Consider the following 72,089-nt stretch of genomic DNA (forward strand, 5'->3'; position numbering starts at 1 on the left):
ACCCACCCAACAGCCTTCCAGCAAGCCCCAGTTTGTTCTCTGTATTTAAGGCAATATGGTTTGCTTCTCTCTTATGGTTTGCCTCCTTCTCTGTTGTTATCTTATGTTTGCCTCCCTTCCTCTATGTTCATCTTTTTTGTTTCTTAAATTCCACATATGAGTGAAATCATATGATATTTGTCTTACTATGATTTATTTCACTTAGCATAATACATTGTAGTTTCCTCCACATTTTTGCAAATTGCAAAATTTCATTCTTTTTGATCACCAAATAATATTTCCAAGTAATATAGATAGATATAGATATAGATATAGATATAGATATAGATATAGATGATATAGATATAGGTAGATAGATAGATACACACACACACACACACACACCACATCTTCTTTATCCATTCATCGGTTGATGAAATTTTGGGCTCTTTTATTAATTTGGCTATTTTTGATAGTGCTGCTATAAACATTGGGATGCATGTGCCCCTTCAAATCAGCATTTTTGTGTCCTTTGAATAAATATCTAGTAGTGCAATTACTGGGTCATAAAGTGTCTTTATTTTTACTCTTTTTTTAAATTTTTTCAATGTTTATTTATTTTTGAGACAGAGAGAGACAGAGCATGAATGGGGGAGGGTCAGAGAGAGAGGGAGACACAGAATCTGAAGCAGGCTCCAGGCTCTGAGCTGTCAGCACAGAGCTCGACGCGGGGCTCGAACTCACAGATCCTGAGATCATGACCTGAGCCGAAGTCTGACGCTCAACCGACTGAGCCACCCAGGCGCCCCTATTTTTTACTTTTTTGAGGAATCTTCATACTGTTCTCTAGAATGGCTGCACCAGTTTGCATTCCCACCAACAATTCAAAAGTGTTCTCCTTTCTCTGCATCCTCACCACCATCTATTGTTTCCTGAGTTGTTAATTCTGGTCATTCTGACAGATGAGAGGTGGTATTCATTGTGGTTGTGGCTTGTGTTTCCTTGATGATGAGTGATGTTGAGCATCATTTCATTTGTCTTTTAGCCATCTGGATGTCTTTGGAAAAATGTCTCTCCATGTGTCTTGCCCATTTCTTCACTGGATTATTTGTTTTTTGGGTGTTGAGCCTGATATGTCGTTTATAGATTTAGGACACTAACTCTTTATTTGCTATGTCAATTGCAAATATCTTCTCCCATTCTGTTGATTGCCTTTTAGTTTTGTTGATTGTTTCCTTTGTTATGCAGAAGTTTTTTATCCTGATGGGGTCCAATAGTTCATTTTTACTTTTGTTTCCCTTGCCTTTGGAGACTTGTCTCATAAGAAACTGCTACAGCCAAAGTCAAAGAGATTATTGCCTGTTTTCTCCTCTAGGATTTTGATGGTTTCCTGTCTCACATTTAGGTTTTTCATCCATTTTGAGTTTATTTTTGTGTATGGTGTAAGAAAGTGGTCCAGGTTCATTCTTCTCCATGTCGCTGTCCAGTTTTCCCAACACCATTTACTGAAGAGACTGTCGTTTTTTCTATTGGGTGTTCTTTCCTGCTTTGTCGAAAATTAGTTGGCTGTACACTCTTGGGTCATTTTCTGGGCTTTGTATTCTGTTCCATTGATTAATGTGTGTTTTGGTGCCAGTACCATGCTGTCTTAATGATTACAGCTTTGTAACATATCTTGAAGTCTGGAATTGTGATGCCTTCAGCTTTGGTTTTCTTTTTTAGGATTGCTTTGGCTATTCATGAGTCTTTTCTGGTTCCATACAAATTTTAGAATCATTTGTTCTAGCTCTGTGAAGAATGCTGGTGTTATTTTGATTGGGATTGCACTGAATGTGTAGACTGCTCTGGTTAGTATAGAAATTTTGACAATATTTGTTCTTCCAATCCATGAGCTTGGAATGTCTTTCCATTTCTTTGTGTTTTCTTCAATTTCTTTCAAATTTCTTTCTTCAATTTCTTTCAGTTTTCAGTGTACTGATCTTTTATCTCTCTATTTAGGTTTATTCCTAGGTATTTTATGATTTTGGAGTCCAACTGTAAATGGGATTCATTCCTTGATTTCTTTTTCTCCTGCTTCATTATTGGTGTATATGAATGCAACTGATTTCTGTACATTAATTTTATATCTTGCAACTTTGCTGAATTCATGTATCAGTTCTAGCAGATTTTGGGTGGAGTCTTTCAGGTTTTCCATGTAGAGTATCATGTCTTCTGCAAAGAGTGCAAGTTTGATTTCTTCCTTGCTGATTTGTTTGCCTTTTACTTCTTTTTGTTGTCTGATTGCTGAGGTTAGGACTTCCAGTACTATGTTGAACAACAGTGGTGAGAGTTAATATCCCTATAGTGTTCCTAACCTTAGGGCAAAAGTTCAGTTTTTCCCTATTGAGGATGATACATACTGTGGGTCATTTGTGTGTGGCCTTTATGATGTTGGAATATGTTTCTTCTATCTCTACTTTCTTGACAACTTTTATCAAGAAAGGATGCTGTATTTTGTCAAATGCTCTTTCTGCATCTATTGAGAGGATCTTGTGGTTCTTGTCCTTTCTTTTATTGATGTGATGTATAGATGCAGAAAAAAATATTCGTGGTCTTTCCAAATTTTTCTTGTGGTTGATTTCAAGTTTTACAGCATTGTGGTCTGAAAATATGCATGGTATGATATTGATCTTTTTGTGGGCTTTTTGAGGGATGATTTATGACCGTGTATGTGATCTATTTTGGAGAATGTTCCATGTGCACTTAGGAAGAATGTATATTCTACTGCTTTAAGATGAAATGTTCTGAATATATCTGTGAAGTACATCTGGTCTGATGTGTACAGACTTCCTTCTTAACAAAATTTGAATATTTCCCCAAAATCAAAATAGTATTTTCCCATGTCTAAAATAATTACTAACTATAGATGTAAAATTCTAGAGGCATTTTTCTGAGGAATTACGAGAATAATTTTAATACATGATATTGCCCTAACAAACCCACTGTGTTTTGTAGGATTTGGTAGGATTACACTGATTAAGTGTATTCATTTTATTTTTATTTATTTTTATTTTTTTAATGTTTATTTAGTTTTAAGAGAGTTAAAGAGGTAGAGGGATAGAGAAAGAGAGACAGAGGATCTGAAACAGGCTCTGCTCTGACAGCAGGGAGCCTGATGTGGGTCTTGAACTCATGAACCACGAGATCATGATCTGAGCTGAAGTTAGACACTCAACCCACTGAGACATCTAAGAGCCACTAGGTAAATTTATTGTAAGATGAATAGCAAATTAGTACTTCATATAAACACCTTGCTGATGTTTACTCACTGGAAAATGTATAAAAACAGATCACATGCCAAATAAATAGTAAGAGTTGTGTGTGTGTGTGTGTGTGTGTGTATCCAGAGTTTTTTCTACATTTGTGCATTACTAAAGATTTTTTTATGCATCATAATTATATCTGGAGTCTATTTATTTGGAAATTAATTTAACAAGTGCATCAGATACACCACCAAACCTGAAGGAAACAGTATACTTCAATTAATAATTCAAGGACACTGAAAACATTTCACAGTTGATTCAACTCTTCCTCTTCCAAATGTCAAAGAATTTAAATTTTCTACAACCTAAGAGATGGGATATGGAAATAAGAGCAAGGGAAGTATTGGTAAATGGCGCGTCTGGTTCTTTCAGATAGATAATTAGCAAAATAGAAAAAAATGTTTTAATGCCCTCTTTTCTTAAATGTTTGCCCTCAAATCATAGATAAGTAATGCAGCTCTTAAATTCACTTTCTATAAATATGATATCAACTCATTAATAAACAAACATGTATTAAGGAACTGTTTATAAAATATAAGATAAAACATTTTGATAAGTTACCAAGAAGAAATGGATAATTTCGTTATCACTGAAATTTTATTGTGTTCTGTTGATCTAAGAATATTTAACCATGTTGTAAAACTTCAAATTGCTTTTATGCAATAGGCTACAAATGCTAATTTGGAAAATAGACACAGTTTAGTGTTAAATAAAACTATTTTGAGAATGTAGAGAAAAAGCCCAGGGGAATTAGAAGCATAGAAAAACAGAGTATTTAAAAGAGTAATAATGCAGTGAACTGTGTAACTCCTCATTTATTAGATAAAAACATGACACTGTGAACTAGATTAGACAATTGAGAACTAATGCTTCAAAACTATGTATTCCCACACTCAGAATGGACACTGAGAATCTAAATCACACCTTAATGCCCACATTAACATAAGTTGGCTATTCTGCTGTTATTATTAGTACTTCTTTACTCTTCCAGAACTGCTCTGCCCCACTAATGGTTCCATGGTTCATTATAGGTACTTCTTGGAAAACCATTAACTCTTTATTGGAAAATTTCAACAAACAATTTAATACCCTAAGATTATTTGAACTTTTTCTCAAAATCCTCTCCTGGCCATTTCCAGCAATTCTGGATTGCTGTATGTGATTCTTACTCAGTCCTTATCAAGCCCCCAAATTTAAATAGTGCTTTAAACCCAACTTAAAATTCTTTCTTTTTAATGTTTATATATTTATTTTTGAGAGAGAGAGAGAGAGAGCACAAGGAAGGTAGGGGCAAAGAGGGAGAGGAAGACACAGAATCTGAAGCAGGCTGCAGGCTCCAGGCTCTGAGCTAATAACTCAGAGCCTGACATGGGGCTCAAACCCATGAACTGTGAAATCATGACCTGAGCCAAAGTGATACGCTCAGTGGACTGAGCCACCCAAGTGCCTCCCAACTTGTAATTCTTAATAAATTCTGACCTCCTCCAACTCCCTGAAGTATGTAGACACATCCAAAACTTTCTAAGGTGGTCTTTTCCTTTAATCATTTAATCATTTCAGTTTCATTTTATCAATTGCAAAAAAAAAAAAAAAACTGTTAGCACTAATAAATGTATTCAGTAAAGTTGCAGAATATAAAGTCAACATACAAAAATCAGTTGCTTTCCATACACTGATAATGTACTACCTAAGAAGGAAATTAGGAAAGCAATATAATTACATTCCATCAAAAAAGACAAAAATATTGAGCATAAGCAGCTAAGGTGTGAACGACTTGTAGACCAAAAACTATGAAATGCTTGTAAAAGAAATTAATTAGGAAATAAATGGGAAGATGTCTTGTGCTCATGGATTGGAAGATTTAATGTATTGTTAAAATGTCCAATCTGTACACAGTGAGGTACAGATTCAATGAAGTGTCTATCAAAATCTCAATTGTATTTCTTATGGAGATATAAAAAATAATTCTAAAATGTATATGGAACTACAGAAATCCATGAATGGCCAAGACAATCTTGAACAAGAACAGTGTTGGAGGCATCACATTTTAAAAATTACAATATATATTACAGGGTGCCTGGGTGGCTCAGTAAGTTAAGCATCCAACTCCAGCTCAGGTCATGATCTTGCGGTTGGAGTTTAAGCCCCACATCGGGCTCTGTGCTGACAGCTCAGAGCCTGGAGCCTGCTTCGGATTCTGTGTCTCCCTCTCTCTGCCCCTCCCCCACTCATGCTCTGTGTCTCTGTCAAAAATAAACATTGAAAAAAATTTTAAAAATAAATAAATAAACAAAAATAAAATTCTAATATATATTACAAAGCTATAATAGTTAAAATAGTGTGGTATTAACATAAAGACACACATAGAGACAAATGGAACAGACGATGCCAAAGATGAATGCATGCAAATAAGTCAACTGACATTTGACAAGAGTTCCAAGAATGCAAGTAGGTGAAGCACATATCTCCAACAAATGCTGCTGAAAACATTGGATGTCCACAAGCAAAAGAATGAATTTTAATCCTCACCTTGGAATACCCACACACATCAACTCAAAATGGATTAAAGATGAAGCATGAGGCCTGAAACTGTAAAAGTACTAGATGACAACATAAAGAAACACTTCGTGACATTGGTATTGGCATTGATTTTTTGGATATGACATAAAAACACAGGAAACAAAAGCAGGATGAGTAAGTGAGACTACATCAAAATGAAAAACTTTCACACAGCAAAGAAAACAACAGAGTGAAAAATCAACCTATGGAATGGGAGAAAATAATCTGCAAACCATATGTCTGATGAGAGATGAATATCCAAAATATATATGGGAACTCATAAAACTCAATAGTAAAAAAAATAAAAAGAATCCAATTAAAAAATTGCAAAGAAGAGCTCCTGGGTTTCTCAGTCAGTTAAGTGTCTGACTCTCCGTTTCGGCTCAGGTCATGATGTCATGGTTTTGTGGGTTCGAACTCTGCATTGGGTTCTGTGCTAATGGTGTGGAGCCTACCAGGGATTCTCTCTCTCCATCTCTCTCTGCCTCTACCCCACTCACACTGTCTCTGTCCCTCTCAAAATAAAAAGCTTAATTATTTTTAAGTTGGCAAAAAACTTGAATAAACATTTCACAAAAGAAGATATACAAATGACTACCACATATATGAAAACATGCTCAACTTCACTAATCTTCAGTGCAAATCAAAATGACAATAAGCTATCACTTTACATTCATCAGTACGACTATTATCAAAAAGACAAGAGATTAGAAGTGTTGGATAGGATGTGGAAAAAGGAGAACCTTTATACATTGTAGGTGGGAATGTAAATTAATGCAACCTTTATGGAAAACAGTATGGAGATTTCCTTAATAATTAAAAATAAAACTGTCATATGATCCAGCAATCCCACTTCCAGGTATATATTCAAAAGAAATAAAATTAGGATCTTGAAGCGATATCTGCATTCCCCTATTTATTGCAGGATTATTCACAAGACCTGCCATTTGTGACAACATTGATGAACCTGTTATGTGAAATAAGCCAGGCATATAATGACAAATAGTGAATGATCTCATTTACATGTGTAGAATCAAAGTAGTTTCAGAGAAGCAGAGAGTAGAGTAGTGGTTACCAGGGGCTGGAGGGATGGGCAAATAGATGTTGACCAAAGGCTACAAAGTCTCAGTTATAAATGACTATGATGAGTAATTTTGGAGATATAACATAGGGCATGGTGACTATATTTAACAACCCTGTATTGTATATATGTAATTTTCTTAGAGGGTAGATCTTAAGTGTCCTCACCATGCACACATGAACAGGAAGAAAAAGAAGGAAGAGGAAGAGGAGGAGGGAGAGGAGAAAGGGAGGAAGAAAAGGAGAAAGAAAGAAAGAAAGAGAAAGAAGAAAGAAAGAAAGAAAGAAAGAAAGAAAGAAGAAAATGGTAACCATGTGAAGTAATGCATATATTAATTATCTTGAGTGTAGTCTTTGTGTTCCATGTCCTAAGATTTTATTTTATTTTATTTTATTATTTTTTTAATATTTATTTATTTTTGAGAGAGAGAGAGAGAGAGAGACAAAGACAGTGCATGATCAGAGAGGGGAACAGAGAGAGGGACTCACAGAATCTGAAGCAGGCTCCAGGGTCTGAGATGTCAGCACAGAGCCCAGACAACACAGGGCTCAAACTCATGAACTGCAAGATCATGACCTGAGCTGAAGTTGGACTCTTAACTGACTGAACCATCCAGGCACCCCACGTTCTAAGATTTTAAATTTTATTTATTTATTTATTTATTTATTTATTTAGAGTGAGAGAAAGCACGAGTGTGAGCAGTACAGAGAAAGAGAGAGAATCTTAAGCAGGCTCCATGCCCTGCACAGAACCCAACATGGGGCTCAATCTCACAACCCTGAGATCGTGACCTGAGCCAAAATCAAGAGTTGGCCGCTTAACCAACTGAGTCACCGAGGCTTCCCTGAAACTATAAATTTTAGGTAAATTATTTCTTTAGGCCCACATTTCCTTTAGACACATATCTTTATTGTGCACGCTAATATTTCCTGCTATTTTTGAATAGCCATAGGACGTGTCTTTATATTTAAGAAGATGTAACATTAAATTATATTTCCAAACTAGAGGTGATGTTGCCCTATGGGATATTGACAATATCTGAAGATATTTTTGTTTGTCACAACTAGAGATTGTTACTGGCATCTAATGGGTTAAGGTCAGTGGTATTACTAAACATTCTACAGTGAACAGGGCAGATTCTCACTAAAAACAAATGAACAAACAAAGAATTTATCTTAACCAAAATGTCAGTAGTGCACAAGTTGAAAAATCCAGCATTAAAATTATTGTCTGGTTTTGAAACAAAGTTTTTTTGTTTTTTTTGTTGGTTTGTTTTTAAGTTTTTATTTTAATTCCAGTTAGTTAATATGTAGTACTATATTAGTTTCAGTTGTACAATATAATGGTTCAACAATTCCATTTTTTAAAGTTTTTATGGAACAAATAGTTTTGACAGACATGCTTTGTATTACAATGCATACTGTCTGCAATTTCCTTTTACATCAAGACTTCTCTTGGTGTGAAGCATTTTAAGTTGCTCCCAATATGTGTAAAGTAGTAGCTCATTCTGAGAATAATCTACATTGTTAATTGGATTTCTTTGACCAACCTGTACTTTAATCATCTGCACATTTAATAACTGAATCAAAGGTTTGACAATATTATGTCATGGAAAGGTGCTTCTAATTCTGGGTGACAAATCAGAAATAGTTTTATGTGCTATTTTTCTCCCCTGTTGATATATTTTTATCTTGGATCATTACTTTCCACAACCAAAACACATTTTGGCTTTTTCATGCATCCCTAATGAAGACGATTAAAATACTCGATATACATTATATGGACAGGATCTCTTTTTAATTGTTCATTGTTTGCTTTCATAGTGATCAGTTATATTAAATGAGCCTTGGCGTTAAAGAGCAGCTTGATGTTCTATGTTTAATTTATCATTTCAGGTGATACTGAGTGTAATTCGGGAACTGAAAAACTAGTGTTATTCAACAAGAGTATTATAAATGGCAATATTTCAAGCAGTTCAGAGAAAATTTCAAAATTAAAAGCGCCTTCTTTGGTCTCAGAAACCATGACAATAAATCTAATAAGAACTTATATACTTCTATTCTTCTAAAATGAATTTATTCTATCATCTGTAAGATTTTATATTTCTCAAGTAATGCAAAGTACTGAAATACCTCCATGGAATAATAGTTTAATCTAAATCAGAGTATAAGAAAAGTGCAAGTAAGAAAATAAAGACAACTGATACTGACGTCAGTGTTACCCATAAGCTGTGAAGAACATGGCAAATCAAACAGGGAATGACAATCTAAAGCAGGGAGTCAATTGCCGCCATGTGGTGACAGATCTGATTTTTCAAAAGAAACAAGTTATCCAGATATCTACCTAAAAAATCTGTTGATTTTATGTATTGGCTACTAATGATCCTGAAAACACTCAATTAAAAGTATAAAGTCATAGGGCACCTGGGTGGCTGAGTCGTTTAAGTGTCCAACTCTTGATTTCTGCTCCATGCTGAGTGTGGAGCCTCCTTGGGATTTTCTCCTACCTCTCTCTCTCTGCCCCTCCCTTGCTCATTCACACTCTTTCTGTCTCAAGATAAATAGATAAACATAAAAAAAACTATAAAGTCATACAAAGCACAGCTGCTGCCTACATTTGGGCAATGAACTATTTTTTCTTTCTTCTTTTTGTTTTAATAGATTTCAAGACTGGCCCTCAATATGAAGACAAGTATAAAATATTAAAATTTATATGATTCAGCTTTACCCAGTATGACAATTTTATGTGTAAAGTTGGCTGGTCCACTGTGCCTAGCTATTTGCTCAGACATTATTCTGAATGCTTCTGTGATTTTTTTTTCCAATGAGATTATCATTAAATTGGTGCACTTTGAGTAAAACAGATTTCCATCCATAATGTGGATGTGTGTAGGTCTCATACAAATCAACAAAAGTGAGAGGTCTTAAGAGATCAAAAACTAATTTCCCCTGAGCAAGAAGGAATTCTGCCAGCAGGTGACCTTCAGACTTGAACTGCATTATTGGTTCTTCCTTGGTTCTCCAGCAGATTTCTTACCTGCCAACCTCAGTAATCACATGAGCAATTCTTTAAAATAAATCTATCTATATATAAATACATATCCTATCGGCTTTGTTTCTCTGGAGAACCTTGGCTAATACACCAATTTAAATAGAAGCTCTGACATTCCATAACATAGTGATTCCTTCACTTCATCAATTAGTCACAGAAAAGTATATAATTTATTGTGTTTGATTTAGCCAGATATTTGTGTAGATGTTGCATAATAAACAATCAGAAAATTTCATTAGCTTTCCACAACACACATATATTTCTTGCGCATGCATCCGTGGTTTAACTATGTTTACTATTTCATTTATAATTCATTATAAGACCTAGACTGAAAATCAGTTCCTTGAGATACACTCGTCACACAGAAGTTAGAAAAAATGCAAGAGGGCAAGTAAAATGATGTAAGCGTATTTAAAATGTCTGTCAGGTACAATATCAATCGTTATCACATTCCAGTGACAAAGCAAGTCAAAGGAGCAAACTGATAATAAAAAGTAATATGAATGAAGAAGAAAGAATTTCCAGAAAAAAATACCATCTACTAAAGTCCTATCTATATGAAAGAACACATTCAGTAGGGTTGAGACATTGGTCTCTTTACCTTTAGTAAAAGTTTGTGGACTGCAGTTAACTAGACTTAAGTACTGATTATAGTAGCTAATTTTAGTAACACTCACAAAGTAGAAGAGTTATGCAAGAGCTCAAAGTAAGAAATCTCATAATGAACATACCAGATGAAAAAAAAAAAGGAAGTTTCAAGGTTGACATGTTTCATATTTGCGCACATCATCACCAAAGGATAAGATAATATTGACATAAGAAAAATATTCTAAATTCAGCCAAAAATGTCATTTAAATAATTATTTGTAATGTGAATTCAATTCATTAAAATTAGGACCTATTTATAAAGAGGATATTATATTTTGAATAATTAATGAATGTGAGAAAGCAAGTGTGTTAAAAGAACATTAAAAATGTAGTTTTTTTTTTTTTATCATTTTCACTAATCCTTAAAGGACAGAGCACAAAAATAAGTCAGAATAAATTTTGAAGCCACAATGAAACCAACACTGATTTGATGTATGAAATTAGAAAAGTTATTTGAGCTCTTTGCCTCACTGATTTCTTCTGTTAAATAAAAATTGCAGTAGATATCACCACAAAGAGCTAAAAAGAAAAAATAAATGAAGTAAAATATGTAAAAATATCTAAAATACTTAGTGTTTGGTATGTTGTAGATGATGTATACAAGTGTTATTATACATTTATTTATTTATCTTTTTTCTTCTTTCATGTAGATAAAATATTGATGCAAATGAAATACATGTTCAAACAACTAGAAAAAACTATAAAAAATGCATTCCTGCTTTTAGTCTATTATTTATAAAATATATTTACTGCTCAGTTATTATTGAAATTTATAAACTATTAATAAGGAACTTACTAGTACGCCTGTCAGTTATCAGAATATTGTAAAATAGTGCTTAAACATATTTAAAGAGTAAGATTGGCCTGTGTTTCAGTTTTCTACTGAAAAATGATATAAATATTTAGAGACCTTCGAAACCTTGCGATTTGAAGAAATGAACTGAAAGCAATTAGTTCAATTAGAAATATACTCACACAATGTAGGAACTTGAAAATTGAAACGAATGCAAAAGGAGTCTAATAGAGAAAATATCACCAATTGAATAAATAATGGTCAAACAACTTGATGTCCATGTGCAAAACCTGAACCCAGATGCAAACCTTAAAACTGTCACAAAATTTTCTAGAAAAGATCATATACCTAAATGTAAAATTGAAAATTACAAAATTTCTAAAAGAAAACATAGAAGAAAATCTATGTGACTTTGGATTTGGTGGTGAGTTTTTAGATAGAACCCCAAAAGCATAATAGATAAAAGAAAAAGTTGATGAGTTGAATTTTCTTAAAATTAAAATTACTCCTTCATAAAAGACACTACTACATAAATGAAAACAGAAACCAAAGAGAAAATATATGTACAACTTATATCTTTTATCCCAATTATACAAAGAAATTTTACAACTCAATAATAAGAACATTGAGAACAAAATTTAAAAATGGACAAAATATCTGAACAAACTCCTCATCCAGATCAGATAACAAATAAATCTATAATATATTCAACAGTGGGCACCTGGGTGGCTCAATTGGTTAAGCATCTGACTTTGGCTCAGATCATGATCTCCTTGTTTGTGAGTTTGAACCATGCATTGGGCTCTCTGCTGTCACTGAAGAGCCCACTTTGGATTCTCTGTCCTCCCCTCTCTGCACCTCCCCCACTTGCTTGCGCTCTCTCTCTCTCTCTCTCTGTCAAAAATACATATAAACATTAAATATATATATATATTATATATATGTATATATATATGTATACATGTATATGTATGTATATTATATAATATATATTATATATATATATATTTAACAGTATTTGTCATCAGGGAATTAAAACTTAAAACAATGAGATATTACTACATACACCTATGAAAAAGGCTAAATTTTACATTCATACATCCATATAGTAACAAATAAACCAAAAACTTCAAAACTGACAATACCAACTGCTAGTGAAGATATGTAGAAACAAAAATTCATCAGGGGTGCCTGCATGGCTCAGTCGGTAGAGCACCCAAATCCTTTTTTTTTAATATATAAAAAAAGTTTTTTTTAATGTTTATTCTTGAGAGTCAGAGACAGAGTGTGAGTGGGGAGGAGGGTGCAGAGAGAGACAGAAACACAGAATCTGAAGCTGTCAGCACAGAGCCTGATGCAGGGCTCTAACTCATGAACCACAAGATCATGATCTGAGCCGAAGGTGGTCACTTAACTAACTGAGCCACCCAGGCGCCCCAAGCATCCAATGCTTGATTTTGGCTCTGGACATGATCTCACAGTTGATGAGATACAGCACCACATCAGGCTCTACAACGAGCCTGTTTGGGATTCTCTCTCTCCCTCTCTGCCTCTCTCCTGTTCATATGTGCATTCTCTCTTTCTCTCAAAATAAATAAGTAAATATTAAAAAACAAAAAACAAAAACTCGTCATTGCTGGTGGGAATACAAAATAGTGTGGCCACTTTGGAAAACAGGCAGTTGCCTAAAAAGTTGAGGGTTTCTCTACTTATAATGGTGCAATCTATTATAATTGGTGAATTATAATAGATTATGTATTTATACATTCAAGATATATTTAAATGTATTCTCTATTTTGTAAGTATATTAAGGCAGACACAAAATGGTGTCATATTGGACAAAATTTTCCCCTCACAGTTCATAGTAAAATATGGATTGAGTAACCTACAATCAAAACAAAGCGTGTGCCAAATGTAAAAGAAAATTTTCCTACTTTGTCTAAAGTTTCATCCATCTCTCCTAACTTCAGAATTATTTTTGCTCTTATTAAGTAAGATAAAACATTTCCTTCCAAAGTTTTAATGTAAGGGACTAATAATTCCTGTATTATACACTCTGGTATAATATACTGAATAATTTTGACAAAAGTATAGTATTTGAAAACAGTATTGAATGACATTTGTGTATTCCAAAAAGTTTGTTAGATCACAGTTGTAATTAAGGGACTAATGTAAACATAGATTAAGAGTTCTGCAATATATACTTGTAAATCAACCTTCTCTAAGTTATAGAATTAATCCATGTTCTAAGTGATTTCCACTGATCTCATTTTGCTCTGATAAAAATTTTTAAAAAGTCAATATGTAGGGGTGACTTTAATAGTTTTAATAGCATGACAAAGTAATTCCTAGTTTGAGGATGTTTACCACCTTAAAAGTATTTTAATATCAGCAAACAAACTAAGACATTAAACAATAACTCTTTCCTGTGCAACTTGAATTTCACATTTTAAAGCTAGATCATCTCTGTTTTCAACCAATGATAGAATTTCTTATAATTCTCTTGTTAATTCTTCTTTCTTAAAGAGATTGGGTCAATGTTACAGTATCTTTTCTCATTAATCTTTCTTGCATTCTATTTTACATTAGCTGAGATATGTAGGCAACTACACTCACAGATTGAGAATTGCAATTCAAAATATTAATTTTAGTGTTTAAAACACAACACATGAGAACTACAGTATAACAAAGTCAGGCAAAAAGTTGAAATAACACATTTTTAAGAATTACATTTGCATACACTGTCATATGTAAAATTATATTTTTTGGTAGTGAAAAAATATTGAAATATTATGGTTCAGGACTATACCTGAGATTTAATGTGGCAGTTGCAGAGCTTTGGTATAAAGGAAAGACTGTAAGTTACACTCTTACTTAAAAAGATAGTGCTGGGTGCCTGAGTGGCTCAATCAGATAATCGTCTGACTCTTGATTTCAGCTCAGGTCATGATCTCACTGTTCCTGACATTGAGTCCGTGTCGGGGCTTCATGCCAACGGTGCAGATCCTTCTTGGGTTCTTTCTGTCTCCCTCTCTCTCTGCCTCTTCCTCACTTGCATGTGCATGTTCTTGCTCTCTCAAAATAAATAAATAAACTTTGAAAAAAAGAGTAATTAGTTCATCAACACAACCAAAAATGGACTTCCCTCACAAGTACTACCGCACTTTCCATTTGGAAAGTATTCTGAGGGTAACAAGGTAGAGATCATCTAACACTATTAGGTTGGGAAACAACAAACAAACTAATCATTTAAATCATTATGTCAAATGTAAAGTGAAAAAAGTGAAGGATGGAGAAAGTTGGAATCAAGAACATAGCAACTGATAATGATCTATCTTTTTAAAAAAAGATTCTATTCATTAGGGAAAATTTTATTGAAAGAGGATATGGAAAAGAATAAATGTATTTAACATTTATATTGTAATATGTATTTAAAATAATTTATATTTAATCTCTATTGTTTTTACATTAAGCATGGGTTGCTTTTCCTTTCCCTGTTGTCTTTTTTAAGGTAAGTATCAGGTTTGTTTTTTTTGTTTTTTTTTTTAATTTTTTTTTTTTCAACGTTTTTTATTTATTTTTGGGACAGAGAGAGACAGAGCATGAACGGGGGAGGGGCAGAGAGAAAGGGAGACACAGAATCGGAAACAGGCTCCAGGCTCCGAGCCATCAGCCCAGAGCCTGACGCGGGGCTCGAACTCACGGACCGCGAGATCGTGACCTGGCTGAAGTCGGTCGCTTAACCGACTGCGCCACCCAGGGGCCCCAATAAGTATCAGGTTTTTAAGAAGACAATATGAGCAGTGTTTTTATTTAATACATCCTGAATATACCTCCATATTAATACACATTAGCATAGTACTCCATCAGAAATAGAACACATATAAAATATCACAATCATTTTTCACACTATCCTTACTAGTTCTAGAGTGGTAACAATTTTACCAGATTTTCTTAAATCTTCTAAGTGTTCTAGTGGTCTTATGAAAAGATACCTGTCCTTTCTTAACACCCTTTCATGAATAATCTGGAGGTCAATCAATTAATTCATGTCAGGTCAAGGAACGAGTTTTTTTTTTTTCTTTTTTCCCAAGGAACCAATTTTTATTGCAAAGTTTTCCAACAGAGAAAGTTTTAATTTCAATTGTTAGTTCAGTGGCTGCTCAAGTTCATGACTTTCACACATATTTGATGCTTTAAACTTAATGTATATTTTGGAAATGATATACACATCAACTTTCACATGACCAACATTGCTGAACTCATTATTCTGTCATTATGATATATGGATCACGCATCTCAGTCTTATTAGATGTTTCTTTTTTTCCTAATCAGAATCTCATGATAATTAATATGGTATCTAGGTGTTTCATTTGCATGAAGGTGAGAGATTGAACCCATGCAGTTGGTCTTATTCCCTAGGACATGTGGTTAATTTATCATTTTGGCACTCATACACAAACTTTTTGAAGCTGGTAATCATGATTATTGGTCTATGGATTAGGCCTTAATATTTTTGTTAAATGTATTAATATTTTCTGGTAATTTTACTCACACACTGACCCACCACACCCTTCCAGACACATATGCATTGTAAAGAATCTGCCAAAAATATGTAATCACCTTTCTTACTAATATCCACAAATACTAAACCTACGTTATCATATTTAGTTTTATTCAATATGAAATTTCATTTGATACATTTATGTTACCTTTGAACTTTTTGTGTATTATTCTGAATCAAAAGACTTATAAAACCATTTTCACTGTATATAACTACCACTACTACTTCTAATAAATTTCAATTATTTGCATCCATTCTCATAAACATACTAGAATTTTTTTTAGATTTAAAAAATTTAAAAAAATTTTTTAAAAAGAATTAGAAATTTTTTTTATTTGCATCCATTCTCATAAACATACTAGAATTTGGCACAAAGTTGTTCCAGCAGCATCCTGCTGAAATATGGACTCAGTACAATGTCATGGAGCTTGGTTCCTTTTAGTGGGGAGTTCTTAGAATAACAAATTTGAGATAGTGTTAATAAGTTACTGGCAGACCTGGGTGGCGCAGTCGGTTGGGCGTCCGACTTCAGCCAGGTCACGATCTCGCGGTCCGTGAGTTCGAGCCCCGCGTCAGGCTCTGGGCTGATGGCTCAGAGCCTGGAGCCTGTTTCCGATTCTGTGTCTCCCTCTCTCTCTGCCCCTCCCCCGTTCATGCTCTGTCTCTCTCTGTCACAAAAATAAATAAACGTTGAAAAAAAAATTTTTAAAAAAAAAATAATAAGTTACTGGCAGACTGTTTTTGGTGGTGCTCACAGACTATTTTTAGAAAAAAGAACAGGAAAAATGTTTTTAAAATTTGATTTATATTAGTTATTTAATTATGATTATTTCATTGATTACCACATTATAAAATGTTTTACCTTTGAGGATTCTAGTTCTAAGACGGATGAGCTTTTGGGATACCGCTGCTCCAACAATGAGTAACTAAGGAAGGGGTACATATACGATACACACAAACACACACAAATATTTGTGTTTGTCAGGAAAATAGAACTTATACAGCCAATATCCCAAGGAGGGGTGAATTTCAGAGAAGTGAACTGGCATTCTGTTGTTATTTGCTAATTCTCAGCTTAAGGTGAGAAGACAAGAATCTCGGCAGAAAACGATTACAGAATTTCCACTGCTAAGAGGCAGGGTAGTCAGCAGGATACATTACTACATTTCTTGTTTCCAATCTCTTCCCCTGAAGCCATGTATCCATTACTAATAACCCGCCTTCCAAGTATTCGTAAGTGACAGCCTTGGTATAACATCAGTCTCTGTCATATTCAGCCTCTATTATCATGTTCCTTATGGTCTACAATTTGCCAGTTAAACCAATGTTGCATATTTTGTACCCCACATCCTGTACCAACTCATGTTTAGACTATGCAAGAATATGTGGTGGTACAAAGAAATGCTTAAGCATCAGCAAATATTTATTTTACACTAATGCAAATTCTGATGTATTTCTGATGACTCTGCAGGGTATGCATTGTTCACGTGGTGACTCAGTGATCAGGACTGCTTGGATTTTCCCTTGTTATTCTGCCATCTCAGTGTCAATCTTTTGTGGGCAATACAGCAAGAGCTGAGTAACTTGTAATTCTGATAATAGTCCTCTGAATGCTTCTCCATAGACGGAACAGAATTATGTCTAATTTTCCTATTGGTCATAACTATTCCTACAGACAAATATATCTACAAAGATGCTAAGAAATATGGGAGAGCATATGGATATTGAATTACCAATAAATATCATTATTTTTAATTACCAATCATTATCAACAAATATCTCTCCCACAATAAATCATGTTTTAATAGTCATTTTAAATATATGATATTAAGGTAAATCTTTTAATTATCAAATGTTTGATAAAATTGAGGAAAGAAATGAGTTGAAACCAATACTTATATAATGAAAACCAGAGGAGGTAGGATTGAGATTGGCCACGGATTAAAGTTGGAGCTTGTATCCACTGGTTCTATGTAGGTATATAATTGGTGGAGTTCTTTGCTACTAAGACTTCATTCACTTATTTTTATTTATTAGTTTTCTATTATTCTGTTTCTTGACTATATTACTAAGTGCATTGATTGGGCTCTTTCTCTCTTTTCATTTTCTGAATCATGGTAGCAATTTTAGTGGAAGCAGAGATAAAATTGGAATGGTGGCATGACTGAAATTGTTACAGAAATATCTTCTGCTCTAGATTCTTGCCCACTACCACCAGCCTATCATAGGACCACTGTGTCAAGTATAATGAAATTGCTACTGTTTAACTCTATTTTGTAGTATCTTTGCTATATCAGCTTAACTTTTCACCTAGATATTACATATAAAGAAATTAAAGTATCCCTTGAACATACTTGAAAATATGTCAATGACTTGCTATTTTGTCATTGGACAACAAGGAAACAATGAATGAGGACGTGAAGACTTATGATCTTTGTTATATCATTGCAAAAGTTTGATGGAAATTCTACCTGTAATAACTTGGAAAGTAAATTACAAGCTTATGGAGGCTATAACTCTTCAGGAAGTAGACAGAATGCCAGTTTGCAAGCATAATTGGAAGGAAAGAGAGTTCTCCTATACAAGCAGTGTTTTGCCTTCAACATGCAATAAAAATTTTGTGAAAGTACAGAATTTGAGGATTCAGTATCAGAAAAAAAAAAAAGATTGTTTATTGCTAACAGTAGGAGTTTCTTCTACAACCAAAAGCAGGAGCTCTGTTGCTCAGTCTTTTTGAAGTGAATTGCATTATTTTTATTTATGTAAACAATGGTTGCCCGTCCAGCTGCACAGATGAAAATAAGACTTTTCCAAAGGCATAAAGTTATTACCATTGAATTGATGATTAGAGAGAAAGCTGAGGCAATATCAAATATAGGAGGATAGTCTACAAGTTTAAGAACTATGACCAAAAAGGCTTTTGGGTGTGGTAACTTTTACATAGAACTCATTGAAAATAGGAAATTATCACTAACAATAAAGTTATGCTACTTAATCAGCTAGCTAGAGACCTCGTTAGCCAATGTTACTTTCACATAGTTATGGGTTATGTGTCTAAGTTTGCAACAGTGAGACATAATTACGTCTACTAGATCTTGACCTTAACATGTTAGACATGTGATTATCTAACTTTTCCTTCTCCTGTTGCACAGATGTGGTGATGACCTATATTTGTTCATGCAGATGACAGCACATTTTTCGGTGGTGGTGGCAAAGAAATAAAATGGAAGGAATATGAGTCACTGAATGATCTTATGAATTAAAAGTAACTACCTGTCCTGAGATTATGTATCTCTAGACTGTTATGTGAGAAATATGTGTTTCTACTGTCCCTGTCACAGTATTTTGTATCTTTTTTAGTTCTCTGAGGAGTGTTTTATGTTTCTTTTTAGAGCAGCTTAAACAAATGTAGCTGTTTGTTGCATTAAAAAAATGTTTTCTGGAGAGGTTGTATCTGTTTTCACATCCACTACTAATATTTGACAGTTCTAATCTTCACCATTTTCTCTCAAATCTGTGTATTTTAAAAACTTTACAAATTGTATAAGCAAAAGGAGCACACTTACCATTTTTTTCTGATAGTGAGGTTAAATACATTTTTTTCTGTGAGTTTTGTGAAAATTTTTAATTTTTAACTTTTATTTTTATGCCCTTTTCCTACTTTCTGTTTCTAAGGCTTTATAATTAATTTGCACATGCGTGGTAAGATTTCTCTTTGTTTATCATGTACGTTTTAATGAAAAGCCTGTTTTTTTTCGATTTTGTTACTTTTACTTTCTATACTTTATGCTATCCTCTGACAATTTATAGGCTTTTTGGCTATAGAGTAGTTTGTTTTTCCTACTGATACGAATACTTTCTCCTTTTTTTTATTTTTGTACATGTGCTTGGAAGACCTTCTCTTGGTCCAATCTGATAGTAGATTGGACTCAGATATTCAGGGCTCATTATTAAGCCATTGTATTGTTACAGCAGAAAAGAGACCAATTAATTTACCTTAAATATCCTTAAATCAAATTAAATATGCCAATTACTGTATAGTAAATTCATATTATCTTATTTAGTAAATTAGTATGTTTGCCTAATAATTTTACATGAATTAATTAATTGGCTACTTTAGTAAATTGTGTTTGGGGAGCAGTCAAAACAAACAAACAAAAAAAAAACATAGTCCATACAGAGATCAAAAGTAAAACACAGAAATTCATTCAAGATAGATTAATTTTTAACAGTATTGAGGTATAACTGATAAAAAAAATAAATAAAATCATGTATAATGCATTTTTGTTTCTTAGACAAAATCCAAAGTTTCAAGAAATTTGAAAGGGATATATGACCCAAAGAATTATGGAGCATTGCTTTAATTTATTTTCCTTCAAAAGCATAATGTCAGTAAGTTTATCATATATATGATTCAGCAAATATAAATACCTCCATTAAGGGCTAATTTTTAAATTAGTTATGTGAATTGTGGATTTTCAAATAACATTTGGACAAATAGAAAAATAATCTTAGGATGATTGTTTTTGTATATCGATTGCATTATTTATTTTTCATATAAGAATTTCCTTTATTTTTCAGATACAATAGCTACCTTTGTGCTACTTATATTTTATGTAATATGATTTTTGTTTGAGTCTTTATTTTTGTTCCTTTATTACTTATGACATTTTAGTAGGACTATAGATCTTACAAAAGCATTATTATTAAATTAACGAATTATTCGACTTTTACTCACACCCTAAAATTCTTTAATAGACCAATTATTATTAAAATATGAGATTATGGGGCACCTGGGGGGCTCAGTTGGTTGAACATCTGATTTCAGCTCAGGTCATGATTTCACGGCTCAAAGGGTTTGAGCCCTGTGTCAGGCTCTGTGCTGACAACTCAGAGCCTGGAGCCTGCTTCGGATTCTGTGTCTCCCTCTCTCTGTCTCTCTCTGTCTCTGTCTCTCTCTCTCTCTGCCCCTCCCCCACTCATGCTCTGTCTGTCTCTCAAGAATAAACATTAAAAAAATAAAATTAAAATATGAGATTACCACGTTGATAATGTGTTCTATTTTTTTTTTAATTTACTTATTTTGAGAGAAAGCACAAGTAGGGGAGGGGCAGAGAGAAGGAGAGACAGAATCTCAAGCAGGCTTTGCTGTGAGATCATGACCTGAGCCTAGATCAAGAGTCAGGTGCTGAACCAACTAAGCCACTGTAGTTCTTTTTTTTTTTTTTTAAGTTTATTTATTTTGAGAAAGAGAGAGAGGGAAAGCTGCATGCACAAGTGTGGGAGGGGCAGAGAGAGAATCCACCTAACCAACCTTGATGTCATGACCTGAGCTGAAATCAAGAGTCAGACGGTTGAGCCACCCTGACGCCCTGATAACGTAGTTCATTTGTAAGTCAGTTTTGTTTTGCTACTGCTTTTTGTTAATGCTGTAACTTGGGAGGAAGAAAAAGAAAAATGCAGGAGAAGGAAGAAGAGGAGAAGCAAGAATAAAAATATGAAAGAGAAAAAGCATAAGAAGATGAAGAGGAATGAGAAGAATGAGATGAGAAAGAAAAGGAAGAGAAGAGGGAAAGGAGAAAGAGAATGTGATGGAATTTAGTAACCCTATAATGGAATTTGTTTTCTCCCTGGTACATGAAATTTAAGAAAGTCCAGTAATATTGCAACCAATAAAATGAAAATTTTTTAAAAGTCCTTTAAATTTTGTTAGAAATTTATACATTAAATTCTTACTGCACCAAAGTTTTCTTGTCTTGGTTACTAATTTTCTCAATTCTTGCTTCAATGCTTCAGAAAATGGAATTTTTCACATCAAAAGGCATACACCTTGTTATAAAATAAACAAGTCATGGGATGTAATGCACAGCATGGTGACTATAGTTAGTAATACAGTATTGCATATTTGAAAGTTGCTAAGAGAGTATATCTTTAAAGTCCTCATCATGAGAAATAAAAGCTTTTTTGTAATTGTACAGTAACAGATGTTAACTAGCTGATTTTGGTGATTATTTTGCAATATATACAAATATTGAATCATTGTGTTGTATATCTGAAACTAATGTAAATGTCAATTGTACCTCAATAAAAATTAAAGTAAATGAATAAATGAAAACACATTTTAATATTAACAAAAATGAGTATAACACATCATATTATAGGTTGTTTAATGGGCCTTGCATTGTCATTTAAAAAATTATTTCTGCATCACACTGTTTTTATATCTGCCTTCTCAGTTTCTTTTAAATTCTGTATTTTTTAATGATATTGCCACAAGATAAATGCTAGTTTTAAAGCAAATTTAAAAATTAAATAAGACTCTGGGAAAATTCTTTATGCACTTTAATTTCAATAAATAAAATTTGAGTAATGTTTGCACTTGCAAAATAATTTCCCATCACATTTATATAATAAGCGAACTTGAAAGACATGAAAATGATCCGGTGGGCTTTGATATATTTCTATAGTTTAAAATATATATGCCATTCTGATTAGGATTCAATTTTATTTATAGAGAATATGTTTATCATTATTCATGAATGCACTTTATTAACTTTTCTAGTCTTATCATTAGACAGAAATTGGTCAAGGTGCTGGGGATTAAACAGTAAACAAACCAGATGAAGTCCTGTCTCTAACAGAGTTTATACTGTAATGTGGATAGACAGTGATATAGCTTCCAAGTTAACCCATGGGCAGTTGCATCTGATTGCCAGAGCCTACATCATGTTCCCACACTGCAAGAAAACCTGGAAAAGAGCATCTGACATTTTCATATTGAGCCCGCTTCATGAAGTAGGAGGAATTGCCTCAAATACTTAATGTAAATAAAGACTATAAAAATTAACATAAAGACATTTTAAAATTAAAATTGCCTACTATGTTATTGGAAGGGTTTAAGAGGGTAAGTAGAATGATACATGTTTTAATAAGTTAACCCTGATTGCTGTGGGAGAAATGATTTTAAGATATGAAAAATAAAACAAGGAAGATCAGACAAGACTCTATTACAATAGTCCAGGTGAAATACTCTAATAAACTTGATAAATGTGTCTAGTATGGAAACAAAGGAGAGACATAAAGGGACTATTATGGATATATTCTGAAGTTAGAGGTAAAATGATGTGCTAAGTTATATATGATATTTATAGAAGGTGTGGTCTAAAGGAATGAAAAAGCAAAGGAACCATGAGGGGAAACTTTGCAGGAACTTAGTAGATTGTCAGAATTTAAAAAGATCTGCTTTAAAAAATGTAGTTGAAAATTATTATATAGTTGTGACATAGAAAATATATATTTGTCATAAATATGTATTTGTCATTAATACATAAAAATATGTACTTTCTATATAATTATTATATAGTTATGACAAGTTATGACAAGTTAGATGATATAATGAGTAATATGTATCATCACCACAAGGAGACCTTTAGAAATAATTGATTAATATAGCGTGTAGAGTTACCGTGTCCAGAGTTTAATAGACTATTTTACTTTTATCATTCCAACTTCAATTATTATAGTAAATTAAGTCCCTTCATTTATATTTAGAAATAGTTGTAGAATAAACAGGAATGGATTATAAAATATCTACCAGAATTGACCCCAAGTAATCTTTCAGCTAAATTCAGTAACATGCTCTAATTCTTATTATCTTTGTTTGAAAGATAGTTTTCAATAGTTCCTCTTTAGTACCATTAAACACTTCACTACTTACATTTTATCTAGTCTCTCTCAGAAATCATTTATAATGTATGACCTTCGTGGTGATGAATATTTAAAATTGAGCATCTGTGATTGGTAAACATGGTAAAGCAGAATTCTGAAGGAATTAAGAACATTTCTCTCACTAATACTCTATATTTTGTTTCCAGGAGGGACCAGCTTTTACATATAGTTAAATCAGATCCTGTGACATTTAAACAGCATAAAATAATTCACATTGCCAATTCATAAGTTAAATGTCTTGGGGATTAGCATAAAATTGGGTCAATATCAAATATTTGTAATTAAATGTAATTAAATGCCTAGTGCCTTGTAAAACAAAATATATAATTCTGAGAGATCTTATTTTTCATGTTGTTACTTAATGTAAATATGCTCCAATTGATTTACTTTTTACACTAAAAAATGTAGAAATACAAATATGTATTTTCTGTGTTGCAGTAAGGATTTTTAAATTTCATAATGTAGACAGTAGATTCTGTATTTATGTAATAAAGCTATATGTGCATACCCATGCACTAATAGAGATAATGAAAGGGCATGTTTAAAAACTTCTATATTTTTCCTTATCACCACTTTAATTAACATTAATTACTTAAAAACCTAAATTAAATAAACATGTTCCCATAAAATATAACTTTGCATATTGCCCATAGCACTTATAAATCTTTTAAAACATTAATTCCCTTCGATAATGAATCAGTTCAATGAAGAAACGAGCGGTGTTCATCTGTATCACCAATGTTAAGAAAAATGTCAGTTTTAAACCAAGTTATGTTGAGTTATGCAGACCTACTCTCACTAAAATTAAAATGTCAAAAGATTTTGATTTCTATGGATAATAGTGAAATATAGAGATATACATTATATATAAACTATAGCTTTATAATTTAAGTTTACTAAAATTTTACTTCTAGTAAACTAAAAGTTTACTAGAATTTTCTTTTTTTTTTTTTTTAATTTTTTTTCAACGTTTTTTATTTATTTTTGGGACAGAGAGAGACAGAGCATGAACGGGGAGGGGCAAAGAGAGAGGGAGGCAGAGAATCGGAAACAGGCTCCAGGCTCCGAGCCATCAGCCCAGAGCCTGACGCGGGGCTCGAACTCACGGACCGCGAGATCGTGACCTGGCTGAGGTCGGACGCTTAACCGACTACGCCACCCAGGCGCCCCTAGAATTTTCAATTCTAAATATTTTCATCATATACATGTAGGTAATTGGAGAAAATCAGTTATTAAACATAAAACATGCCTTTTGGAGGGAAGTAATTATTATGTAAGTTACTCTATATTAATCATATTTAGAAATAAATTTGCAGATTTCAACTTAAACTAGTACGGATCATTTTTTTTATTTCATTCTTGAATTCTAACCATACAATGGTATGGTAGGCAACTATGTTTTAAAAACTTTAAAACCTGAAAACAATGTATCTATTAACATTTGGCAATACAGCATCACAAAGTATTTCAAAACCACTCTGTTTTAGGCTATATATCTCATTATTAATGGGTAATCTGCAGAATGGGCTCTATGTAATTCCCCTGGGACTTTGAAATGTCATTTCTAAGTTTTAAAGTGAGTGTTCTCTACTTTAATATTATTCACAAGATTTATTCATAGACAATTCTCTTGGAAATTAGTACATGGACAAATTGCACTTTGTCTTTCAAACACAAATGTACAGGAAAATGAAGCCAATTGTGTTTGTGAATAACACTAAACAATAACTAATTCAGAGTGTCCCTCGTGTCTACACTTTTCCTGAAGGAAGAATCTTCTGCCACAGAATAATCTTTATGCATTTGTGATTATATTTAATATATAGACTTGTGATTTTTTATATATGTGATTTTATTTGTGATTTAATATATTTGTGATTTTTTGTAAAATTATATGTAGCTCATTTTTGTTATCATATAATTCTCATTAATGACTATATCATGAATTATTCCTTCTCCTGGGCATTTGGTTAATTTTCAGTTTCTGACTTTCATGAACAGTGTTATTATCAATATCCTTATCCATATATTATTGTGAATATATATGCATTTCTGATGACGATACACCTAAGAGTTTGATTGCAGGGTTGTAAGGTTGGCATACATTTAACTTTAGTATATACTACCAAACCATATTCAAGGCAGCTTTCCCTTATACTCCCAACAAGTAAGAATGACTTGCACATAAATTATGTTTTTACTAGCATCCCTATAAAGCAATTTCCTCATTATTTTGTACAAATATAAAATTAGTCTGAAAGCACTTTTATATGACTCATCCAAGGTCATACAAGTAGGAACATATTGGTGATCACAACAATAACCTTCTGATACTAAGGCTGTATTTTTATACTCTTACGAGTAATGGATAATTGTTTATCTTCAGGTTCCAATTCTTGTTGATGAAAAAGGCTTCTCTGATACTCCTACTAAGGAAGATTTTGTGGGGATTACCTGGATTCAGTTGATAAAACTGTGATTTTCTCATATGGTCACCTTAGGAGAAATCGCCATTAAAACTCTCCATGAGTTTGTGAACTACACAATGAAAAACGTACCCTGGTAAGAGAATTTAAAGAAACTTTTAGTCAATTCCTTACTTCAAACATAAGAACTTTGTCTCATTTATATAAAGATGCCATTGACAAATTTAAGTAAATTTAATTTAAAGGACAATGGTTTAGTATTTACCTGTTACTTTTAGTTGGAACCAAAGCTCATCTCCATTTAATAAAGGAAAACTCTTGTTTTTTAAAGAAATATTTTTAATGTTTTATTTATTTTTGAGAGGGAGAGAGTGTGTGTGTGTGAGTGGGGAAGGGACAGAGAGAAAGGAACGGAAGATCTGAAGCGGGCTCTGCTCTGACAGCGTCCAGCCTTACGCACATCCAAACTCACGTACTTTGAGCTCATAATCTGAGCCAAAGCAGAACGCTAGACTGACTGAGCCATGCCAGCACCTTCTTAACAGAAGAATATCAAGTGATATACGTAAAAAAAAAATGAGACTAGAAGATAGCCATTGTGCAGTTTCCATGTAATTACACAATGAAGAATGTTACATCAATTAAATAATGGATTACTAAAACGTATGAAATTTGTAAAATGTCAAAATATCACTCTTCAGATTACTAGCAGTTTGGGGAGGGGCGGGGAGTGCGGGATGGACTGTTTATCGGGAGCGATTTGACAGGAACTACTTTAACAAAGTGATATTTCCTAGCATCAATAATGGGACAGGCTGTGACATTACGGGTGTCCTGAACCTGATGTGATGTAATATGTAGAACACAATATCTCATCTACGCAGGAGCTCACCAAGGATGTTTAACTTGAATCTAATCATTTTTAAAGACAAATACATCCAAAATATGGACCAGTTGACAGAAGAAAATGGTCTGTATCTTCAAAGAGTCAATGTAATATAAACATGTATGTTTTTTAATGGTGAAGCGTTCTAGATTAAAGGAAGTTAATGTTCCTAAGAACAAACTTGAGTATGTGAAACTTGTCTGGATCCCTTTATGAAGCTGATAGTAGGCAAAGAAATGAGCACAGTGAGAAAAATTTATGCAGCGAATTAATTAAGATCCTGCTGCACACTCTACTTTTTCTAAAGTTCATAACTTGCTCACATCTGCAATGAAGCACCAAAGGGAACAATAAAAATTAAATTCTTAATGTCTACTAATTTTATGGGAATACAGGAAAATTGGACATAGCTTTACAATTTTGTCAAACTTGCTTGAATTTTTAACTTCAGCAAAGAAATTATATTTCATGCCTCTGTGTGCTGTGTAGCCCATAATTACACTTTGATTGACATTACTATTGTTAGTTAAATTTGGCTAAGTGTAACATAATAAAAAACAGCAATTAAAACTTTGGTTGGTTTACTGGGAATGCATACTTTGCATGAAATAGCTTTAAAAATATGTGCAATTATTAAAATATAATGTTCATATAAAGTGATTATCACTTTTCCTGGTTTATTTAAATATTAAATATACAGGATTAAATATACACACATATATTCATAATTCATATGTAAGTATGCATATTCATATATGAATATGTATTTAGTTCTATATATTCTAAGGGTCTTACTTATTGGTCCTAGTTTCTGCATCACATTTAACCTTAAAAGCTGATCCTCGTGCATGTATCCAATCATGCATTGTTATCATGTCCTGCCTTATTCCTGAGTATGATCAAGTATTTACAGTCCAGATAGTTTTGCTGATACATGGTTATATTTGGTATATATTAAGTTATCCTGTATGTGGAAATACATTGATAGGTTTAATTGTCATATAACATCCAGTCTCATCACTCGCTAGTTACCAGACAGCTATTATATATAATTTATAGTCACCAAGGCCTTCAAAATATTAGTAATTAACTTTGCAAAATTCTAGACATTACACAGCTTATTATATAATGAGTACATAAAGGTTTTTGAAAATTAACTATCTCGGGGCGCCTGGGTGGCTCAGTCGGTTAAGAGTCCGACTTCGGCTCAGGTCATGATCTCGCGGTCCGTGAGTTCGAGCCCTGCGTCAGGCTCTGTGCTGACAGCTCAGAGCCTGGAGCCTGCTTCAGATTCTGTGTCTCCCTCTCTCTGACCCTCCCCCATTCATGCTCTGTCTCTCTCTGTCTCAAAAATAAATAAACGTTAAAAAAAATTTTAAATAAAAAAAGAAAATTAACTATCTCAGTGTCCCTTTTCTTAATGTCCCTAAAGTTATAATCTTACCTGCTATTATCTCCCTTCCTAAAAACAGCAACACAGCTAGTCTGCCCTATGTTTGTAATTTCATAGTATTCTCCTTTCCTATGTATCTTTTAATACACTTCCCTATCTGAATTGAATTTTCACTCCTTCTCTACTAACTCCCTTACCTCAGCCTAAATAGCATAATAATATTTCCCTCAGCCTTACAAAATGTTTCAGATAACTACATGCCCATCACATACTTGTTTATATATGTGTTCCTCTAACTAGCTTATGATTGTTGAGTGTTAGGAAACTGGTATTATTTATATTACTTACGAATTTTAAGATAACAGCTCTCCCCATAACTTATAATCTTAAGATTTGAAATGATTTATTATTAATTTTTACTCTCTTTCCATAGTTACTGACTCAGTACTTGGAAACATATTAAATCATATGTTAATCAATGGTTATTAATACTTATGTGTTCACATACATATATGTACTATATGTGCACAAGTGTGTATATTTAATGTGTACATGTGTATATTCAAAACATATCAGACATTTAGAGACAAACTCTTAAATCCAATTTTAAAAATGGAAAAGATAAAAACAAGTATACATTCCATCGTAAGCTTTCCTCATTTATCTTTAGACATTATTCAGCTATAATTTAAGTCTGGCACCGCACTGCATAACCTGTTTCTGCTGTGGCTCACTCCAGTGGTAGATACACGCTTTCCTATTCCACCCTATATCACTCACTCAGTTGATCCCCACAGTATTAGAAACTGGGTAAATGTGCCTACTGTCATGCGATTTCCTCTTCTTTATCCATAATTTATCTTAGCTGCTCAGTTTAGCTCTAGGAATATCAGATGATAATATTTAGTCTACCTTCTGTTTTCTTTATTTACAATCCCCTAACCGGTCTCTCTTATTTCTTGGAGATTTTAACCCCTGGGTTAAAAATTTGTTCTCGTATAAGTTTTGGTAATTTGAGAATCCATTATGACTTTCACACAGTGTTCTTTCTAACACCCATAAAATGGTTATATCTTAAAGATCACATGCATGCATTCTTTGCTAATAACTACAAATCTTCCTAACCTTTCTAAGCTCAGGTATTGCACTCTCCTACAATTCTTCTTTCTAGCTCAACTCCTTCGACACTACAAATCCAACAATTTGTGCAATCCTGACTTTGCTATTGTTAAACTATGTAAATACTCTCATATATTTGGAAGAGTAAATTCTACCTAACTGCATTTATGTTCATATATTCCTACAGCCCTTCTGTTACTGTGGATAAACTGCTCTTGCTCTTGTCTAAAGCCTCTAGTCTCCTTAACACCAGTATTATTCTCTCACTCAGTGAAATAAAGCCATGCAACCCACTCCTTTTTGTATCCATAAGTACTCATTCTGATGTTAATTCTCTGCTTCCTTTCTTGGTTGTACTGCCTTCAGGCTTTCATACTCAGCTCCTAAAGCAAATCAATCGGTAACAGTCAGTAATGGGTACCACATTTCTACATATAAGAATCTGTTCTGAGTTCTCACCTACTTGATCACTCTGTATTTGGTTTTCTTTGTCCTCACATTTTCCAAAATATAATACACTGATGGTTTTCCAATCTCTCTTTTGATCCCTACTGCTTTGCTGATTTCTACACTCCTCAAATTACCTCTAAATGGTAGGTTATAGATCACCTAGAGATCTATGCATGCTGTTACGCTTGGACCTAAATTATTACTTCCCACAACTGTACAGTATGCAAAGTTGTAATATATCCCTCTATTGTTGGGCAAATATGAAATTTTCATTTTCTAACATTGCAAACCTTATGATGATAAACAATCATTTACATGTTTCTACTGGCAACGTTTGATGATTTTCAAGGGTAAATACCAAGAAGAAGATTTACCTCCAAAACAGCAGTAGCAACAATGTTTTTACTTGCATCTCAAGTAAGTGAGAGAACACAGCCTCCCCCATTACTAGTGTTGTGTCTACTGCATCTCAGAAGTTTTGGTATTTTTTTTTTATTTTCATTCATCTGTAAGTATTTTCTAATTTCCCTAGTGATGTCTTCTTTGGTCCATTTGTTTTTTAAGTATGTGTTGTTCAAGTCTATCCAGGTTAATGTCCCGTGTACACTTGAGATGTGTATTCTGTTGCTGTTGGGTAGAATGTTTTGTATATGTCTGTTAGATAGTTGGTTTATTGTGTTGTTCAAGTCCTCTGTTTCTTTACTTACTTTATGACTGGTTGTCCTACCTATTACTGCGAGGGGTACTGAAGTTTCTAGTTATTATTGTAGAACTCTGTCTGTTTCATCCTTCAATATTGTCAATTATTGCTTCATATATTGTTACAGTCTGTTATTAGGTATGTAAATGCTTACAATTGTTTAACCTTCTTGCTGTATTAAATTTTTTTTTAATATGTAATGTCTTACTTTGTTGCTTGTAAACATTTTTGTTTTAAGGTCAATTTTTTTTCTGAGATTAGTATAGTTACCCTTAATGATTTCATTACTGTTTGCAAGAAATATATATATATTTTTTTTCATCTTGTTACTTTCAGCCTATTTTTAACCTATTTTTTAACCTATTTGTGTCTTTGGATCTAAAGTGAGTCTTTTGTAGGCAGCATATAGTTAGAAAAGGCATTTTTTTTAATCCATTCTGCTTATCTCTGTCTTTTTGATTGGAGAATTTAATCCATTAACATTTAAAAATTACTGATGGGGAACTTATATTCTTACCTCATATGTTTTCTTTATGTCTTCATTTCCAGAATTATTGTCTTATTTTATGTTTAATTGATTTTTTTAGTAAAAATTTTACATTTACATTTCCTTCTGTGTATATTTCATAGCTATTTTTCTTGTGGTTATCATGGAATTACATTTAACATTCTAAAGTAATACTACTCTAATTTGAATTTAGAAAACTTAACTGCAATAACATTAAAAATTCTCCTCCTTTATATATCCATTCCCACCTGTTTTAGCTGTTGATGTCACAAAAATGTATCTTTATATATTGTGTGTTCCCAAATATAAATTAATAAGCCTGTGTGTCTCAGTCAGTTAAGCATCCAGCTCTTAAATTGGGCTCAGGTTATGATCTTATGGTTTGTGAATTTGAGCCTCACATCAGGCTCTATGATGCCAGATTGGGATTGTCTCTCTCACTCTCTCCCTGACCCTCCCATGCTCGCACTCCCTCTCAAAATAAATAAATAAACCTTAAAAAAATAATAATTATTTTAAATGCATAAGTCTTTTAAATCACTTAGAAAATAAAATGAGGAATTACAGAACAAAGTTATAATAATACTAGCTTTTAGATTAACAACTGTTTTATTTTTTAAAGTATTGGTCTCTTACATCACAGACAGAACAACAATGAAGTTACAAACCATTGTTACAATAATTCTACAATTCATTACAATTCATGGTTACAATAATTGCCCATATGTTTACCTCTACTGAGATCTTTACTTCATATGGTTTAGCTATTGTCTACTGCCCTTTCATTTCAACTGCAGGACTCCCATTAGCATTTCTTGCAGGGCAAATCTAGTGATGATGAACTTCCCCAGATTTTGTTTATCTGGAAATGTCTTAATTTCTCTTTCACCAATGAAAAATAATTTTGCCATATATGGAATTCTTTGTTGGCAGGGTGTTTTGTTTTTCTTCCTTTCAGCACCTAGAATATGGCAGCCCACTTCCTTCTGGCTTCCAAAGTTTCTAATGGAAAGTCTGCTGATCTCTTATTAACAATCACTTGAAAGCTTCAAGTCACTTCTATATTGCTACATTCCAGATTTCCTCTTTGTCTTTGGCTTTTGGGAGTTTAGTTATAATTCATCTTGATGTGTGACTTTTTAGGTTTATCTCCCTTAGAGTTTGTTGAGCTTATTGGACACTTATATTTATGACTTTCATCATTTTGCAGTTTTCAGCCATTGTTTCTTCAAATATTCTTTCTGACACTTTCAATCTTTCTTCTCCTTCTGGAATATTCTGAATGTGTACATTGATCTGCTTGGATCAGCTTGATGTGTCTTGTAGATCTCATAGATTCTGTTCACTTTTCTTCAATCTTTTTCTTTGTATCCTCAGACTCAATAATTTCTATTTTCTTATCTTCCAGTTTACTGATTCTTTCTTCTGCCTGTTCAAATCTCCCTTTGAAATCTTCCAGTGAATTTTTCATTTTTAGCTACAGAACTTTTTTTTGGTTTCATCTTTCCTATCTCTTTATTGACATTTGCATTTTGTCCATACATCATTTTATTGAGTTTTTCCACATTTTCCTTTAGTTCTTAAACATCTTTAGGACAGCTATTTTAAAGTCTTTAGCTAGTAGGTCAAGTCTTTTGAGGAAAAATTTCAGTTTTGTTTTGTTTTCTTTTCTTTTCTTCTGAATGGACCAGTCTTTCTTTATTCTTTTTATGCCTTGGAAATGTTTTGTTGTTTTTGAAAAATGAATATTTGAATCTAATAATGTGATAACTCTGAAAAACATATCCTCCTCTTTCTTGAGGGCTTACTGTTTGGGGTGTTTTATTTTGTTTTGTTTGTTTGTTTTAATGTTTATGTTATTTTTGAGAGAGAGAGAGAGAGAGAGCATGAGTGGGGGAGGAGCAGAGAGAGAGAGGGAGACAGAGATCAAAGCAGGCTCTAGGCTCTGAGCTGTCAGCACAGAGCCTGATGTAGGGCTCAAACCCATGAACTATGAGATCATGACCTGAGCCAAAGTCAGACACTTAACTGACTGAGCCATCCAGGTGCCCCTATTTTTGTTTTGTTTTGTTTTCTTTTGTTTTTATTGTTGTAGACTGTTTCTGTACCAAGGATCAGATTGAGATGTAACCTTAAAGTTTTCTTTGGTCTTTTCTGAGCCTATGCCTTTCCCCAGGTGTGTGTGGTGACTTCCTAATTTCCCTATACATGCAGTTCTTTTTTAATGTCTGGCTTCCAAAAGGGTGGGGGGGGGTGGTGGGAAGAAGAAAAAATGAAGGGGGAGAAATAGGACACTGGCTCCTTAAATCCCTCAGAAGGTACTTCAATCTGAAGAAAGAGGGGCTTGCAACAAAGGCAGGAAGTGTAATAGTAATGGCCATTTGTATTCTGTGTGAATCTCTGGAATCAGAATCGTTAATCAGTAATCAGAGCACAGATCTCTGAAATCTGGAGAGAGGATCTTTTTGCCTACCCTGGTTCTCATAAGTTTCTCCTGGAAAACATGAATGGCTGCCTCCTATAAGGCTGGGGATGAGGGATGGGTAGCTGCTACCGTACTAATAGCTGAAATTGACAAAAATGTACTAATATACTGTCCAAGCTGTGGAGAGTTTAACTAAGCCACTCATGGTATTGTTGTTTACATACATTTCTTTGACCAAGTCCACTGCAGTGGCCTTAAACTGCAGTAACCCTTCATGCAAGTACATGCATTAGATATTAGAAGAGTCAAGATTAAATGTAAGTTCCTCATATGACTTCCCCCAACAGTCTGTAATCAACAGTCTGCCCTGCTTCCCAATGCCTTCCCTTTATTCACCCCTTAGATGAGACCGTGCTTTTTTGGCTTGGACTGACCAATCTGATCTTAACCTAGGAACCTCAAAGCACTCTATTCATGGATCCTAATTATTAGGCATGCGCCCCAGGTTCTATCTTTCTGTGTCTGCACTCTGTTTTGCATTTCCTTGATTAATAGTAATGTTAAGAACCTGTTTATACTCATATTGTCTAGTAGTATTTTCTTTTCTACTTATGTCATTTCCTGTTCATGCCATTTGCACATATATTGATTGTATTTTCTTTTTTAATTAGTCAAAATTACTATATATTCCGGATAATAAACATTTGCCTTTGTTATGTCCTTCAAATATTGTGTCTCACCTGCATATCATTGTGGGCTTTTATTGTCATATAAAAATTTTTAAAGGTTAGGAAAATTTTCAGTATTTCCTATATGGTTTTTATCTTTTAAGTGTTATTAAAAGGACCTTCCATACTCCAAATTTTAACACATTTTAAGCTATATTTTCCTTTAGTATTTGCATAATTTTTGTTTTCTGTCTTTTTAATGGATTGTTTATATGTTCTGGTTTTAACATCAGCTGGCATATGTATTTAGCGTGTGAAGAAAATGTGAAGAGAAAACAGTTCTATCCATTGTTTGAATATTTCTCCTTTTCCCCACTGATTTTGGATGACACCACTAGTACATCAAAATACATAAAACATAAGATTGTTTCTTAAATCACTTTTAGTTCCTGTATTAATATAGTTAATTATAATTAATTAAATGACATTAACTATAGCCTTATTTTTATGTCATTAACATAATGATATATTCTATATTTAATTATATATTGTGTCTAAAAGCTTTCTAAATGTTAACCTTCGCATACACAAGATAAATTATCTTAGGTAAAGTATAATTCAGTTCACATTCAAATTTGACTCTATTATTTTATTTAGAATTTTTGAATTATTCTTGTATGTAAAAACTCTACAATTGACCTTTCTAGAACTTTATTTTTTTTTTGTCAAATGGTAATCTTTCCTTCTTAATATTAGTTGTGCCTTCCCTCGTCTGTAATATACTAAAATGATTTATTTAAAATTGGAATTATCTCTTCCTAGGAAACATTTCACTTATGTAGAGGTGATCTTCGCTGTTTTGCTGTCACAAAACATCAGAAGAATAGAGTATATCAGCAATATTCCAATGTGTGTAAGATGAAGTTGCGATCTTTCACTGTTTCTTTAGCTTACCTATATTACTATACTGAAGTCACAGTAAATATACTGAATGTTTTGAAAAATGTTTGCTTCATGACAAAAATAATTTTTATTAATTTGTGATACCATGAGCAAATATGGGTATCTCTAAGACATTAAAATAAATAACCACAGAGTCTATTTTAAATAAATAAATGACATTTTAAATAAATAACATTTCTGAAAATATGTGAACAGGATTCATATGGGTTAAAGATGTAAAAAAAAAATCCCACAGCTTCTTACTTCAACTTCAATTTCTTCGCTTCTTATTTATTTCATAAATATTATGAAGTTAGCGTGAATAATAGCTGTACTATTAGGAAAAGCGTGTATCATTTCTGACTCTATTTATGTTCCGAATTTTAAAAGTTTCTTACCATAAACTTGAGTAGATAAAAAAAACCTGGCAGAAATTGTCAAGCATTGCTGACAGGAGCAAAAAGGTCAGAATGAATCAAGGTGAATGCTCCTTCTCATAGTCTGTAGTTCTAAGTAGAGGATCCTGTCTGTCTTACTTTATATTATTCCTGGTACAAAACATTTAAATTCCTGTAGTATGTTAAAGTTTTCATCACTTATAGCATCTTGTAAATGAGTTTCATTGAAGTCATTTATTGAAATGTTAATTAAAACATCACTTATGGACAACAACTTTGGTTAAAGATAATTCTCTAGCATTTGTTTACAAATCTATTAAAATAGATAGGTTTTTAATGAACGAATTAGCACATACATTTAGCACGAAGAAAGCTAAGAAGTGTGACAGGTACAGTCTTCATCAGTTAAATTTTATAGGAAAACAGTAAGAAAATTGTATATTTAACTTATTCATGAATACTAGCATGATTTATACATTTTAGGACTGAAATAATATATTTTCAGGACAACGTAAATTTTACTTACAACCTAAAGCTGAAATACTGTGATTCTTTGAATTAATTATTCTTGATATTGGAAGACAATGATTTTTCTAATTTTTCATGTAAAAAGGAAAAGTTTGGAGAAAATTGTTAAGTTGAAAGGAAATTTTATTCTTTAATGATTCTTGAAAATTCAGTGACTATTTACCAAAAAATAGAGCTGCAACACCGAGAGCATTTATTAATGACTGAACTTACTGACACTGAGAGTGAGAAAGTAGCAGAGATATTAATGCCTGAACAATTCATTCAAAATATGAGAAAAATAATATCCATAAGGGTGAGTCGGTGACAAACACAGGTCTGGAATTTAGAATTTTCTTCTCTCCTAACCAAGTTTTCTGTCCTCATAGGCAGTACCTAAAAGTAAAGACACCAATAAAAAAGTAGAACAGATAGGTACTTGTTCTCCAAACAATATAAAGCATATATGTAAGCCCTCATTTTTTAATAAAATAAATAAAATAAGAATAAAATGAAAATAATACTGCTTACTGCTCAAAACATCCTTCAATTCAGGATTTTTGTGTGATTAGTAATAGATTAAAAAATAAAATAAAATCAGCTTATTTAGCTTCAATGCTTCCTCACATTATAATATTGAATGATCCGGCAAATGAATAAGCTGGATACCACAATACCGTCTATATCACCTGTGAATTTCCTTTTAAGATTACCTGTTTTGTTTTTCTTTTTTTAGCCGTAAGTTATTTTTTCACTTCTTTGTCTAATTTCAAGCTCACTTAGTGATTATAGATTTTCAAATCTGATATAATTCATATACTAAAATTTCCAGAAGGGTTTTGTGCGATGATATGGATGTTTATGTTGAGGTGAAGAAGATGTGCTTAATTCATAAAATATCAGCTTCTCACGGCATTGTAAAATCAGTAAACCTACTTTTGCCTGGTGATATGCATCTGTTTCTGTGGTTCACAGAGTGAGTTTCCTGCTGAAATAAAGATGTGAATGTTCACAAATTGAATATTAGTAGAAGGCAGATTTCTTCCCACTGTTTTTGGATAAGATACTGACAATAAACAGTAGGAGGTAAATCTATCTCAATTTCAATTATAAATAACATACAAGCATTCTTTTCCATCTATTGTTTGGAAAACAGGAAGCTACATGATTTACAGCAGAATAAGAACAATTATAAAATTGAGTCCCAATGCATTTTTATGGTTTTAGTTATTTCTTGTTCTTAAAACTTGAGGTTGTGTTCCAATGGAAACTCAAAAAGATGTTTTCAAATAATATTCTTAAATTCATAGAAGAAAATAACGTATCATGTCTTCTAGATTTTTTTTATTTAAAACTTGTTATTAGTTTAAGAGATCCAATTTAATTGCATCAAGTTTATTTAAAATATTTAATTTGTGTACTTTATGCCACCTTCAATCTAATATGTTTGAAATAATTTGTTTTTAAAAGGTAGAAATGGAATTATTTTGAAAAGGCATACAGACCAAGCTTCATGATAACATAAAAATAAAAGCGAAACATAATCTCTGAACTCAAACATAAAATATAAATATATAAAGACATGATGTGTGTCCTAGGGTAAATTGTAGTTTAACTTTATGGCATGTTTGATTGTACACATCTCTATGGATTACTGTAGTTGATCAATAGTAAGTATATAATGGACAATTTACTTTAAATAATTAATTTGTTATAAGAGAAAAATGGGAAATACATGGTTGGTAAACATGTTAAATTTACTTCTGAAAAGTACACCTGCTTCAAATTTCTTAGAAAAAGAAATTATAGATGCTATACTAATGGCAAATTAGGCAACAAATTGAGGCAAATTGGGGAAACACATAGGCTCTCCTTTCTGGAGTCCTAAATTGCAACTGGACCCTACTCTAAGTCCGAACACAATCACAAGCTGTGTGATGAGAGAAAATTCTGCATTTATAAGCAGAAGAACTTCATGCAGGGCTTTATATTACAATGATTTTGGGCCCTACGATCATTGTTGTATTTTAGAAAGATTATTCTTCTTACAGTGGAAGAATGGATTTCAGAAGACCAACAAGTGAGTGTATCTCTTAGAAAATAATTCTATATTTGAAAGGGAAATGATGAAACCTAGCTAATTCAGGGTGATGATGGCAAAGAAGGGGATGGATAACAAGGGAATTAAAGAGATAGAATCAATGTTGATAATAGTAAACATTTGTGAACTATTTTAAGATGTGGAGATTGAAACAAAGAAAGTTTAAGTGACTTTCTCAAGGCTACTGGCAGAACTGTGATTTGAATCTAAATAGTTAGCTGCAGAATCTATGTTCTTACCTTATTTCTCATGAATAATATTAACTGCACATGATAACTAAACAGGGAGGTAAAGGACAAGTTCTGTACTTCTGGTCTAGATAAATGAGTATATATAGTGTTGATATTCAATACAATAAGGACCATATGTAGAAGAACAGAATGGTTTGTCATGAGTAAACAGATAACTACAGCACACTTACTACATGACGGTTCTGATTTTAGAGTCTCAGGTTCATGTTGCTTCACTCTAGGACGAAGGATGAAGGAGGAGTTTTCAACTGAGACAAATGATTCTCGAGTTCATGGAAAAAATAAATAAAAAGGAAACAGTCACATACTACTTCTTATAGAATCTGCTCAGATTTGTTTTATGTATTTAATTTGTAAAAGAAAATAATATCATCTAGATTAATATAAATAAGTTGGGAAGAATTGTCCTCCCATATTGAGAGGTACTAAGATAAAATCCTATACAGATAAGCCTGATAAAGAGGAAAAGGGGATGTTTTGAACAGAAACACAATCTACAATACAGAGGTAAGAGAATTCCACCAGGTGAAAGAGCAAGGAGGAAGTTGAAATGTCTTGAGACAGGAATGAGCTGAGTATTCCCAAAGGACCTGGTGTAAGCAGAAAACATGTTTAGTCAATACATATTGAGTTTGAGATGGCTTTGTGGGCAGCTCGAATTTGCATTAGACAGTTAGATATAAGTTTCTGATAATTCAAAATAATATTTAAGGATTGGGGAAAAGAGTTTCTGAAAGAAATACTTTGAGAGAAAGATCATGGATGAAAGAAAACTAAATAAAGTTATTGTCTAGAACATGAAAAAAAGACAATGGTTTCAAGGACGGTGAGGGATAATTGATGATCACATCTTTAGTTGCGTACTAATTTCAGAAATGATTGTTTCTCCTAAAGTTGATCACATGTTTATTAATTTTTATTATAACTGGACATAATTTAGCTTTTTATACTAATAAAAAAATCACTTACAGCATATTAAGTGTGCAATAATATTATGTCCTAAAAATGTACATGCCTTAATTTTTAAAAAATATTGCTAAAAAATGCTCACCATCATCTGAGCTTTCTAGTCCTAATCACCCATCACAGATCACCATAACAAATAAAATAATAATGAAAAAGTTTGAAATATTGTAGAATTACCAAACTGTGACATAGAGTCATAGAGGGAGCAGATACTGTTGGAAAAATGGCACCGGTAGACTTGCCTGGTGCTGGGTTACCACAAATCTTCAATTTGTAAAAAACATGCAGTATCTGTGAAGCGCAATAATGCAAAGGCACGGCAAAACAAGGTATGATTGTGTATGTAAAATAAAGAGAGATCTTAAATAAAGGTAGGTACTTAAAACTTCCATCAGATTTAGCAACAAATGAATCACCTGTGTTGTTGGTTTAAGCGTTTTAAGGGAGTAAGAAGGCTGAATGCGGCAGAAATAGTGCATGAGAATGAAAGCAAATAATGCGTGCAAGTGGTGTGTTAAGGAAGAGGTTAGATGTAAGTGATAACTGATGGAGTCTTGAGGGAGGTTTCTGGTATTGTTAATTAAAAAATATATATAATGTGTTTATATAATTGATCAAATTTAAAATATCCTTAAGTACCATCCCCTCACCCACCCACCACTCTCCAGAAAAAAAAAAGTTAGGGATATAACGAAACAGTTTCCTAGAGACTAATAAATATGGGGTGTAAAGCACAAATGGAGAGGTCAGCCAGAGAGAATCACTTGTAGTTTTCCATTAAAAAAAAGTCTGAATTTAGGTAATGTACACAAAAAGGAAGAGAATTCATAGAGTCACCTTATAATGCATTCTATTTCCTCATTGAGGTATTAGAAATGTTCAACTGAAGGAGTAAATGCAGAAATAATGGAGTAAATCACATTTGAAGAGTGGGGAAGTTTCTGAGTAGCCACGGTGGGAAATAATAGAGAAATATCTAATACGTACTGAGTCTTAAAAACAACCTCCATTATATTATTTAAATTCATGCAAATATTATTTTATGTTTTCATTCCCAGATCAAGACTTAGGTCCACAGATACACCTCTAGTGTTACTAAGTATGTACATAGCGGTATACTGAGTAAAGGAAAGGAGTTTCTATTGCGTGCCATTCTGACTCTAAATCTCACGCTATTACTTTGTACCCTATATCAGGATATCACACCATTCTGCTCTATGGTATTAGTAAAGCATAGAAAAGGATAGAGAGTTCATTTTGAGTTGAAGAGAATAAACTTGTGGTAGCAACTGTTTGTGTACTTCGGGTAAATGCTCAGAAATACTCTGCATTCTTCCCTGAAAATGATCCAAGGATGATGAGCGACAGGTCATCTGAAGTCACTGACCAGACAGTGATTAGATTATAAATCTTTAGGGCCCTGTTGGGTGGGATTAAAGTGAAAGTTGATTGGTAAAAAGTAAAGAGTTTCCGTTTTTCTAAATGAGGTTAAAACACAAGTGTAATAAGAATAAAGGAGTAAGAAAGAGATGAAAAGATTAGATTAAACTTAGACTAAACTCAAGATGGTAAGACTTACTGAGAATCGCTTGAAATCACTTGTTTAATGAAGTAGGAAATAGAAATATATGTCACTATTTATAATTTTAGAACCTCTGAAGATAAAAGTATTTTAAGATATTTAGATAATATTCATATTTAAGAAAGAGGTAGAAAGGAAAATTAAGTGTTGCATGGATGTGTGAAATGTAGGCTAAGCTATTTTTATTCAAACTATTACACCTGCAGCTTTTCAAGTCGTATTTGTGATTCACATTTTTAATAGTATCATAATGGCATCTAATTTGCAGAGATTAATTGGAGCTAATATGTAAAGAATATGAGATTAAAAAGAAACTACAGAACTTTACTTTCTAACAACATAAAACAGATTGAATGTCCCCAAATAAAATTGTTATTTCTCTCTGCCATAATTGGATTTTCTCCAGTTTCTGCTTTGTGAATTCCTACTCAATGTTCAAAAACAAATTCATGTTTTTCCCCTATAAAGAAATCACCAAACATTCCCAAATACTTCATTTACTGCATCTCAAAGATGGGTTTAACCCTTGCTGTCTACTACCTTTGTAGACACCCTGCCATTTAAATTGTTATACTATATTTTTAGATATTTTTTCATGTGTGTTTCACGTTACTATATGTGTCTTACCAGGAGTTGGTAAATTCTTTGACTTCAATGATGGTAGCTTATTTCTTTTTGCATCTTATCACTATCAAGCATTGAATAAACATTTGTTTAAAGGTTCAGAATGTAAGACACCAAATCAAAAGAAGAGAAACAAGAGGGAATATATGTGTAAATGCCATGTACCAGAGTGTAGTTGCAGACAAAAACCCTTGAAATCTCAGTCCTCCTCTACAAAACCCTACATATGTCCCACTCAATGCTCTTTGTTATCTCAAATAACTAAACAGCAAAAGTAAAATTTAGAAAAGAAAAATAGTTACTTAATGGAGTCACAAAAACTGACTCAGACCCAGCACTGCCAAGTGGATGTGCCAGGTCAATCAAACAAAGAAGGAGCTTCTATTTAGCACTATTTTATTAGCTTGTATCTGATGTAAAGGAAACTTTAATTTAAAAAAAAAAGAATGATTATGGGGCACCTGGGTGATTCAGTCAGATAAACCTGTGACTCTAGATTTTAGCCCAGGTCATGACCTCACTGTTGTAAGATCGAGCCCTGGGTTGGGCTCCATCTTGGGTGTGGAGCCTGCTTAAGATTCTCTCTCCCTCTCTCTGTTTGTCCGCCACTCGCACATGCACTCCCTCTCTCCCAAAAAAAAGAGAGAAAAAAGAAAAGTAGAATAACAACCCATAGATAAACCAACACCTGATAGGAGACATGAAGTCATAGTTACATTATTTCCCTTTTCTCCACAAACTGCCTTTCCTGAGATATAGTTAATTGGCTTCTCACAACCAACCTGTAAGTTACATCAATCAGTCACACTTAGTTTGGGCTGGCTTGAAAACGTTATCTGTTATCTTTTAACGTTTAAAACAATTTCATTGCTGTTTCCATTCCTTAGTGTCTTACGGTCTCTGAGAGTTTACTCACTAATAAAATAGGATATAACCTTTACTGAGACAACGGTACCTAATTTATCTAAATGAACAGTTGAAGAGAAAATATTCTATTCTACATATGGTAGCCCTTTCTGTCATAGACGTAGTTACCAATAGGAAGTGCACATTTTCTCTGTTGTTCCAATCTATAAGAGGGGTTTCTCAACCCCTATCCCATGTGTGGAAGAATGTAATGATAGAATGAGGCCAGTGGTCAATAGGTATGTTTTTTAGTTGTAAAGTTAAGAATTATAAATTCACTTGCTAACCTGGATTCTCCAACATTATAATAATCAGCAAATAAGGTACTATTTTGGACTTTTCTTTATTCTTTGCCATATATTTTAGTGGCTCAGAAGCCACAAGATGAAGAGATTTATTTTCATTGTTTCTGGAATCCCAACACTAATTGGCATGAATGAATGAATCCTATCAGTCTTTACTCACTGTTTAATTGGTTATCAGTTTTAGTGAGTAGGCTGAAAAAAATAAACATACATTTCTTTGAAATATTTTTCTATATTCTTTTGACCTTGAGAATTATATGGAGGAAGAAACTCTTTTCTGGGTGATACTTTTTATGATATACCAATACATAATGGAACAGAATCTTCCCTTGTAAAACTGAATAAGGAATTTTTTGAAAACTCAATTCACATTTCACTTTTGTTAAGCTATGTGGTAGCCAACCTCCAGGATGCCAATTACCATGCCCCCTTGCTGAAATTCACACCGCTTTGGGGTCTCCTTGTGTGGTTCCTTGGGGGCACACTCATTTGTGTACTCTCTCTGTGTCTCTTTTTGTTAGTGCTCTGGAGGAAGTCATGTTGTCAGCAGACCCATGGAGAGACCCACCTGGTGAGAAACTGAAGGTTTTTGCCCAATTATGAGTAAACCTAGAAACAGATCCTTCCGTCCAAATATAAACTTCACAGACTATGGGGTCAGCCAATATTTTGACTTCAACGTCCTGAGAGACTCTGAGCCAGAGCCTCTGAGAGTCACACCTAGATTTCAGTCTCAAGCAGTGTCTTAAGCAGCACAAAAGTAAGTGGTGCAGGAGGCCTGGGGCTGGTCAGCAAAGATATGGAGGAGGAGAAGAGAAGGAAAAGGAGGAGGAGGAGGAGGAGGAGAAGGAGGAAGGGGAGGAGGAGGAAGAGAAGAAGAAGGAAGAAGAAGAAGAAGAAGAAGAAGAAGAAGAAGAAGAAGAAGAAGAAGGGGAAGGGGGAGAAGGAGGAGAAGGAGGAGAAGGAGAAGGAGAAGGAGAAGGAGAAGGAGAAGGAGAAGGAGAAGGAGAAGGAGAAGAAGGATCCAGAGTCCCAATCTGGAAATTATCATGTCCATGATCAGAGACAGTTCCTGGAGAGAAAGCCAAACAGAAGAGGGAGAAGGAATAGAGATTTGGAGCTGATAATGACAGAGATGAACATCTCAATGAGGAGCAGCATGAGCAATGCACAGGTAATGTGGTGGAGACTCTTAATGCTCTAACCAACTGACTTGTGCTTTCTCAGACCTACCCACTGAACTACCTTCCTTCAATAAAGCTTTGCCATTTTTGCAGTTTAAAATACTACTACAACTACTAATAATAAATGTTTCTTGATAAGTTGTGGAACAATTGCTATGCAAAAATAAATAACTAGTGCAAGCATTTAATATTTTATTATACAAATAGAAAACCTGATTCTCGGTAGAATAATAAAGGGAATTGTGTCATGAATTAAATGTCACATATGTGCATTGTTTTCAGTTTCAGTTAGAAACTGTACTTTGGGAGAGTCCTCCTGGTAACTGTTAACTGTTTTCTCTCACATATACATTTTAGAATCACCTCATCAACTTTGACAAAAAAGGTAAGAGTTATTACATTAGAATTACATTTAATTTGTAGCTTTAAATTTTTTTAATGTTTATTTATTTTTGAAGGAGAGAGAGACAGAACATGAGTGGGGGAAGAGCAGAGAGAAAGGGAGACACAGAATCCAAAGCAGGCTCCAGGTTCTGAGCTGTCAGCACAGAGTCAGACATAGGACTCAAACTCACCATCCACGAGATCATGACCTGAGCCAAAGTCAGACGCTTAATCGACTGAGCCACCCAGGTGTTCCAGTTAGTAGCTTAATTTAGTACGAATTATATACATTTACAATATTGGGTTTTCCTATCTATAAAAATAGTATTTCTCCTCACTTTACATGAATTCTGAGCAATTCATAAAGAAATATCCATATCAAACAGTTGCATGAGTTGTAGCTTCCCTCATAAAAGTCTTGCATCTTTTTGTAGGATTGTTTCTAAGTACTTAATATTGATGTAGAGAAATGCCATTTATGTTTAAAAAAAATTTTTTTTAATGTTTATTTTTGAGAGAGACAGAGACAGAATGCAAGTGGGTTAGGGGCAGAGAGAGAGGGAGACACAGAATCTGAAGAAGGCCCCAAGCTCCAAGCCGTCAGCTCAGAGCCCGACACAGGGCTGGAACCCATGAGGTATGAGATCATGACCTGAGCCGAAGTCAGGAGCTCAACAGACTGAGACACCCAGGCACCCAAAGAAATGCCATTTATGTTTTTACATGTACTTAGCATGCAACAAATTACTTAACTATGTTTTTGATTGTAATAAAATGTTGGCATCCTTTCAGGGAGTTTTCTACACTAACAACTATAAATCTTTGAAATACAGTAGATTTATCTTTATTTCTGATTTTGTATATTTCCAGATCTATCTACCTATCTTTCATTCATCATAATCATCTACTTTTCTATGTGTTACTGCATTTGCTAATAATTCCAGTCTTCTCTAGTATAAAGTTGAATAAAGATGATGAAAGTAAGCATTGTTTCCTGTCTCTCATTTTAAAAGAAATACTTAAGTCAGTTTTTTAAAAGTATAGATTTGTTTTTATTTTGTAAATGACAGTATTTTTCCTAGTTTGATAGAGATTTTTTCCTTCAACATTCCTTTTTTAAATTGTCTTTTATTTTAATTCTAATTGTCTTCACTCTTTTTTTTTTCTTTTTGAGAATGGAGGAGGGGCAGAGGGAGAGGGAGAGAGAGAATCTTAAGCAGGTTCCATGCCCAGTGAGGACGCTGACACAGGGCTCAATCTCACAACCTTGAGATCATGACCTGAGCTGAAATCAAGAATCGGATGCCTAACTGACTGAGCCACCCAGGCACTCCTATTTTCATGCTAGTATAGTTAATACACAGTGTTATGTTAGTTTCAGATGGACAATATACTGATTCAATAATTCTATATATTACTCAGTGCACATTATGATAAGTGTACTTTTTAAACTCATCATCTATTTAGAGATTTTTGAAAATAATAATTTATGTATTCCACTACCAAATAGATATATCCATATATGCAATGATGCTTTTTACTATTATAAATAATGCTGCAATAAATATCCCAGGATGTTTAAATATCCATTTATGAATGTATTTCTGGGAATGACAACTGAATTAGTTAATATACTTTCAAAAATATGTTTTGTTTTCCTCATTTTTCCGATGGCAGACCCAAGATTTAGAGAAGTTAAATATCTCACTCTAAGCCACTCATAGAGAGTGGCAGATGCATAGCATTAAAAGACATATATTTAATTTAAAATCCAAATTTTAACCAGTTTGGATTCCAACATAAACCTAATGCTGCTTCTTTTGTGAAGGCTTCTCAACTTTCTCCCCTGCACTCTGACACCAGTTGTATGTAATGATGATTATTGTATTTTCTGATACAGTTTTAAGTGATAATTTTTATAAGTGATCAATAGTATAGAAAAATTACCAATATGGTAAATTAATTACCATTTCAATATCTCATTAAATGCAGAGAAAAATTCCTTTCATAAAAACTGACTTTATATACCTGAAGTGAATGGTAGATTTTAATAATTTCTGAGCAATGGAATAACTATTTGACTTTGAATAAGTCGTAATTACTATGATCATAACATTGCTCATCTGTAAAGTGTGATGGTCCTCTCTGCCTTACGGTAGTAGGAGTCTAAGGCGTATACATTTATTTAGTGCACACTTCGTATAAGGCCCAGTTATCAGCCCCATCCATTTTGCTCTCAACAGTATTCTTATTAGATAAATACACTTATTTTCTATTTTAGTTTCTCTTTTCTATTTTCCTTCCTTCCTTCCTTCCTTCCTTCCTTCCTTCCTTCTTTTTCTTCTTCCTTCTTTTTCATTTATTTTTGTAAAGACTGTGAGAATCTGTGGCATGGGAAAATAAAGAAATGTATTGAAAGCTTCACAGATAGCAATTGGCAGTGGAAGAACTTCAACATAGGCAATCTGCTTCAGAGTCTGTCCCTTTAACCGAACAACAAACGCCTTGTACCCTGGCTTATGTAGAAGAAAAATTTAATGTATCTGGAAATGTCTTTCCAACCAACATAAAAATAGAAAGTTTCTTTTCTGTATTTCTCAAGGAAAAATCTTATTCATATTTGTACCTGTGCAATTGCTGATTTTATCAAGAGCAGAACTTAATAAAGTTTGAGTAAGTGGGCATTGATAAAGCAGTTTTTAATGTTTCTTTATAGTTTAAAATATTTAGACCAGGAGAATTCCAATATAATTGCCTTGCAAAAAATGTACATTAGGAAATGAGAAATAATCATGAGTATGAAGGCATCAATGTGATAAAAAACATATTTAGAAGAGCATGCTATGATTTTATTGTGCTTAATTTAAGCATGTAATTGAGCATGGCCACCTGCATACCACAAAAAAAGTTATAATACTATAATTTGAAAAACATATCAAAATATATAAAAATATACATTGTCAGGATAAAATCTTGTAAGTTTACTGCTCTAATCTTCAAAATCTTTATGTATTATGGAGTGTTTTAAATTATAGACAAACTAACAGATGATCATTATGTCAAGATTTTACTGCAGAGCTGAAATTAAGCTCCTTTCAAAGTTTTATTGCAAACAATGGAGCACCTTTACAAGCCCCTGGCATATTGGAAAAAAAAAAAAAACAAAAAACTTCAGAAGTAGATTAGAGTCTCTATTATATTTGCAATGATCATGGTGATAACTATGTTGCTATCCTTGTGATCATTACCGTTATCTTTACTCTTGGAAAACATACGCAGAATGTATTGTGTTGTCTTGAATCTCAAAGAACAGCATTAGACCCAAGTGAATACAGGGTCAAAAGTATTCAGCAGCGCAGTAGAGATGTTAGTCATTTCACAAAGCACAGTGCAGGTTTATTTGGAGATAGCGAATCTATTGCCCTTGTCCTACTGACAAAGATTCTAAAAACCACTTGCAGATGCCATCCATTGGGGCTCTTTCAGATCTCATTTATATCCTGCCTACCCCAAACTCTCTTTAAAGGAGAAAGGCAATAATGCATTAAATTGCGCTGCGGAAAACAAATTTATATAAAATAAGAGTTATGAATGTTTTTCTTTCCTGCCTGAGTGAATGAAGATAAATGGTCTAGAAGGACTGTGTTTATTGCCATAGTTACTGTACTTTTGCTCATGAGGGTGTTTTGTTTTCATTTTTGTCTTTTCTAATAAAGTTTTTTTCATAAACAATTCAATGCATGTGTATTCAATTATTTGCAAGTGAGTTGAGTTAAAAATTTTTTTGACTGTAGGGGCGCCTGGGTGGCTCAGTCGGTTGAGCATCCAACTTCAGCTCAGGTCATGATCTCGCAGTTTGTGAGTTCGAGCCCATGTCGGGCTCTGTGCTGACAGCTCAGAGCCTGGAGCCTGCTTCAGATTCTGTGTCCCCTTCTCCCTCTGCCCCACCCCTGCTTGTGCTCTGTCTCTCTCTGTTTTTCAAAAATGAATAAACATAATTTTTTTTTAATTTTTTGACTTTTATAGTGGAAATGATTATTTACACATCATTTTTCAGACAGATACGTTTTAAACTCCTTCCCACTATAGTAGTGAACTTTCTGCTAAAGATAGATTTCTTTTTTTATGTTTATTCATTTTTCAAAGAGAGAGAGGAAGAGGAGAGGGACAGAGCGGGTGGGGGGGCGGGGGGGGGGACAGAGGATCCCAAGCGGGCTCTGAGCTGATAGCAGCAAGCCAGATGTGGGGCTGGAATTCACTAACCATGAGATCATGACCTGAGCTGAAATATGACACTCAACCGACTGAGACACCCAGGCGCCCCTAAAGATAGATTTTTTGCAGATATGTCACTTCAATTTTCTAGGTTCAACTCTACAAAATTGTGTGGGAGTAAAGGGGTAGTAAACAAAGATCACCACTTTAAAAATATTCACAAATTCCCACCAACCTAGATTCAACCTAAGCAGCAAAAACAACAAAAACAAAAAGCCAGAAAATGCCTTCTTAAAATATATTACATTGTGAAATGCAATTAGAATTATAAATGTTCAAATAATTTAAAATTCTTTGTTTGTTTCCATTACCTTAAATAAAAATCAATGTGACTGCTTTTATCCCCATGGACTAGTCAGTCTGAATTTATGCAAACACAAGACTATTCAATGTAATTTTTATGTGGATTTACATACTGTACCTGAAAGAATAAATTGTCAGCAGGTTTTATTCACTTATTATAAATATTTTTATTTTTGACCAAATCATATTATGAAATGTCAAATTTCAAAAGAATTGTATATTTTAGATTTTGAAGCACTTTTTTTTTTTTCAACGTTTATTTATTTTTGGGACAGAGAGAGACAGAGCATGAACGGGGGAGGGACAGAGAGAGAGGGAGACACAGAATCGGAAACAGGCTCCAGGCTCTGAGCCATTAGCCCAGAGCCTGACGCGGGGCTCGAACTCACGGACAGTGAGATCGTGACCTGGCTGAAGTCGGACGCTTAACCGACTGCGCCACCCAGGCGCCCCGATTTTGAAGCACTTCTATATATGAATATTTCATGATACCAACTGTGAAATACCCAATTGCAATGATTACAATGATTATATCTTTCTACTGTATTTGAATGAAATTGTTATTTAAGCATGGATTTCTTTTTTAATGATATGCTAATTAAATGGACAAACATCCTTACCACAAGTGAGGAATGGAAATGGAAAACATAAATGGAAAAAAGTATAGACAAGAGTATATACACGATTTTTACCAATTAAAAAAGTTGAAAAAAATCATTAAGGTATTCCAATTTTACATCTCAAATACTCTATAAGTCACTAAAATCATATAAGAAAACTTGAACCATAAACTATGTATGTAAAGGGTAGCAAATGTAAGAATTAGCATGCTCATTATAATAATGAAAAATGGAGAATAAAAAAAAATTACAAATGGTGTACTCAAATAATGTTTAATTTATAAAATTTAACATACTATCATAAGGTAGGGCATTTTAAGATTATTTAGTGCCCAAAACCTTTATGTCTCCAATTTTTACTAATATCCAACATATCTCTAGTTTGTCTACTCAGTATATTAAACCTCTCAATCCCTTTGATTCAAAATGGTATCATCTCTCAGATTCATTTTTGCTATTTCTACTTTGTATCTTTTAATCAACTCATTTTTCTCCAACCCAAGTTTCTATATCAAAACATGAGTAATTTTTCAAATTCAAAACTGATCATGTCATTCCTTTCTGTAAAATTTCCATTTAAATATTTTGAAATTTCTTCATTTCTCTTAAGATTTTGTCCAGATTTCTGAACATAGTTTAAAGGCCTTGGACTACATGTCTGGGCTCAACCACCAGCCACTTTTTCCACAATAAGAGTGTACCAGGCTTTTGCATTACCCTGCTTTCTCTTGAATCCTAGATAATGCTCAGGTTTTGCCTTAGATGTAGCCAATTCTTATTGCCACCACCTTCCTCAACCATATATATGTGTCTTTGTGTCCTTAATGCCATAATTTCCCCTGGGAAACCTTCCACATCTCTTCATTGGCTGTTGATAGGGACATTTCTTTACGGTACATGCCACTTCTTTAAATTTTTTTTTATTGTTTATCTATTTTTGAGAGAAGTGAGAGTTTGTGCCAGCAGAATGGGGGGAGACAGAGAGGGGGAGAATGAGGATCCAAAGTTGACTCTGCACTGTCAGCAGAGAGCTCAATGAGAGGCTTGAACTCAGGAACCGCAAGATCATGACCTAAGCTGAAGTCAGACACTTAACTGACTGAGCCACACAAACACCCCACACGCTACTTCTTTTCAATCGATTCTAACATCTACTCCAGTATTATCTGGTTGGCTTTGAGTTGGGAAAAATCCAGGTGTTTTAATTTTCTTTAACTTTCTTTTTTTTCTTTGTAATCATCTATACTTTAGACTATATCCATTATTTAATGGATTATGTATGTAAGTGAATTTAAAAAAAAGTATAACCTGTATAATAATGCAGATGGAAGTCATAAAGTTGATTAGCAAGTATACATGATAGTGGCAGAGCAAATAATAATAGGAAATGATTTGGAGTCTGATAGGCTTGAGTTTTAAATGTACATCTACTGTTTAAATGCTCTTGATGATATTTTGTGTATGAGTTTCAGTTTATTCTTCTGTAGAGATAATAATGTCTACCCTTCTGAGTTATTGGGACATTAAGTTATATAATATAGAAAGCAGAAACACAGCTTGGTGAATGTATTCATTCATTTAAAAAGTATTTATTGATTCTCAACTAATAGTTAGGCAGTATGTAACTACATTACAAAACTCTCAAGGAACTCACAGACAAGTATAGATAAAAAATCATTTTGTCTCTGCTCCTTTCTGTACTTTCACATGCAGCTTAATCCTTAGAAGGAGAATTTGCTGATATAATTGTTTAGAGCCCAGACCATTATCCGGACTAAAAATTACCTACTTTTCATGTTGCTGAATCTGTAAACTGATTTCTCTCTCTCTCTCTCTCTCTCTCCCTCTCTCTGTCTCCTCTCTTTCTCACTGTTTTTTTCATCTTTTCATCTGCTTTCACCTTTCATTATTTCTTCTACTCCTTCCAATTCGATCTTAGTGCTTGTCTTACCATGCACATCCAGATATCCTGTACATTGCTTCAAGTTTGTATAATACACAGCAGAGGTAAAGGAATAAAATCAAAGTTTAAGTTCAGGCTTAAAAGGAAATACTGACTCTTCTTTAGCTCTATGAATTACGTAAAAATTATCTATTCCAACTTTTTTCAGAATTTGTGCTATCTCTCTTTCAGTGGAATTAACCAAGTGGAATGTTTATCCTCATTGTCTGTTGGCCATGTAAGTTACCACACAAAAGGCAGGTCTTTGCAACCCCACAAAAAGCAGGTGTGGTGGTAAAGTGGGAATTGAGATATTTTTTCCTAGCCAAATGTCAATTAATATCACCTCACCTAAGGGCGACTGGTGACTCAGTCAGTTAAGTGTCTGACTCTTGGTTTCAGCTCAGATCATGATATCATGGTCATAAGATCAAGCCCTGCTTCAGGCTGTACTCTGACAGCACAGAGCCTGCTTGGAATTCTCTCTCTCCCTCTCTCTGCCCCTCTTGGCTCGTACCCTCTCTCTCTCTCTCAAAGGAAATAAATAAACTTAAATATATATATATATATGTGTGTGTGTGTGTGTGTGTGTGTGTGTGTGTATATATATATAAACGTGTGTGTGTGTGTGTGTGCGTGTGTGTGTGTGTGTGTGTGTGTGTATCACCTCATCTCACCTCACCTTTAATCTATGGCTCAAAGCTTACCTATGTCAGCTGTACATCATTTGGTTGCTGCTACCCTAATATCACAGTTATGAAAGCAAACTTGATAGGCTGAAATAAAATAATAGAAATTAGCCCAAGAATTATTCTAACTTGAGATGAATTCAATTCTCAATAAATCTGTCCACATAGATGATGTTTTGCAAAAGGTGTTTAAAGAAGTTCATAGCTATATATTCAGAGAGCAGATTTTCACTAGTGGCCTTGAGCTCACCTGCATCAAACTTTTTATTATTTTATTTTTCATTTTTTCGTATTATGTTATTGTTATTATTATGCATCAAATTGTGTTATTTCAAATAAGAAGACTAGTCTGGACACAAAGTTTGCCATAAATTACATTGTTTATTATCATTTTTATAAAATCATTGGCCCAATAATTGTTACCAGGAAGTTACTGCCCTCCATCCTCTATATTGTTTAAAAAAATGTTTGAAAGGTGTGGGAATAAGGCATGTAGGCATCTGGAATTTTGTGAGGCTAAGTAAGTTGAATAGTAAGTTAAATGGACTTTAAATATGTTTTTTGAGGAAGAAAGCTAATCTTTAAGACTGGATAATCACAAAGTGATGTAAAAACACAAATGCACTGCCATGTTATTTTAATTCTATTATTACTAAAAAATATAGCTTCTAGGTTTGGTTCTTTGTAATCTAGTAAATTATCAAAAATATATTTCCCTTGCACTATGAAGATAATGGTTAATATTGTGTTTATTTAGCACTAAAACTTTACATTACAGCTTTCAGAGGGAACTCACTGAAATTTAGCAATTAATGGAATCTTAATTACAGTGAGCATGGGAGGCTGGAAGAACTGATGTGCTCCTGAGAATGGAAAAATTTCTCTGTATGACTTGCACACAGACTGATTTCCATATGCTGCTAACCTATTTGTCCATTTGTGTATGAAAATAGGAATTTCCTCTTCTGTCTGTATAAAAAATAAATTCAGGTGGGGACAATATTAACCAACTTTTTCTCTTAAAATATCTTTCTCATTTGCTCACTCCCTCTCTCTCGCTGTCTCCACACACACACACACACACACACACACTTTAAATTAATTCCATACAATTATGTAGCACATTACCCTTGTAGCAATCATTTACAGGATTTCCTTGAAGACTTTAGGACTACCTAACTATTATTCGTGACACCACAACTGTTCTAATAATAATAACATAATAATGTTCTTTAACAATAAAATACTTAGTGTTCTCTATGTTCCTTCAAATTAGTCCAGAGGAGTTAACTATTCATGGGTCCTGGGCTATGAGCAGAAAGGACATTCTGGAAGTTGCACAGTACTTGGTGATACAGGAGCTTTACAAAGCGTGGAGAGACCACACTGAACATCACGAGAATCTTACTGTCATGCCAGAAAGTCTACAAATATGTGACGAGCTAGACTTTTCTGAGAGTAAGACTTCTTCTAGACTGACTCAAATAAAGTTCAAAAGACTCAAAGTGAATGCCAAAGAGATAAGCTCATAAATTAATTGCCTAACAGAAAAAACTCAATATTTTCAGAAGGAAGACAGCAAAATTTACACATACAGCAATGCAACATCAAAATGATGAGTATACAATACAAATTACTAAATGCATGAAAAATTAAGAAAATGTGACTCATTATGAAAAAAAACAGAATATAAGGAAATAAAAGATCTAACAATATTCCTCCCAAAAAGGATGGATTTACTTATTGTTTTACTTATAATATTTTTATTTAAAAAATCTCTTGCAAAACTGGAAAAAGAAGACCAAGTTCTTTGTTAGAGGCAATTTGTGGAAAGTATTTTTGATAGTCAAACACTGAAATCTTTTCCTCTGAGATGGGCAACACAAAGATGTCCAGTACCAATGCTTACAGTCAGCGTTGCCAAGGACACCTAAAACAATATGGCAAGGTGAGGGAAGAAATTACAGACAGGAGAATTGAGAAAAGAGAAACAATATAAGATATCAAATGTATGGGATACAGCTGATTCTGTATTTAAGGGGAAATTCAGAGCATTACATTTTATATTGGAAAATAAATGAATGGTGTAAACTTTACTTTTAAACACTAAATGGGCAAATTATACACAAAGTAACAGAAAAGGAAGTAATCAGGATATAGCAAATTAATAAATAAGATAAAGCTGAAAATAAATATGAGTTGAAAACGGGCAAGTGGTAAAGTAGGAAAGCAAAAATTTTGTTCTTTGCAAATATTAATAGTTACCCAGATATCTAGCAAGATTGAACAAGAAGGAAATAAATTATACAAATTTCCAATATTAGAAATGGAAGACGTATAATACTAAAATTTCAGAGGCATTAAAATGACAAAAAAGCAATTTATACACCAGTAAATGATAAATACAACTAAATGAAATGAACAAAATTCTTGAAAACTTAGCAAATAGATTATCTTAATATAGTTAATATAGACATAAATATTTATAGTTATAAAGTTATAATCATAGTTTATATATTATAAATATATTATATACAAATGTATATATATGTTAATAATATATATTACTTTATAATATAACATTAATAGTTATGAAGACATTTGGGAAATCGAATTTATCAATACCCTCTCAGAATGAAGCACCAGCTCCAGATAATAGAAAAGTAAAGAAATTTTTCCTATTCATTTTATGAGAATAGTAAAGTTCTAATATTTACATGTAATAAGAAAATAGTATTACTGTACAATATTTATTATGAAAATAAGTGCAAACATCCTTAGTAAAGTATTAAGGGAAAATGTAACAATATATGAAAAACATAACACCTTGGTTCATAATTTGAAATTCAATTAATGTAATATGCCATATTAACTGAATATTGGAAATAAACTAGATATATCAATAGACATAGGACAACCATTTCACAAAATTAAAAAAGAAAGTGCATTACCTAAAAAATAAATTGTGAAATAGGAATAAAAACACACTCCCTCATGTGATAAGTAGCACTTACAAAACCTGCAGTTGACGTCATACTTAATGGTGTAAAGTTGAGCAATTTCTCTCTAAAAGTGGAAATCAAGTATGAATGTCTCCTTTTTCAGTTTCTGTTTAATATTTTCCTGGAGGTCTAACCTATCAAAATGGTCAAGGAGAAAGAGATAAAATGGATAAGTTTTGGAAATAAACTATTTTAAATATTTCTATTCCTAGACCTAGCCCTAGCATGGTTTACTATGCAGAAAACCCTAAGGAATATTTTAAAAGTTATAATTATTTAATGAATTGAGCAATGTAGCAGAATATAAATCCCATACACAAAAATCAATTCCATTTTATCTATGCAGTAACAAATAAGAAATGTTTAAAACTCTATTTGCAATAGATCAAAAATCCCTAAAATGCGGGGCGCCTGGGTGGCTCAGTCGGTTAAGGAGTTGACTTCGGCTCAGGTCATGATCTCGCAGTCTGTGAGTTCAAACCCCGCATCCGGCTCTGTGCTGACAGCTCAGAGCCTGGAGCCTGTTTCAGATTCTGTGTCTCCCTCTCTCTGACCCTCCCCCGTTCATGCTCTGTCTCTCTCTGTCTCAAAAATAAATAAACATTAAAAAAAAATTTTTTTTAAAGTCCCTAAAATGCTTAGGAATGAATTTAATGCAGGATATGTAACACTTACGCATGAAGAACTAGAAAATATTTCCAAGAGACTAGAGAGGAACTAAATATTGTAAGATATCATTTCTCCTCAAGTTAATCTACACATCCAACACAATCCAAGGTAGGGTTGGGTTTTTTTTTTTAATGTTTTTTTTTTTTTTAATTTATTTTGAGAAGGAAACACAAAAGCATCAGTGCACAAGCCAGGGAGGGGCAGAGAGGGAGGGAGAGACAGAATCCCAAGCAGGCCCCCAGCTGTCAACACAGAGCCCAACACAGGGCTAGATCTCCCAAACCCAACTGCGAGAACATGACCTGACCCGAAAGCAGGAGATGAAAGTTTAACCTACTGAGATACCCAGGTACCCCCACAGCAGGATTTTAAATAGAAATTGGTAAGCAGATTCTAAAATTTATACCAAAAGCTAGAGTACCAGCAATAACTAAAATATTTGAAAAAGGGCAAGAGTTACTTTAAACCTTACTTTGCTTAATGATTTTAAAAATTAATATAAAGTCACAGCAACCGACCTCCAGCTATGAACAATGGAGACCATCATAAAATAGACACACACTTATTTTTTTTATTTTTTTAAACGTTTATTTATTTTTGAGAGACAGAGCATGAATGGGGGAGGGTCAGAGAGAGAGGGAGACACAGAATCCAAAACAGGCTCCAGGCTCTTAGCTGTCAGCACAAAGCCTGATGCTGGACTTGAACTCACAGACCGCGAGATCATGACCTGAGCTGAAGTCAGACGCTTAACTGACTGAGCCACCCAGGAGCCCCTAGACACACACTTATATGGCATTCTATTTTGAGCCAAAGGAAATTAATAGGAAAAAGAAAAACTTTCCAACACCTGGTGCTGGAAAAATTGTTTCCATAAAGGGAAAAATAAATTTGAATCCCTACCTCATGTGATACATAAAAATGAAAATTGTGAACACTTTAATATCTCCTTTGTATCAGATATTTAGTTCCTTTAGATCTACTACTTAGTGCCTTTTAACCTGCTGTAATTTAATTTATTTGATGCCCTGAGTTTATGAAAATACATGCTATGTGTAACAATTTTAATGCATCTCTTGGCACAGTAAACTCCAAGAAAGTTAGAAACATGAAAATAATTAATTTATGCAACTAATATAAATTAAAGATGTATTGGCTTCTAAGCCTTATTTGACATACTGGGAATAGTCCCTGGCCTCATGAAGATTTAATTCTGACAAGAGTACATAAACACAAATACATAAACAACACGATATTAAAATAAAAAATAAACATTTTATTTGAAAGAATGATAGAGAACATGAAGTCTAGTAAAGGCTTGTAAGAAAAGAGAGTGATGTGGATGGAGAGTGGCATTGCTATTTCTGTTAACTGTTCAGGGGAGATGTCTTTGTTAAGATTATTTTTGAACAGAGACTTGACTGAAAGAGGAGATTATGATGATATCTGTAAGAGAGAAGATGCACAGTCTAAATGAACAGTAAGTGTCATGCCCCAGAGGATGAGAACAATTTTTGTATTTTGGGAACTAGAAAGAGATCATCTATCCTTGTATGGGGAAGATTGGTAAGAGATAAGGCAGAGAGATTGTGAAAATAAGATCTTGTAGTCTTTTAAGTGATATTAGGGTTTTAGATTTGATTCAGAGAGAGATGGCATTTTTTTTTTTGAGCAGAGAATTGACATGATTTGACATCTGTATTAAAAATAAATGTGACAGCTGTAAAGAGAATTTGTAAAAAAAAAAATTGACAGCATAAAGAGACTGTATGAGACAAACGAGAAAATAGGAAGATTAATTAGGTTAGTGATGAGTCCAAGTAAGATATTTGGGTGGCCTAGACTAAAATGTCAGAAGCAAAAATGTTGTAATCTACATATTATGTCCAAATATATTTTTGGAACTGACATGGAATACATTTAAATAGCAAATTCAGATTTAATTGTAATACATTTTGTTGAGTGTTTACATTAACAGATTACAAGGAAAAGCTGTGGAGCAAGATTCAGTATTTACAAAATTAATATAATTTACTTTTCCACTAAAAGTATCCAAATATAGAATATGATTTTGTTTGAACAGATACGCTTTCAAAACTACCTACTCTTGGGGCGCCTGGGTGGCTCAGTTGGTTAAGCGTCCGACTTCGGCTCAGGTCATGATCTCATGGTCCACGAGTTCAAGCCCCGCATGGGGCTCTGTGCTGACAGCTCAGAGCCTGGAGCCTGTTTCAGATTCTGTGTCTCCCTCTCTCTCTCTGCCCCTCCCCTATTCATGCTCTGTCCCACTGTGTCTCAAAAATAAATAAACGTTAAAAAAATTTTTTTTAAAAGTACCTATTCTTTTGATACAGTGTCTAAAATGAATGAATAAGTAATTCCCTCACTCTTCAGTGAAGAATATGATGAAATATCTGATGTAACTTTAGTAACTCCCTTTTAGAATAAGCTGAGTTATTTTACCTAAAGTAACAAAATATTGTTCCCTAAATTTAGCCACAAAATTGTGAAGGACTTTTAGGAGAATGGTTTCCATTTCTTAGGAAACCAACTGAATTGTTTACTCATCTCGTGCTGATATTGACATAGTGACGGTCATGCCTTTCTTAGCAAATACAATTTATTTAGTTTGAAACATTTAGTTTGAAACATTCAGTGTATATTTCCCTCTCTTCATTGACAAGGTCACTCTAATCCAAACTAACCCTTCTGTTTATTAAACTGGAAGTAATCTTTATAAAACTTCTTTATGGATGTAAAGTTTACAAAGATCCTAAGACCATAGTGATTAAAACCTTTCTATATGAATCTAAATATAAATGGTCTATTTGCCAAAGCTATATGTGAATATATGTGAATAAATGCATATATATTTGTTAAATATAAGTAGATTATGTATTTTATTTTGTATTTGTGCTGTCATTTTATTAATAAAGTACTATGTCATTTATGCTAATAAAAGGCATTCATCCATCCTGCATTTTTTTCATGCCAGGATACATTTAAATAGCATATGTATTAATGTACATATATTATATTCTAATTTTACATTTGGATCCTTAGAGTAAAATAAGTTTCACAGTAATGCTTAAACACACCAAGATATTGATTGTATTTATTGTGGTTTAATTTGGATATTTTGTGTACATTTGGAGATTTCATCAAAATATGAAATCTTCAGTGACAACCTGAGGAGAGTACACATTACACAAGATCAAAATCTGTTTCTACTTATCCATCAAGTACCTACCGAGTGTCTCCCCACTTAGGTCTTAGGTCACAACATTTACCATCAAAGTGTCCTTGGTCACATGGAATTTACATCACCTTTGAATTATTCATCCAGATGGCTTTAATATTTATGATACTTTTTATTTTAGCTATAGAGTTGCCTAAATATTGTACTTTTTTCTGAGATATATACATATATATATATATATACATATATATATATATATGCTAACTAAATTCACATGGGGAATATGCATTCAGTTTTAATAAATATAATTTAATTTGCCTGCTAGATCAATATGGTAAGTAATGTCGTTGATCTCTTCCTAAAAATATATATATTCTGTGGTTTGGACCATTACTCTCTTGTCTCCGACCACATTTCTTTGTTCCCCTTTACAGAGAAACACATTTCCTCAGAAGAGTTATTTACACTCAGTTCTGCAATTCTTCATCTCCCGGCTTTTCTTCAAGCCATTCCAATTAGGCCTTCACTCCTAAAACTCAAACAAAACTTCTCATCAATCTGGCTCCAATGAGGAAGTAAAAAATCACAATAATTTGAACAGGGAAAGTTTAACTTTGAAAACATTATTTTTTAAGTTATTTTTAAGTTTACTTATTAATTTTGAGAAAGAAAGAGAGTGAGTCGGGGAGGGGCAGAGAGCAAGAGAGAGAGAGAAAATCCCAAGCATGCAGCCTGTCATTGTGGGGCTTGATCTCAAAAACCATGAGATCATGACCTGACCCTAAATCAAGAGTCAGATACTCAACCGACTGAGCCACTCAGGTGCCCTAACATTGAAAAATTATTAACTGTAGCTGTGGGTTGAAGTAACAGGGTCTCCTAGGGCTGAGATAGGGGGCCAAAGATACCCTCCCCCAGCCCAACCTCAGTACTGAGAAGTTACCTTCTTGGAGAGAGCAGGACCTTGGCTCACTGGAGGTCAGAGGATTTGCTGTGAGGCTGTACTGGCAGAATGTGCTGGAATTCTGCCTTTAGGAGTTTGCTGGAAGTAGGCTCTCTAGGGTGTTTTGTTCTTTCCTTTGGAACAGATTGCTCATTTTGCTTGACTCTCTGTATTTGTTTCTTGAAGCAAATGAAACAGCAGCCTCTCCCAGTCTTAAAGGAGTGGTTTTGTGCCCTAGCCCTTGGTTGTCTCTTGAACTTTTGTGGCTGTCTAAGATTACTGATTTAATCTGGACAGGTCCCTATTGTTGAGGGCGAGCCAAGACTCACCAATGTTCGGAGGGAGTGACCTCGGGCAACAACTGGTTTCAGGCTGTGGGAGCCTGCCTGACTTTCTTTCTGGTTGTTATAGTTTTCTGGACCGAGAAACACAAGCTCCTCTGGCCACCAGGGCGAGGCAATCAAGAGGCGCCTCCCGTGTGGACTGCGCTCACCAACCTGTGTTAGCAAGGTTGAGGGAGACCTCTAGGGTGGGGCACAGTCCCAGCTTTAATGAAACAGAAGAGCCCTGAGCTGGGAATCTTGTGGCATCTGGATGCACCTGCCTGCTGTAGAAAGGTAGAGTGAGATTTCTTGCCCTCTCCCTCTCGCCAGCACCTCTGTCCCCAAAGAAAGGCCCAACTATTCCCATCCCTCCAGTAGATTCTTTAAGATTAGCAGATGAGGGGCGCCTGGGTGGCTCAGTCAGTTAAGTGACTGACTTTGGCCCAGGTCATGATCTCGCGGTTCATGGGCACTTCGGCCTCTGTGCTGACAGCTCAGAGCCTGGAGCCTGCTTCAGATTCTGTGCCTCCCTTTCTCTCTGCCCCTCATCTGCTTGTTCTCTCTCTCTCTCTCTCTCTCTCTCTCTCAAAAATAAATACATCATTAACATTTTTTAAAAAGATTAGCATATGAAACTCATTTGTATATAATCCAGTCACCTTTCTGGTTGCTGCTGCCTCTGTCCTGGGTCCTGTGACAACTGCATCCAGGCACCAGCTCCTCAAAAGGAGTGTCTCAGATTTCTGCAGCCCATTGGTTGTAAAGCCCATTGGTTTCCAAAGCCAGAGATTGGAGGACCTTTTCTTTCCACGGCAGGTCCCAAGGGTTTAGATGCCCCAAATCCCTCACACCTCAGGGAGAGACTCTGGACCCTTGAGATCCATGTCTCAAGGATCTCCTACCTTGGTGAAATCATGTCTCTGCCTCTCCTACCATCTAGAGAGGTAGATGGAGAGAGCTGAGGAGCTCTTTTTTATACCCTTGGCTGTGGAGAGAGCTGTTCAGTTAGTTTTTAATTCTTTTTTTCAGTGGAATTTATTCTATATGTAGCTATGAATTTGGTTTCTTTGTGGGAGGAGGTGAGTTCAGGGCCTTCCTACACTGCCATCTTAAACCTCTTCTATTAATTTTTATTTTAAAATATTCACCATGACCAAGATATAATCCAGATTTTTCTAAGCATCACTCATTATAAATATTATTACAATAAACACCTCTGTACATATATCACTGTGGGTAATTAAGCATACTTCTGACAGACAGCTTCCCAGAACTGGAATTGCTGATCCAAAGTAAATGAGCATGTTAAAATATGTTCATTACTTCCAAACTGCTCTCAGATATGCTATAAATTCATACTTCCATTAATTTTATACCAGTCCCAATTTGCCCACGCCCACACGACAATTGGACACTATCAATTCAATTATCCTTATCTATGTGATAGGCAATAAAAAGCATCTCATTGCTTCTTCAACCTGAATTTCCTGATTACTATGTTTCCAAATATTCTCTATCATATTTATGTAGTGTATATTCATTTTTTTCCTGTGAACTCTACTTTCAATATCACTTAATCACCACAAATTCAAATGGAATGTGTAAGGAAGCAAAGTTTATTTAATATAAAGTTATCTTCTCTTTGTCTAGCTATCTTAATTAGGAGAGGACAAATCACAAATTTACCAGAACAGTACAATAATGTCTCTTTCATGATAGTAATACAATGCGACTAGAATCACACTCATAAATATCTCCCATGACAAAACAAATGCCTTATGTACAACACTCATTCATTTTGCATTGACAAATCCTTTTTTTTTTTTACTAGCTACATATGGTCAATTTCTCTTTTTTTATGTTGTATCTTTTTCAATTGCACCTAGGAGTCATTTTAATATAGATAATTGAATTGCAGTTAATTCTCCATCTGGTGTTCCAGATTGGTTACTTACTACTGCTGATTTGAGGCTGATATTTTTCATTTATATTACTTGATCATTTTATTCACTGTCACATGTCTAACAGTATGTGATATTTATAAAGCATATCATACGAAAATAATTTAAAATTCCCAAAGTACAATTCCATTTGAAGCACTGGGAAGTCTTACACAAGACCTTGTATGATTCAGGTTTCAGCTAAATTGCTATAACTTATAAATCATTTGTGAAATACAATTGTAAAAGAACTGTATAAATAGGAAGATGTTTGGACACTAGCATGTGACCTATTATTTTTAGTATACTACTTTAATATATAGAATACCTTGTCAATACAGCAAACTTTAATAAATTGGATTATCATTTGATGATTTAGAAATCTTGACATTATTTTATCGGAAACTAGAAATTTGAAAATATTGCATCATCAGAAATATACTTAGTATTGTGGATGCAACTCTTCTATGCATAAATCATTTTTAGTGTCCGAATCACAGTTTTAAAGCACTTTGACTTGGTTAGATTCTGTTAGGAAAGGAAGGGATCCTGTGGTTGGTAAAAAAAATTGCTTTGAATAAAGAGAAGGTTAACTTATTACTGGGACGTTTAATAAGAGGGAAATTAGATACTCTTCAAATTGCATTTTGATAACCATATCCCCATTTTAATGTTTCTATGAGTGCTAAATCAGATAATTCATTAAAAATAAATTAAATTCCACATGTGTTTGTTATCTCATTACCTGCATTATCATTCTCATTTCAGGGTTTATGAATCAGGTCTCATATAAGTTTGAATTGCTTGCCAGGTTCAACAGATTTTTAAAATTTTTTTTTAATCTTTATTTATTTTTGAGAGAGAGAGACAGAGCGTGAGCAGGGGAGGAACAGAGAGAGAAGGAGACACAGAATTCGAAGCAGGCTTCAGGCTCTGAGCTGTCAGCAGGCCCAATGTGGGGCACGAGGCTCAAACCCACGAACTGCGAGATCAAGACCTGAGCCAAAGTCGAAGGCTTAACTGACTGAGCCACCCAGGCGCCCCATAGATTCAACATATTTCAAAATCACCAAGAACCTATGTTCCTCCTTCTAAAGACAGCTCTGTAAATTGTGTCAGATAATGGACAGTAAGCACCATCTGATCCAGTTTTCTGATTTCCCAGCAAAGAAAACTGAGTCACAGAGGGCTTAATGGGCGAGCTCATCTGCAGGCATTAGGTTTTGACCAGGTCACAAATACTGATGATAACCTTGTGTTACGTTTTGAGATGTATTGATACTTTAAATACAAAAAGGGTTATTTGATAGTAGCTGAGTACATAGTGTTTGAGCAAAATACATTAGATTTTGAAATACTGAGGAAGATGATTAATTTTTTTTAATGTATGGGAAATATTACATATCACCTTTGCCCAATTTGAAAATGTATTCATATTTGTTTCCTTCACTATCTGCATTAACTCATAAAAAAGATCCAGTTCCTCCTGATTGTTTAAATTTTATTAAAAAGCCTTTGAACATGTTTATATTATCTCATATGTTATAACAAGCATCTCCGAACCAGCTTCCTCTACACCAGGTATTCTTTTCAGCCCTTAGGAATATTGTATATATTGTTTGCAACCATATATGTTATATAAATTACACATGATAATATAAACACATTATCTCTATTCAGTAATTATTTGTATTATACATATGGTAATATAAGCACATTATTTCTATTCACTATTTATTATTATTGCCACAAATTTCCCAGGTACAAGTTAGCTACGCTGTGTACCTGAGTGATATATTGTTTCCTGGTAAACAGCTTCATGTGGAAAATCACAAGATCTAGTAAGACAATCAAGATACTGCATCAGATTTTGAAAAAATTTTACTTGTTTTATTATTTATTTGTTTACTTTTTAAATTTTTTAAATGTTTATTCATTTCTGAAAGAGAGAGAGACAGAGCATGAGCGAGGGAAGGGCAGAGAAAGGAGACACAGAATCTGAAGCAGGTTCCAGGCTCTGAGCTGTCAGCACAGAGCCCGACGCAGGACTTGAACCCACGAATTGCAAGATCATGACCTGAGCCAAAGTCAGATGCTCAACCGACTGAGCTACCCAGGTGCTCCTCCTGTTTTAATTATATAAACCAGATATGTAAATTGTGTATGTTTACAGAATTCTAAAAACCTAATGTCTTAATTATCCACTAGAAACTCCTTTTAGTTTAGCTTGAAATTTATGTCCGCTATATACTGGCAGAAACATAAAATCCTTCTCTTGGAATCAAAGTACTAATTAGAAAGAAATCCTGAAGCCTTAGAGATTTCCTGTTACCTAATTATTAAATGCAGTTTTGAATGTCTATGTGATGCTAGGGAACTAAGATTTTTTTTTAAAAATCTTGCTTTCCCTTCAAAATTGTTGTATTCAGCAAAATTATTGTTTTACTATAATGTTTTTTGTATATATGCAATAGAAAATCAAGTGCATATTTATCTAATTTCTAATATTTTGGTCTTGAAGTTATTTGATAAAGTCCAGCAATAATGTCTGCGTCATCATAGTGTAACATATGAAATATCTAAACTTACATGTATTTCCTTATTTTATTATTTTAATTTTCATTTGCTAAAATAAATTATATGAATAATTTACACTTCCATTTTTCATCTGAAAGCATTTTGGTAGCCAAGAAACACACTAATAAAGCAGCACAAACGTTCAAATACACACACACACACATGCACACAAATGTTCAAGTACTATAAAAAATTTGCTAAATCAAATATCATAAACTGAAGCAAATTATCAGGGGCTTTACTTTTCCAAAGAATATTTTCTGATAGTCTCTACCTAGGACCGGAAACAAGACTTACAGTAAAAACTGACATATGTCATCACTATATATCTGTAAAGGAGGCTTTATCCATTGATTTTGGAAATAATAACATATTTCTGACATTTGAGGTACTAATACTTTTCCTTTTTAAGCCAATTTTTTCTTCATGAATCCTTCAAGTTTCCCATTTTCTTTCTTTTTTTTTTAATGTTTACTTTTGAGAGAGAGCGAGCACACGAGGAGGGATGAGCAGAGAGAGAGGGAGACAGAGAATCCAAAGCAGGTTCTGGGCTGAAGCAGAGAGCTTGATGTGGGGCTTGAACTTGCAGACCTCGAAATCATGACCTGTACTGAAGTTGGATGCTCAACCAACTATAAGCCACTCAGGCCCCCCCACCGTCCCCATTTTCTACCTTGCTTCCCCAAATTCTCTCTCAAGGCTTGAGACTTACAGGTATGATTTCCACCAGATGAGGTCATAAAAGCACATACATATCTACAGTCACAAACGATAAAGCCATAGAAAATACTTACAAATTAGAGAAATAACATGTGAATTAATTGCTCAAAAATAAAGAGAGATGTTTTTGGAAATGTGACATCAGGAGCTACATTACGTCATACACTGCGGCCATACCTGCCCTTCACTCTCACCTGCTCCTACTTCTTTTACTTTGCTAGTTAACATGCATCCCTTTTTCTTAAATACATACATAATTCAATATTACATTGTATAAGATCTTTATCTTTAGTCAAAATTCGAAAGAATATATTTAAAATATACGAGATTGTCAGCCAAATTAATGTTTTGCTAAAACTCAGACTGACATACCTTAGAACAATTGTGGATTTGTACTGTGGCAATTTAACTATGATGGATGGACCCACAGTTTCTAAAATTGTATCCTCATGTTAGCCAGTGGCCACAGGGAGGATATGCATAACATTTGAAATGTGGCACTGAAGCATCAGAAATATTCTTTTTACCCCAGGGAGTTCAGTGCAGAGCCATGTACTATCGAAGGTCACATTCTTTTCTTCGATTTTTCTGGCTTCTCTTGCAGGCATGAGCAGCAGGCAGACCTCCAGCTCCACCAGCTCCTGCTGGAGTTTCTATGATCTTCTTCCATTTCTGGGACAGATACATGTTTAGTTTTATGACAAATGCCACCAGGTTCTCCTGTACGTCACACATCTTTGAAGTTAGAGGCTTGGAGGGAGCAAGTGACCAAAATGGGTTTCAGGTCATTCTCATGAGATCCATTTTTGTTTGCCCTCCAACAGTCTTTCCACATCCACTATTTGCCGCACTGACTCAGGCCCAGAACCAAATGCAAAAGTAACAGCTGCAAATACACTGATTAATCATCTCCTACAATTACATAAAATCCAACCCTTAAATACACATACACACACGCACACACATTTCTATCTATCGATCATCATCGATGAAGTGTTTTGTTCCGCATCTCTGATTGAACTTGAAGTGATATTGCGGTCTCATAATAACAGAATAAAAATTCCAAACTTTGTCCAGATGCCTTCTAAAAGATACCAGAGACTTAAAGGAGACATTTCCACCATTATTGACAGAGCTACCATTTTGATATTAGGACATATTAGGATTAAGATATATACTCTTGAATTGGGATGATATCATGCGTGGTAGATGCTATCAATGCCCCATCCAATTCCATCAGATGACTGCTGTACTTTCCATCATGGATCACCCATTTTCACGGTACCTTGCATCTAACATGCACAATATTTTTTTCTGAAGAATGATTAGGACTATTGGGGCTGTGCTACATGTATGCCCAAAGACATGAAATTATCTAAAGGTTTGCAAGCCACTCTATCTACTCAAACCCAGCTGTGAATGGGTATAAAACCCAGCTGTTTTCCCTCAAGACATGCCAAATTTTGAGATCTAATTTATGCTCCTGACCTGCATTCACTTCTTCTCATGATATCAGGTTGTAGATGGACTGTGCCTGAATTTTTATTCTTGTTTATATTCTTCCCTGTCCATCTTCCCATGCTACTTTAATAAACTTTTTATGGAAAAGTTTTTCTTTCTTTGTTTTTCTTTTTCTTTTCTTTTTCTTTTAGAGAGAGAGCACATGCAAGCAGGGGAGAGGGACAGAGTGAGAGAGAGAGAGAGAGAAAGAATCCCAAACAGACTCCACGTTCTCCATGGAGCCAGATGCAGGGCTTGATCCTATGACCCTCAATCCCACGACCTTGGGATCATGACCTGAGCCAAAATCAAGAATCCAACGCTCAACCAACTGAGCCTGTAGGCACCTGGAAAAGTTTCTTAATAAATTAGTTGTACGTGAATTCTCATTCTCGGATCAAATTTTAGTGAATCCAACTTAAGATAGCATGCAATGAACAAATAAAGATTGGATGTTCATTCTCAAAGAACACATGAAAACGGGCCATTGTAGTAAATGAGACTTCAATTGCAATTAATGGATTTTCTGAGTTTAATAAGAATTCTGGAAAGCAACACATACTTACCTATATTTCTTTTAGGAAACGTTTGAGAAGTGTCTCCCTTAAAAACAAAATGGAATATAACCCAGAAAAAACACTTTGAAAAAATCAGTGACATTTAAAAAATAAAATTGTTTCATTATAGTACATTAGTTAATGAAACCATATCACTATACTACAATATATTGTCAATGACAATTAATGGCTTTGACTCAAAAGCTATTTAGTGAATGCCATATGCAAAATACACGTCCAGTTGTCTAAGATATAATTGCAGCTTGTGCTCCTTTTTAAATCTTATTCTTATAAGAGGCAAAATGTATTTTACACTTGCAAATGTAGAATTAATCTCTTAAATATTAAATCTATAGGATTTATTTTCTTTTGTCAGTCATGTGTGCTATAATTTGATAACATAGTGACATAATTTACCCAGACAGCTTTGAATTTCTGTGAACCTACATATATTTATTTTCATGTTTTTAAAGTTGCTTATTTGCAAGTAACAATTTGATTAAAATTTTCCTCCTCATTTTTAATGGATCGATGTACTTAATTATTAATGTTTTTACATGTAGTATACCTGTAAAAGCTTTTTTTTATTATGTGATTCCTAGCTCATTTGAAATGTAAACATGATTCAGTCTTTCAAGGGACAAGAGATTAGATGACAGCTGATCAATAATTAGACTTTGTCCTTAAGTCGTTCAACTGTCAAGGATAAAACATGTCAATCAGTGAGAACAAATGCACCATCAGTTATAATTACCTCAGCAAAAAAAGTCACGAGTGTCCCATCACTTCCCAAATATTAAAGCTAAGTAAGAATTAGTACTGTTGAGTGTACAGTTTCATTGTCCTATATTTTACTTTAATTAGCCAAAAGAAATATTGAGTTAATTCTACCTCTCAGACCTATCCATTGATTTTTATGGAAGTGTTTTCTTGTCCTTGACTTAGTAGTCAAGAGATTTTTAGCCTTTAATTATATCCATAGATTAAAAAGCATATACCAATCTATTCCATGGAATGATGTGATTAAGAATGGTTATTGAGGTTGGAATTGGAAAACGCTGCCACTATTTGTAGGACCTTGGGTAAATTACTCAGTTTTCTAAACCTCAGTTTTTACATTTCTACCATGAACATTAATAATTCAAGATGCAAGGTTTGTTTAGGAATATAAAGGCAATATATATGCCAAAGCATCTAACACAGGTGCTATTCAGAGGTGGAAAAACAAATGTTTGAGTAAATGAACATTTCCTATTGATGTATAGCTAACATATAGTATTAAATTAGTGTCAGATGGACAATATAAACATTCAACAATTCTATACATTACTCAGTGCTCATCACAGTAACTGCACCCCCAATCCCTTCATGCATTTCACCCATCCCCTGACCCACCTGCCCTCTGGCAACCACTAGTTTGTTCTCTGTATTTAAGAGGTTGGGCGGTGCTGGGTGGCTCAGTCGGTGGGTTGAGTGTCCAACTTGGGCTCGGGTTATCATTTCACAGATCGTGAGTTCGAGCCTTGTATCAGGCTCTACGCTGGTGGTGTGGAGCCTTCTTGGAATTCTCTCTCTCCCTCTTTCTCTTTGCCCCTTCCTCACTTGCACTCTCTCTCTCTCTCTCTCAAAATAAATAAATACACTTAAAAAAAGAGGTTTTTGTTTGTTTCCTTTTTTCTTGGCTTGTTCATTTGTTTTATTTAGTTTTTAAAGTGCATTTATTTGGGGAGCCTGGGTGGCTCAGTCAGTTGGTCGTCCATCTTCAGCTCGGGTCATGATCTCACAGTCGTGAGTTCGAGCCCCACGTCAGGCTCTGTGCTGACAGCTCAGAGCCTGGAGCCTGCTTCGGATTCTGTGTCTCCCTCTCTCTCTGCCCCTCCCCTTCTCACACTCTGTCTCTCTCTCACTCTCAAAAATAAATAAAAAAACATTAAAAATTGTAAAATAAATAAATAATTAATTAATTAAATAAAGTGCATTTATTTATTTTGAGAGAGAGAAAGAACACGTGAGCCAGGGTGGGACAGAGAGCAGGGAAGAGAGATTCCCAAGCAGGGTCCACACTCTCAGAGTGGAGCCCAATGCAGGTCTTGAACTCAGGAAACGTAAGATCATAACCTGAGTCAAAACCAAGAGTCGGATGCTTAACCGACTGAGCCATGCAGGTGCCCCAGTTCGTTCATTTGTTTTAAACATATGGTGTTTTATAATTAGTTTAATCCATTCTTTCTGTAAGTATTAACCTGTATGTTCATGATTCAATGGACCAAAAACAAAACTAAGTAAAAACTAGTCATTTTATACTACAAAGTTTACATAAACAGACACAAACACATGCATGCACATACACATAGGAAGTATGGGAGTTTCAGTAAATAATGGACTAGTAAATCATTTTTTCTTCTGGACGGTAAACCAAATCTTTTATGAATACCATAAATATTGTGACCTTAAGTCTATGTTTACTTAATAAACTTTAAGTCTTTTAGTTTTTGTATTTTGCGCTTCTTTACTTGTTTGGTTTTTTGGCATTCCTGATACCATATACATTTAAACAATTTTCTTAATTAAAATATTTCTTTTTTATAAACATTTCAAGGTAGACACATCAATCTACGCGCAAACACAAACTTGAAGTAACTCATTGGGCAATTGAAGTAACTAACTTTGAGATATGTAATTCATCCTGTCAAATGCCAGGCACTCAGTTCCCCATGGGCCTGTAGCCTAAGGTTATGAGAATTCGAGGTTTTGAGTATCATCAGGAGCCAGAGGATTACAGAAATAGCCAAGCATTTTCTGCCTTTGCTTCCAGAGAGCCCACATCTACGGTTCCTGTCACAAGGCAAATTTTAGTGACCACTGGAGCCTTTCTAATGGAAATCCAGTGACCTTAAGCATAGGCAGTTTGGCAGCATTAGTATTTGTTCAGAAAGATCTTTGAGTAATTTTGAAGTGATTCAAAACCCTGTAACTTGAAGCCAATTTTCATTCATGTGTCAGAAGACAGCAATTAAAAGTTAATGAAAGGAAACAATGTATCAGTCACTGTGGAAGATTGGGAAAGCATGTATTTTTTTGATACAGATGAAATGAAGAGTTAAACCCATGGAGGAAAAAAAAAAGAAGATGAGGAAGGAGACTGATATTTGTGCCAAGTAGAAATTACATAACATCACCTGGATAGAGGTGTCTGCTTTTTTCCTGCTGTTCCTTAGAAATCAACTTACTAGAATTTTCATTGTCTGCAGTGACACAGCCAGGACTGTGGTAGGAGCACACCCAAACTAATCTTAGAGGTAAATAGAGTTACTATTCTAGACATCATATATATATATATATATATATATTTTTTTTTTTTTTTTGAGAGAGAGACAGAGCCTGAGCTGGGAAAGGGCAGATAGAGGAAGACACAGAAACTGAAACAGGCTCCAGGCTCTGAGCCATCAACGCAGAGCCTGATGTGGGGCTTGAACCTATGAAGCACGAGATCATGACCTGAGCCAAAGCCGGACACTTAACCAACTGAGACACCCAGCTGCCTCCTTTGCTAGGACATCTTGATTTCTATCCCACCCCTTGATTCCTGTGTTTCCTGTGACTTCCATGGATTCTATGTTAATGAAATAAAAACAGATGGCAGTTTGCACTATAAGAACTTTAAAAACCAAACAGAACAAAAGGGTATTCCATAACCCCAAGTTTGCAGGCATCATGCAAAATTTCAAAACATGTTTATTTTATATTTTTAGAAGTTTACTTATTTATTTTGAGAGAAGAGAGAGCACAAGCAAGGGAGGGGTTGAGAGAGATAGGGAGAGAGAGAATCCCAAGCAGGATCTAAGCAGTTAGCAAAAAGCCCCACGTGGAGCTGGAACTCACGAACTGTGAGACCATGACATGAGCCGAGATCAAGAGTTGAGTGCTTAATGAACTAAGCCACCCAGGTGCCCCTCCAGACATGTTTAGAGTAAATTTTGACAGCATTTATATGTTTCTTTTCTGCCTCTTTTTTATATCAAAATTGTTTATAAATATTTATATAGTTATTTATAAACATGAAATAGTTTATGTCTCTCCCACCACTATGAAAGCTCACACCTCTCTCTCTCTTTTTTAATTCAAGTTAGTTAACATACAGTGTAGTATTGGTTTCAGGAGTAGATTCATCAACACATATCAATAACACCCAGTGCTTGTCCCAGCAAGTGATCTCCTTAATGCCTAACACCCGCTTGCCCATCCCCCAACCACTTCCCCTCCAGCAACCCTCAGTTTGTTCTCTGTATTTAAGAGTCTCAAATGTCCATTGACCGATGAATAGATAAAGAAGATGTGGTATATATATACAATGGAATATTACCCAGTGATCAAAAAGAATGAAATCTTGCCATTTGCAA

The sequence above is a fragment of the Panthera uncia genome, chromosome F1 (genome assembly GCF_023721935.1).
Source record: "Panthera uncia isolate 11264 chromosome F1, Puncia_PCG_1.0, whole genome shotgun sequence".
Taxonomy (NCBI): Eukaryota; Metazoa; Chordata; class Mammalia; order Carnivora; family Felidae; genus Panthera; species Panthera uncia.